Consider the following 67,603-nt stretch of genomic DNA (forward strand, 5'->3'; position numbering starts at 1 on the left):
TCCAGCAATTTGCCTTAAGGCACGATGCCATATACACCACTAGTTATACACTTTTTATTATCCAGAGTGCGCAAGTCCTCCACACATGTGCCCATGCCCATGTGGTCATGTGGTGGTTAGCGCACCCGGTCGTCATGAGCCATCAAAACTGTCATTTCGCATAGCAACGCACTATATTTCAAAACGCCAAAACAAAACGATACGAAATCCAATTTTGTCAAAAGTGACATAACAACCACATGATTTAGTTCGATTGACTTTTATATTTACACTTATAAAAAAATTATTCAATAACCCGTACGAAACCTAATTTAATTTTAACCATTTTTATCACAGTGCTCATATTATATCAATTATATCATATTTCGATTTATGTTAATAAATCTCATTATCATTATCTCGGACGCGTGCTTACGACTTGAATTATGTTAGTTGCCTGATCGATTCAACAACAAAAGCTTCAAAGCTCAGCTTTAAGCTCTCATTCATGATTCGCGTAGCGATCGGTCGAGTTAATAATCCACATGGCTGACGTGAAATAATTGATAGAAAGTTTTTTTTTCTACTTTTTTATAGTAATTAGTTTTTGATGTGGCCAGTTTTGTGACGACGGTGATCATGTCCAAGAACCATGACAAGAAGAAAGCAGTGGAAATTGATGATCACATCGCGAAAAGATTTGATATTAGGAAGAGGATTGGAAAAGGTAAATTATTAATTAATTGAAAAAGAAAACATTGAACCTAGTAATAATTTATACTTGTTTGTCTATGCTAGTCATGTTTTCTTCTTCATATATATGTTAACAATCTCTGCTCATTGTTTTGTATAAATATTAGGTGTCATAAAAACCTAAAAACATAAAAATTAATATTTAATTAAATTTTATTTACATCACTATTTTATTACATGTTATGGTAATATAAAATATTAGCTTTTGAATATTATAAAAAAATATTTATTTTATTTATTTTAGCACGAATTATTATACTTTTTAACAAATTAGAAACAAACTAGTGGTGTGTATGGCATCGTGCCTTAAGGCAAATTGCTGGAACTTCCCGTACCGTAACGAAATGCTCGAGGCATATTAAATGTTTTCAAATAGATTATTATAAATATTGTAACATTGTCTCATATTTATAAGAATTATACAAACTGAATTGCAAAGTTGAAAATATTTGTTCAAAGTATATTAGAACTTAAGTCAGAATTACAATTAAAATCTGAATTATTTTCGATATATAAATTCGTTTTTTGGATCAATCAAATCCGATGCTCCTATCTCTCAAAAACTCGATTTCTATTTTCTGTACTTTGCTCCGTATCTCTGAAACGGCTGGACCTGCCTGTGTCAAAAACTAATCAGCACATCTCTTTATCAATAGGAATCAAATGTTTTTTGAACAATTCAAATGGGTTGATCCGTGCGCCCGAAAACGTGGACGAAAAATGGTATCCATACATACATACACACACACACATATTCATTTTTTCTGAGGTATGCCAAAAACTTCAGAAACCTTCAAAACGTCGAGAAATGCAAAATTTTCATTTTCGATTTTCGGCCCATTACTATAACTACCCTACGGGAAGTTAAAAAATGCTTTATCGTCATTAGTAGAATATATTAATCGTTTATAATATATGTTTTGGAATACTTCCTAGGAAAGTCTTATTAAATTGAAAAAGTTTTTATTTGAATCATACAATCGTGTTAACCTTCCTCGTTATTGCATTGTACTTGCAAATGCAGTAAGGCTCAAGGTAATAAAAATATATACTTATTTATTTTGTATATAAACGCATTAGATATACACTACAGGGATGTATAAACATAAATTTCATAAAAAAAATTAAATCTATATTCAACAACAATTAGAACTTAACGAGTCCTATGAGCAAATGACCACGTGGCTCATTTATTGTTGGGAACCCAAAGGCTATCTCTACATGACGAATTTATTACTACAATTTTTGTAATACCGATCAATTTTTTATTGGAAACCTATTGCTATACATTTATTATAGCATTAACATTATGATATACATTTTCAAGTGATAGTTGATGTCAATTCTGGTTGCAATCAGAGTGCCCGAGACGGGTTTCGAAGCTAACACTTCTGGTTCTGATAGGAAGTCCATAGCTCTAACCATTAGGCCAAGGGGGCACATAAATTTAAATTAATTTTATAGTCGTTTGCATATATTTTTGAAGTCTCTTAAAATTATTTCAAAATTCAACCAACGCAAAAGCAATTTATAAGTATGTTTATAGCATAGAGTTTATAGTTAGTTGCCAATTAGAATGTCCTATTTTTTGCATAGTACAAACTTAAATCATTGTATTTTTGTATATTAAATAAATATGTTTAAATTTAATTTATTTGTATATTTTTTATCTTTTTTTGTTTGGCCCTGTCCTGGTGTATCAACATGAAATAGTGATATAAATTGAGCGCATTAACGTCATAAGGAGGCAATGTCACGGGTTGGTACCTATATTGAGAATAAATGTTAAACGTCAACACGCAAATAACAGATATAAGATTTTCATCAAATACTTTCCTATAACAAAGCAGAAATATATACACAATAGGATTTTAATCCATTTGATTCCACGACGAATGAAAAAAATCAGCAAGGTGCGAGTCGAGATCAAAATAAAATACCCAAATTAAATAATACTTGAGAAAAGTAATATATGAAAAAATTTCAAAAATTTGAATTCATTTGTCGCTAAGTTATGCCTAAAAAATTTTTTTTTTAATTTTCCAAATTTTTTCTATGCTCTTACCATACAAAGTTTGATTGATTTGCGCACTATCTAAAAGTTAATATTAAGAGCTAAAACTCTCAGAGATTTGTTTTTCATCAATTTGGAACCATTTGAGCCCTTGGGAGCAAGGAAATTCGAAAATGTCCATATTAAGGACCACCCTAAATATATATATATATATATATATAAATGATTAAGACTAACTCATTTTTTTATTACATTCAATATTCCTCGAACATTTCGTTACGGTACTGGAAGTTCCAGCAATTCGCCTTAAGGCACAATCAAGTTTGATTCTTAAATACAATATTGTTTGGCATAAATATTTGATTTGTCAACTGGCACTAGCATCGAAATAGGGAAAATCGATAGCTACTAATTATAATATCAGGCATTTAATTGCTTTAATGAAACTTAATTTTAGCTGCAACTTGCCATCAGAAAAATTCCACTCAATTTTTAATTAAATATAAATATACCAGTAGTAATAATGATCGTATATAATAATTGTTTATTATTATTAATATTTCCATTTCCCCAGGTGCTTATGGGATTGTTTGGAAAGCGATGGATAGGAAATCCAGGGAGGTGATAGCTCTGAAGAAAATTTACGATGCCTTTCGAAACCCCACGGACGCCCAAAGAACTTTTAGGGAAATCATGTTCCTGCAAGCATTTAAAGATCACCCTAATATCGTGAGATTGTACAGTATACACAGGTAAATACCTGAAACGAATAATAAAAGTTTTGTCCCCTGTAATAAATCAAAAGATAATGAGATACTTAATCGTACTACTGGGGCTAAACGATTTCGAAAAACATTAAAAATTTACTCTGAAAAAATCAGATTTCTGAAAAACTATAAATTTTTGACAAAAATTTACTTTTTTTTTGAAAAAAAAGACTTTTTAAAGAAAAATTTATTTTGAAATATTTTGAAAATTCTGAACTTTTTTTCAAAGCAATCGTACTGCTTTAACTGCATAGAGACGAAATATCAATGCGCATAAACGCCGCGTCGCCGTCTAACGGATAAACATTGGTACGGAACCCATAGGAATGTAAACAAAATTTATACTTATTGTTAAAATCTCTATAAAATATCTGATAATTTGATGTGCATGTGTCTAATGATTATTTTTGACCGCCAAATGGCATTTATTTTTACTTTTTTTATTAGATCTCCGAAACCGCTAGACCTGCCTTCGTGAAAATTTGATCAGTTCTTCATCTTGTAAATACAAGTAAAATGTTTTTCGAATTATTAAAATCGGACGCTCCATTCTCTTAAAAACTGAGTTACCGTTTTTGGCACTTTTTGCCCCGTGTCTTCGGAACGGCTAGACCTGCCTTTGCCAAAAACTAATCAGCACGTCTCCTTATCAATACGAATCGAATGTTTTTTGAATTATTCAAATCGGTTGATCGGTGTTCCCGAAATTCTCGACGAAAATTTGTATCCGCACACATATACACACACACATACATCATTTTTTTTCTAAGGTATGCCAAAATATTCAGAAACCTCTGAAACGTAAAGATATATAAAAATTTTCATTTTCGATTTTTTTGCGATTACTATAACTTGCCCTACGGGAAGTTAATAATGTCTTTAAATTGACAATTATTCGTCATCTGGAGTATATTAAACATTTTCGCTCCAAATATTACTTAGAAATTATTTATTCTGACACATAAGAATGATTTATATACCCTAGATAATAATTACATTTCTTATCTATTTTTTGCCTCATAAATATAAAATAATTTACAGAGCAATCAATAACCAGGACATATACCTTGGCTTCGAATACATGGAAACGGATCTTCACAATGTCATCAAAAGGGGAAACATTCTCAAAGACATCCACAAAAGGTCAGTAGAACAATTTATATAATAACTCATCGTGACATGGTCAAAATAAATTACTTACATATACAAAATTACTAAATCAGCACAAATCGATTGATGGTATATGAATAAATTGGGGCGGGGGGTGTATCGCAGTCCAAAAAAGATTAACATTTTTGAAAAATTTTTACTTTGAAAAAATTATATTTTTGAGATACTATAAATTTTTGACGAAAATTGACTTTTTTAGAAAAAAAAGACTTTTTGAAACAAAATGTTTTCTTTAATTTGAAATATTTTGGAAATTTTGAACTTTTTTTCAAAGCAATCGTACTGCTTTAACTGCATAGAGACGAAATATAAAATCGCGTAAGCGCCGCGTCGCCGTCTAACTGATAAACATTGGTACGGAACCCATAGGAATGTAAACAAAATTTATACTTATTGTTAAAATCTCTATAAAATATCTGACGTGGCACTTTTTGCACCGTATCTTCGAACCGGCTATACCTGCCTATGCCAAAAACTAATCAGCACGTCTCCTTATCAAGAGCAATCGAATGCTTTTTGAATAATTGAAATCGGTTAAACCGTGTTCCCAAAATCGTCGATGAAAATTTGCATCCGCACACACACACACATTCCATTACATCCATTTTTTTAAGGTATGCCAAAATGTTCAGAAGGTTTTAAAACGTAAAGATATATAATAATTTTACCCTACGGGAAGTTAAATATTATTTCTAGATTTCCAGTTATTTCCTAGATGAAACAAATTTAAAAAATATTCATCTGTAAAACAGGATAGCACGTTATATCGCCTGATCATTCGTGCTGTTTATTACGATTGCTAATATCGATATGAAATACACGCCACGAAAAATCAATGAAAAACATATCCAAGTATAATTTTCACGATAAGAGAACAAGGTCGAAAAGAATTATTGAGGATATACCAAATCGAGCCGTTTCGAAATAATTACTATGAGTCGTGATCCTTATCATGCTCTAATTACAGAAATTTGGCAGAAACTTGTATATTTTTAGCATCTACTCTTGAAGAAAAATAAATCTTTATGAAGTTAATATTCTGTAGAAATAATCTAACTTATTTTTATTTAAGCATCTATAATTCTTTCTTATTTTTCAGATACATCATGTACCAAATGTTGAGCGCTACTCGATATATCCATTCAGGCAACGTAATACACAGGGATCAAAAACCTTCCAACGTTTTATTGGACAGCTCGTGCAGGTAATCTACATACATTATAATATTTTTAAAATAAAAAATCGTTTAAAATTATCATTCCTTTTTTTAGAGCCAAAATAGCTGATTTCGGGTTGGCCCGAAGTGTAAATCACAAAGACAATATGGATGGAGAAATGGAAGTGGACCCAACTCTCACAAATTATGTTGCCACAAGATGGTATCGGGCTCCAGAAATTCTAACCGCTAGCAAAAAGTAAGCTTAATGATAAAAAAATTATTAAATAGATAAATTAATTATTTTTCATCCTTTCTCAGATATACCAAATGTGTTGACATGTGGAGCTTAGGATGCATTTTAGGCGAAATGTTACGTGGAAAACCACTTTTCCAAGGAAACAGCACCATCAACCAAGTGGAAAAAATTATGGCAGCTTTACCAACACCTAGTCAAGAAGGTATAATTCATAACAAGAATAAACAACTATATATAATTATTATATTTTATTCCTTGCGTTGTTTTTGTCATTTTTATGTTTATTGTAAATTCAGTATCATTACAGATATAATAAGCGTTTGTTCTGGTTATGGAAGCGCCCTGGTGTCAACTCAGCCTACACCAGACAGATCTTTACATTCTCTTATGGAAGGTTACCCAGAAGATGCCAGAGATTTAGTAGAATCATTAATTGTCCTTAATCCGAATCATCGACTAACTGCTTCGGAGGCTTTGGAGCACGAATACGTAAGGAGGTAAAAGAATATCACATATTTAAATAAATTGGTAATTAGAGAAATTACTTAGTACATTAATATAATATTCGTTTTTTAATTGCTTAAATGAGCTTTTCTATTTCATGGGATTGGACATTATGTAAGTTCTTATACGACTTCATTAAGTAAAACAAACAAAAATTCGTTTGAAAACATTTTATGTAATGTGCTCCAAATAATCATCACAATCAATAAGTTTTTTAATAAACTTTAACTATTTTTTACCCATGCTATTTAATTTTGCAGCAGATTCTACAGAAAATCAGGAGAAATGATTATGCCTTACAACGTAGTACCGCCACTAAGAGATGATGTCCAACTTTCAGTGGATGACTACCGAAACAAATTATATGAATACATAAATACTGGTGGTGGACATTTATCTACAACCCCAAAAATATCAATTAGAAATCAGAGATTGACAATATCTAACCAAAGAATGATACCAACCGCGCCCCAACAACCACCTCCTCCAACCAGACAAAGGTCTTTAATTTTGAGGCCGAGAAGAGAGCAGGCTGAGTATCAAACTACGCTTCACAGACCACAAACAGTTGTCAAGAGAAGTAATACATCGATGGTAAACAATAATTGATTGAATTTAAAAATAAATGAGTAGTATTTACCATTTGGACAGAATTATTCATACCATCCAGTGTTTTATTTGTACACCATTTATTAATATTACTCCTCCGTTTCCAGATTGATGATAACTCCATGCACATGACTCAAGGAAGACTAACCAGCAGCCAAACTCAACAAAGGCAACCTACTGCCAAATCTGCAGCGACTACCACATATGAAAGAAATCATAAGCAGGGAATAACTCCTATTAGAAAGTCCATGTCGAGCAAATCGAGCAATGTTGTTCATTCTGAGCCGAAAATTTATTGCAAACGACGAGTTGACTACACAGAAGGAGCAAATATGACACCAGCAGCAGGAGATATTGGAAGAATGCAGCATGGATTCAGTCAACTGAACTTGGCTACACCCATATCATATCCGGTAAGTTCTTTTCTTTAAAAACAGATCACTTCGAAATTTGTTGAATCATGTAATTTTGATCCAAAAGTATGCAAATAATACTATAATTATCATTAACCCAAATCTTTTGCATATTGCAACCACGATACAGGCCAATCTGTAAGTGTTTGTACTAATAGCTCATAAAATTGTTTTATATTTTCTTTAATTTTCCCATCTATTTTCAGCGATCACAAACTAGATCGAGCGATTCGAACATGCGATCGAAACTAGAAGTGATTTATAACCATGGCGATCACAATGAAACCAAACTAAAAGAACGCATCCGACGACATTCAACTAACGATAGACACACAAAAGCTGAGGCAAACCATTACATCAGGACATCAGTTTCAAGAAACTGTGCTTCTAATCATAATCTAGAACCAGCTTCACGTTATAGCATCAGACAGAAGAAATATTCCAGTGTATCAGCAGATGAAGGTCAGCAGTATTATCAGTACAAAGATTATGGAGTGATAACGGAGAGCGCCCTGCACGAGTTAACCAGGAATTTACGGTCGGGTGTGCGATAAAAAAGCCTTTACAAAAAAGTGATATGTATAAAATATTTTATAACACTACTTTATATTTGTATTATTTTAATGAATAGTTTTGGTACAAACGCGTTTTATGCACTGAAAAAAGAATGTGATGTGTGAATTTGTACATTTTATTTGAGTGTGATTTCAATCAATATAATTTTATTTATTACTTCTAAATATTTTGTGTAAATAGAATTTGTAATTGCTTTGAAGAATAAATAAATTGTTATTGACTTGAACCGCACATTTATTACTGATATAGGATATAAGTAGGAACTTCATAAAAAAGTAATAAAAATTTTAGGATCTTTAGTTAAATACGTTTATTATATCCTATCAATACAAAATTATATATTAATTAGCACAATTCATAAGACAGATCTAAAAATAACAGATCCTCTATGTTAATTAATTCTTACACTAAACTTGATAAAAGCTGAACGAACTATATAAAGTTTGTCATATTTTAAAATCACAAAAACATCTCAAAGCTCAGTTTGCTTCTTTACAAACCTCACTTTTTTGTCAGATTCTCCAGCTTCTGCAGTAGTTATAGATTCCTGACTTGAGTATTGTTCTGCATTTAATGCATCCAACTCCCTCCCTATGCTACTATCATAGCTATCATCTGATTGTTCTTCACAATCCATATTAATGCCACTATTTCTATTTGTTTTAGAAACATTTGTGATTGGCTTGCCTTCAGATTTTCTTCTCACATGGCCTTTGGTTTTTGGATTAATTTGAGCATAAATAGGTTCAACGAGATTGTTTGAATCGGCGACACTTCCTACATCTGAACTACCATCTATAGTGTCAAAGGTGTAATCATTTCTAATTATAAGTCCTCCTTCTAATTTCACTATTTCTGGACCAGTATTTAAAGCATTGAGAGCATAAATGGATCCTTTGGAACTGGAATTTCCTAAATATCTCGGATTTTTTAATTCAATAAAAACTTGGGGAGGATAATTGTGATAATCTTCTGCATCTGGTGGAGCATTGAAAGATTCATTACTAATTCTGATGACCTCAACTGTGCTGTAGTGTACTATGAATAAATAAGGCTTACGATAAGTGAATGATATAGGTATATGACTCCATAAGATATCTTGAGATCTTGATCTTCGGCCAACATCATCAACAAAAACACCAAACTCATTAAAGCATAACAAGTATTCATCAGAAGATATAGCTAAAACAGTTATTGGGAAAGATTTTCGTTTGTGTGCAAAAATAACATGGCTCAATGTTGTATCAGTGGAATCCAAAAATTCTTCAGCTGTGTAATCATCTGTGTTAATCTCAAAGAACTTATGAGCACAAACCATAATCGTATTTTCAGTAAACAAGACACTAGATATTGGTTCAGATGTATCTAAAATCTTGACAGCTACATATTCAGATGATAATTTATCATACTTAAATATAAGCAGATGTGTTGGTGTTGCTGCACAAAGTAAAGAGCTTTCATTGCTAGATTTTGGAGGATCAGACGCTTGGAACAAATGGCAACATTCATTAGCTTGATTGGCAAAATTAATATCAGAGACATCTAAATGAGGTTCAACACAAGCTGATCTCTGTGCCAAACTTTCTAAATGCCGCAAATCTGCAGAAACAAGTTTCCTATCTTCTCCACAAATTAATAAAGCCATATTGATGCTTCTAACAAATGCTATCTGATACACCTTCACAACACCAGTAATATTTACTGGTTTATTTCCCATTTGATAAGAATATAATCCTTCTTCAGCACCTATTAAAATGCCATTTCCATTTACTTCAATTGCACAGTTAACATCTAAGACCATTTTGTAATCTTTGAATTGAATGTATTTTGATCCAGTATATTTCCTAGCGACGCAAGCATCTCCTAGACAGGATTGTAAAGCCGAGAGCCATTGTGATTTTTCTTCAGGAGACAAAGCCATAATTAAATGGGTAGTAGCTGGCCAGCATGTTGTTGTAGGTATCAATTCAATTTTGATAATAAACGGCAAATCGCTTCGCGCGGTATTGTTAACGTCGGTTTCAGAAACCTAGAAATTAATATTTTTATGCCGCATTAGCCTAATGACTAGGTAAATATATGCATTTTCTTTAAAACTGAAAACTACAGAACATATATAACAATAAAATTTTCAAAAAAATCCTGAATATGGTTAATTTTTAAATGAAATAACCTGAAATAAGTTGGTATCCTATCTTAAAATCTATTACATACCTCGGGAGTGACAACAGTGCAGCTATTATCTTGTCTGAGTTGTATGGTAGTAGCTGGTTCTGATTTTCCGGACGGTTCATTTGCATAAACATGAATGTCACTTCCCACAAGTTGAATATATTTTCGTTCCCAATTAGAATTATTTCTTTGCGGCAATTTAACCCATCCTCCTTTGGAGATCTGGAAACAACATTAATTTAGCCCAAAAGAAGAAAACAAAAGGATATAAATATTTGTTAATCAACTTATCTTACCTCAGAATCAACAATCTTAAGGCGTTCTTCAGATTTTTCTTGAACTTCCTTTTCCTTCATCAGGGTTTCACCGAAATGTTTAGCAAATGTGTTTGGCAAGCCACAAGTTGCTGGCAATAAATGGCAGCATTTGTGATGGCACATAATACCGCATTCTAAACACGCCGAAACTTGTCGACCGAATGGCAATGGTCCAGGACAGGCTGGACAGCGTGCGGAACGTTTACACAATTTGTGCTCAAATCTAAAGGAACAATAAATACAAATATTACAATAATCGAATTGATAAATCACATCTATTCTTTATCTATAAATGATATTTAATAAGTTTGGCAATATTATTTTTATTATCACCTGTGTGGTATATTGTGAAGCATTCTCAATTTAGAAGGTTGCCTTTGAAATTCTGCATTTCTTGATGAAGGACTTTGAACAATTTCTTGCAAAGCAATCTTAGTTCGAGGTGATGTGATTAATGCTGATTCAGAATCAGTGACCAGAGACAACATTTCACCTTTAGCACCAAGAAGTTGGGACTTTGCTTCCAACAATTGTTCAGAAAGTGTTCTATTCTTTGCCTGCTCCCTGGCAAGACTTGCTTCTGCAAAACAAATCATTCAACAGTATTATTAAATTTCCTTAAATTATGTGTATTATATAAAAAATAATATTTTTAAAGGGCAGTACATAATTACCTAATTCTCTATAATTCATTGGTAAAACGTTGATTGGTGCAATGTTTTCCTTCTTAGAAACACCAAAAAGTTTATCACTGAAAGATTTTTTTTCTTGTTACCATCTTCTAGCTTCGTCTGAGCAGATCAATAAGTTTTGTGTATTGTTGCAATGTGGCTTCAGATTTGACCTCACGATGTTGATAGAAAACTCTAAGCTCAGTAAGAGAATCCTCAAGCTCGTTAATATGAGCAGTTAGTGAATCTATTAAAATTAATTTTTCTTGCATTTCTGTTCTCAGTCTTGTCATTTCTTCTTTTGTAGAATACATCATGGTTAAATGTCTTGATGATTCTTCTTTCACCATGTTCAGTTCAGAGGTCAGAGCCTCATGGTGACGTTTTTCATTTTGTAAAGATGATTCTAGTGAAGAAATTAATTGCATGTTATCTGATAGTTGTGTTTCTAGGATTTCATTTCTATCTTTTTCTTCTCCAAGTTGGTTTGAAGTCAATGTCATAGATTCTCTGAATTCACTCAAATCATTTTGCAACCTGCCAATATCATCAAAATGCAGTGTTAAAACAACTATTTGAAAATTGTGAACACTTACATAAACCAATATAAAATTTGATATAAATATTAGTTTATTTTATTATTATGTACCTTTCACATCTCTTTTCAGCAATTAGTCTCAAACTACGTTCTTCATTGAATTGCCGTTTTGCTTGTAGAATTTCTTCTCGCTTTGTGTCTGTGTTAGATTCATATTCAGCAATTCTAGCTTGCAATGATTCAGCACGCTCTTCATGACCATCACAAAGAGCTTCAAGTTGTTGCAATTGATCTTCCATCATGGCACAAGCTTCTTTCAGCATTGAATTATTCTGTTTAAATAAATATATGATTATCTTGATTTGTATTTTTACTGTTGAATGATAAAACAAATAACATATTTTAATTATTTAATAATAATATGGATATGATGATATAAATCTTACTATTTTCAAATTATCATAATCCCTCTTTTGATCCTTGTAGAAATCTTCAATGCTTTTCACTTCCTCTTCTTTAACTGAACAAATTTCCTTCAATCGAGCAATCTCATTGTCTAAACATTTAATAGCGCTTTCATTTTTTCTTATTTCAGCCTTCAAAATAAGATTCTGAGACTTGCATTCACTCAAGTCAGCTTGGCATTTACTGAAACTGTTCTTTTCAGCATCACTCTTGTTCTGGTAGGCATCTAGTCGCCTTTGTAATTTTTCTGATTGAGATTTTTGTTGTTCTAGTTCTGTTTTAAGAAGTGCAATGTTTTTAACATGTTCCTTTCACAATTTCCTCATTTTCTGATTTCTCTGAAGACATACGTTCAATTAATTTCCGTTTTTCTTCAGTAATAGTTTTAAGCTTTTCTTCAAGTTGTTTCAATTCACGTTGTGTTATACGTTTGTCTAGATCACTTTCTGATAATTCCTTCTCCTAGAATTTAATTAATAATAATTAGATTAATGGCATAACTAAGAATTGAAAAAATATATACATTTAATTACCTTTTTCCACAGAGCAGAATTGGCAACTTTGGCATTTTGTTTTTCCAATGCTGCTTGCTCAGTGGCATTTTTCAATTGCTCTTCTAGTCTTTTAATTTGTTCTTGTAAAAACATTGATTTTTGTGGAGATTCAGATGAGAATTTCATATTTGAATACTTATCGGCTTTTTCAATATTTTCAAGTTCAGATTCTAATTGAGATAACATTTGTTCTAAGCCTTTTATCTAAAAGCAATAGAAATATAGTTAATGACTTCAATTAGTCAGCTAAAATAAGTACTTACTTTAGCTTTATTAATTTCGTCACTATCCACTACTGCTTGTAAACGCTGTTGCAAGCGTTCCTTTTCAGCAGCTGCTGTTTTAAGTTCCTCTCTTAAATTTTCAATAAGAGTGTCCTTTTGCTTATTGCGTACAGTCAATGATGTTTCATGGCGCTCTAATGAATTTTGACTGTGTGTCAAGTCATTTTTCAAGACCTGGAGATAATATAATTACCAAATTTATATGTCTTATGCCAACAATATTATTCATATATTAAGAAACTATTTATTATACCTTGACTTGTTTCTGTAAATTTTCTAATTCCATTCTTTCTCTTTTCAATACTTCTTCCATATCTTTAAACTTTACAATATCTTTGCGTTCAGCTTGAAGATCCTGGATTTTCTTCATCAGTTGAGGCATTTGTTCTTGTAAGGGCTGCAAATCCTCTAATTGTGCCTTAAATTAAGAAACATTCATTCAAATAGTGTTTAAACACATATTTAATTAAATTTAAAGCATATTATAAACATTACCTCTAACTCTTTAATACTTGATTCATATTTTAAAATTTTATCTCTGCAAGAATGCAATTCCTTGCTGTATTGCTTTTCTTTCTGCTCAAATTCAAAACATTTCTTTTCAATTTCTCTTCTATTTTTCTTCTCAGCATCAAGTTTCTTTTGTAAATCTTCAACCTTCTGGCGATTTTCTGCATTTATGGTCTCGAAACGCATCTCAGCACCCATAATGCTTTGTCTGGAGCGCTCTTGAGCCTTAGCAATAGTATTCTATAAACAAATTAAATGACTTAGCTTATTTTAATGAAATTATATGAAATATTGATTTAATTTTTGTTAAATTAATAAAAACCTTGCACTCTAGTTGTATATTTTTAATTCTTTCAAGTTCTTTAACTTTATCTTGCAAATCCTTTTGAGCTCGTTCTAATCTTGCTGCCAGAGCACCATTAGCAGTATCCATCTCTTTAATCTTTTCTTCTCGTTGATTCAAATCTTTTGTTAAAGCTGCTATCCTTGCGTTTCCATTCAATTCCCATTTCGCTTTTGTAGAAGCAATCAACTCAAGAGCTTGTCCTTCAAATGCTTTACGTTCCTTTCTTTCCATATCTAACATCCGTTTCATATTCTTAAAATATATTAACAAGAAGTTAAAATAAATTCTTACTTTCAAAAACAAATAAATTATTCATTATATGAAAGCATACAGAAAATGCTTCATTAAAATATAGCAAATAATGCACATCAATTTTTTTTAACTGCTATGTGTAAATTCCAATTAATTAATGCTTGCAAATTATCCCACCACAAAGTTATGTTTCTCACAGAAATAATATGCAATAATTTTATAAACAATGTCACCAACACAGATATTGGATTATCTATTTCTATTTATCTATAGTTTAATTTCAACAATTTAATTCACACATCTATAAATCAAAATATTTACATCAAATCAAGTTGTATTTTGATATGGATGCTATTCAATTCTAATTCATTAATAGTTTTGCTCTATTTTGAATAAATATTTTTATGGGAAAAAAAATTATGTGAACTACCTTATTATCATTTTTATATGTAGATAATTCTCTTTCCAGCCTATCGCGGATTGCTTCTGCAGATTCAACTCTTTTGACCTATAATAATTGATAATTAAATATGAATAAATAAATATATAACTAATAACTACATTACCATCACAAAGCAATTATTTATTTACTATATTATTTTGGCATTAATATTATGAGTAAATAATATTTACAACATAATTATAGCATTTACTTTTATAGCTCATTGCAATAATAAATTTATTTGCATTCAAAAACTTTTAACTTAAAAATTATTTATTTATTAGCAATACCTTTTCGGCAAGCCTTCTTTCCAAAGCTTCTGCATCCTGACTGTGTCTTTCTGCCTTGATTAATCGTTCTTGCAATCCTTCAATAGTTTTGCGCTCTCTAGAAGTACTCTCAAGTGGTTTTTCAACATTTTTGTTTAGTGTTACATTTAAATCAACATATGTTTTCGATTGTACACTTGACAAAATATCATTGTCCAAATTATGAATGTAAGTGAACCCAATGAATGGCAAATTTCTACCATTGAACTGAGTTTTTGTGCGAAAATTCTCTATTGATGGTTGAGAAGGTTTGTGAGTGAATTCCTCAAAATTAGATGTGTCATCACAACCATTTACTATAGGCACAAAAGGTGGAACCTAAGATAAAATAAAAATGTTGAATATATATTCAAAATTCTCTAGTTTAATAAAAATACATACCTGTTCTCTCAACTTATCCCAAATAACATCTTGAAATAATTCATGTGATACTATTTTAGGGTATGTTAATCTACTTTTACAGTCAGTCAATAAACCTTTCACAAAAGAAGAATATTCTTTTGAGGTTTCTTCAGGAAAAATGAGATCACTTGCAGCATTTTTATGATTCATTATTTTACTATAAGTACTTGCAATTGCTTCAGAACTAAATGGTGTTCTGCCTGTTAATAATTCATAAGCAACTACACCTAATGACCAATAATCGCAAGATATCTAAAATATCGACTTAATTATTATTCAAGAAACAAAATTATGATTATTTAAATGCATTGACACAAACCCCATATTTATCAGTCTTTGAACTTTCTACAGCCACTAAAACTTCTGGGGCAATGTAATCTGGAGTGCCAGCCGGCATCGCACTAGTTACAAAACCTGATGAATTCAATTTAGATGCTGAGCCAAAATCTGCCAACTTTAAATGCCCACATCTAAAAAATAATACAATTAAACTCCATAAACAGGGGTTATTTTCTTCAGCTAACATTTAAAAAATAGCCAAATTGGAAATGACACATTAGACACTTTAGAATGTGAGCCTGAAAACATTTATAAAATCTCATTAACTTGATTTTTAAGATCATACCTATCTAAAAGAACATTATCGGGTTTAACATCTCTGTGCACATATCCCATACAATGCAAGGCATGAATAGCCAAAGCTAGTTCAGCAAGATAAAACTTTGAGGCAGCTTCTCCAATACCAGAACCATTTCCACGTCTTTCTAATAATCCCAGAAGATCACCACCAGGATGAAATTCCATAACCAAATATAAATGAGCCATATCCTATGATAAATTATATATATGTCACATAATAAATACAATAAAATTATAAGATTAATTGTGATAATACCTGAAAAGCATATTGGAGACTAGTAAGCCAAGGACTTTGATTATTGGCCATAATATCACGCTCCTCTTCATAAAAACTGATATTATTTTTTCCTAGTGAATCACATTTTCGTAAAGTTTTCATTGCATAGACATCTCCTGTTTGTTTCTCTCTAACAACCTTAGAATAATATTTGTATATTAAATTTAAAGCTATTGAGATTATACTGAAGGCATATATTATTTACATGAACTTCTCCAAAATGACCACGGCCTATAATATTCTTTACTTCGAAATCACCTATGTTAACCCTGAGTCTTTTAAGGTCCAAAATTGTACTTCGATCTAGAAAATTTAACAAGGTTTAGAATCATAAAGCAATATTGTGTGAAAAGAGAATTAAGATTACATTTATCTACAAATAAGGCTATGTTCTTATCAGATTTTTTTAATATATCAGAATTGCATTCATCGTATAAGGCCATTAGGGCATCCAAAAGTCCTTCCCTTGCAACACATTTCATAGAAGCAGATGCATTGTTAATATTTCTGCCCAGAACATGATTGTTCAAACGAGCTGAACGCACACTAATTGCTTCTTTTAAGGGCTCCATTGTATTTATATTTATTCTCCACTTTTATTTATTGTTTGTTTCAATGTTTGTACATTTTAATTACATATAAAATCACCAATTCACTGCATAACAGTCATATTTTAGCATATAGTCAACAGTTATCAACCGTCAAAACTAAGCATAGGGCTAAAAAAGCACAAACAGGTATAAATTGCAAGTTCAACGTGAAGTTAGTGAAGAATAATGTAAACAAGAAAACAAATGTAAACGGAAATAAATAATTCCGACACGGGAATATAGATGTCACTTAGCGGAATTGCAAACTTATACATTTCTTTTCAACAAGTTCTCCTAACCTAAACAGTTAAATGTTTTTAGTTCTTAAATTCTATAATATTAAGTGACAATCAATACAGGATCAATACAATAATAAAGTTGTTGTGCTAAACGAATTTGTACCTATATATATAATATGTCGTTGTTGCAGAGAGTAAAGTGAGTTTTTAATTTATTAACCTGAATGTAGTAGTTTTCAAAAATAACATGTTTTTTTATGAAATAAGTAAATTAAGCATTGATTTATTTATTTTATACACAAACGTATTATACAAACTTATCGGAATTAAAATGAATCTTGCTTAACTTTTTATAGACATTTCTTTCATTTCTTTATTATTATTTTTTTTACTGATATTCTTTTGATTGCTTCACTCTTTAAAACATCTATTACATTTTCTATTATAGGAAACCTATTACTCACAAGGGGAAGAAAGTACTCTTAAGTAGAGAACCCAAACTTATTGAAGATCCCAAAAATGTATTATTACTTAAAGGTCGTAAAACATCAGAACGTAATTCAGCAGCAATTACTGATATTTATCATCTCAAAAAGCCACAATCTAGAATGCTCTCTAAAAGAAATGATGTGAATGCATTTGAAAATATTGTTCCAGTGGAAGAGTAAGATTGCTAACTTCTTAATAATAGTTTCTGAAGAATGTACAATTACTTTATGCCTTGAATTTTTAGATTAACCAGAAAAAATGAATCAACATTATTTGTCTTAGCAACTAATTCTAAAAAACGACCTCATAATTTAGTAGTTGGACGCATGTTTGACAATCGAATTTTGGATATGGTTGAACTAGGTATTGACAGTTACACTTCCTAAAAGATTTTAAGAATGAGAAAATTGGTACTGGTGTCAAACCTTGTTTAATTTTCAATGGACCTGCTTGGGAACAGAGTAAGGAATTGGCTCGCCTCAAAAACTTGTTTATAGATCTTTTTCACAGGAACAGGTATGAATAATTACAAGATAAAAAATAGTTGAAGTCATGCTTTGGATAATATAACAGTTTTGTATAGGTTGAGACAATAAGGCTACAAGGCTTAGAACATGTATTAAGTTTTACTGTAACAGAGGGCTCAACTATTTTATTACGGTCTTATCAAGTACAGCTGAAAAAGTCTGGTCAGAGAACACCAAGAGTTGAATTAAAAGAAATTGGTAAAACTAGAGCAGAATGTTTTAAGTACTATGGATTCATAATACAGCAACTCTGATAGAATTTGTTTTATTATAGGGCCATCTGCAGATTTTTCACTAAGACGATCAAAGTTAGCTACTGATGAACTTTGGAAACTAGCATGCACACGTCCCAAAGCTTTGAAACTAGTTAAAAAGAAAAATATTTCAAGAGATGGATTGGGTACTACTCATGGACGTATTCATTTAGGAAAACAGAATATTCATAAAATCCAAACAAGAAAAATGAAGGGATTGAAAAAAACTCCACAAGAAAGAAAAGCTAAAAGAATAATGAAAGAAAGCTCCACATAAATTGTTTTACTTATTAATGGTTTAAGTTTATATAAAATTAATGATTTATTTTGTATCAGAACAAAATAAACATATTTACAAACAACATAGAATTTCTCTCCTTTCTGCTTTGACATAACCCTAAAATTTTTGACAGCGACGTGGATGAGTTCAAAAGTAGAAAAATAACTTTGGATCTACTGACATATGCATTCATATCCTATATTAAACAAAAAATAAAAATGGATAATGATATATTAATTTTAGCTGTAATTGCATCAGTGTTATTTATTACTAGTTTGATTTTGTACTTGATTAAACTGAAAAATGGTAAAAAATGTAAGTACAGCTGCCCATAGGATAAAGTCCTATTGGAGCAACTTTGAAATGTACCTATATTTCAATTATTTTATCAAATAAAATAATTGATTTGTTTGTAGCACCAGAACCTCAGCAAGGAGAACAGGTGCCAGTTAGACGGCAACAAGTGGTTAGAAACCAACGTGCTAGGCTTCGTGCAAATGGTAATAGATAGTTAAATCATTGCTTTGTCAACTTAATAGCATGCATTATTTAGATACACTACTTATGTTTTTTTATAAATGTAATTCCTACAGCTGCTGCAAGATTGCAAGACACAGAAAATGAACGACAAGATCTTCATGTAGATGATGATAATGAAGAAGTCCAGAAATCTTCTGTTGATTTTGGAGATAAGATGGGGGCAAAGAAAAGAGCAAAATTAGAAGCAAAAGCAGAAAAGAAGGCTGCCAGGGAGGCTGAGCAGAAAATACGAGAAGAGAAAAGAAAACGAGAAGCAGCTTTAGATGAAGAAAGAAGAAAGCAAGAAGAACAGGAGCAGGTATTGTTTAATATATAACACAATCTATTATTGGAAGAGTAAGTTATTAAACACTTTGAATTCAGAGAGAAGAGCAACTACGTGAAGAAGCAATAAGAAAAGCAAAGGAAGAAAAAGAAAAACGTGAGCAAGAAGAATATTTAGCAATGAAAGCAGCATTTAGTGTAGAGGAAGAAGGATTTGATAACACTGAAGATGGAAATGAAAATTTGCTACAAGAATTTGTTAATTATATTAAGGTTCAAGCTTATGAAAATGTTGTACCACAATCCCAATATTCAATTTAATTACATAACATATTAATTTTAATTTTAGAACACTAAAGTGGTCGTGTTAGAAGACCTTGCATTACATTTTAGAATGAAGACTCAAGCAGCTATTGATAGAATTACAGATTTGAAGAAAGATGGAATTCTTACAGGAGTTATTGATGATAGAGGAAAATTTATTTATATTTCACAGAAAGAACTCGATGCAGTTGCCAAGTTTATTAGACAAAGAGGAAGAGTTTCAATAGCAGAACTGGCAGAGCACAGTAATAATTTAATATCACTTGAACCCATCAAGGCATAAGGATTTTGGTGCATATTATATAAAAAATGTTAAATTGGTATTTGTCATAATTTTTGTAATGTATAGAATTTAAGATCAAGATAAAAGGTAAAAATTTATCAAGAATGTTTATAAATCTTCAAAATGAAATGTTAATTGCAAAATTGAGCTATGAAATGGACTGATCTATTAAATTTGTTATAAAATATTTTTTAAATTCATTGTAAAAATATCTACATTATCTGAAAATTACCGTTATTATACAATCTATTGATGAATGTATTTTATTTGCAAATCTATATTATAAATTTTAGTTATCAATATTCAAACAATATGTTTTCGCGGTTTTGACATAGTTTAATTTGAGATATGAAAGTTTGAATGTGTAAATGGTGTATTAATAAATGTAAATTTGACACAAAAACGGTTTACATCGGCATAGAGCAAACATTGAAACATAGCGGTCAATCCAAAAAACATGGCCGGACGTAGTAATTATGACGATTCAAGGTAACTCATGTTGATTTTTTATTAAAAAAACAGTCTAAATTCTAGTTTTTGATCGAAATTTAAGCAACATATGAAAAATAGAAATTATTATATGAATCAAATGTAGGTATTTCATTTTACAGCAAATCCAAGTCGTTATTTGGTTTTGTTTTGTGGTGTGTTTTTCCTTGTATTTGCATCGTGCGAAGCCGCAAAAGTAAATAATTTATAGTGATTTTAGCAATTATTTGACTGGTGTTTACTTTGAAATTTTGTTTTTGGTTTTTGTTTAACATGCCTCAGTGACATAACCAAAAATCTACTGTAGTGATATCAAAGCATAATTTGTGCCATAACCCGACTGAATGTTTTGCATAAACAACGTTTTATTAACACCAGTTAAATGATATTTTTAGGGAACATGGACAGAACAGGCGTAGAAAACCTTTACCAACAGAGCCCCCATTCACAGCATATGTGGGAAACCTGCCCGATGGATTGGTGCAAGGAGACGTGAATAAAATATTCAATGTAAGTTCTAATGTAGTTAATAAAGAATCATTCATTATTACAATATATAATATATAATTTGATTTATGCACACATATATCTTTATTGCAGAACCTGAATATTAAAAATATTCGATTAGTTATGGACCGTGAGACTGACCAATTCAAAGGATTTTGTTATGTTGAATTTGCAACCTTAGAAGATCTTGAAGAGGCACTTAAAAAAAATGAATTGATAAAAGTTGAACAAAACCTAATTCGGATTGATATTGCTGATGTCAAACGCAATGAAAGGTATATTTTTTATTATGAGAACAACCAAAATTTATCATATGATTTTACAAAATTAAATAACTAACATGTCACAACTCTGCAATAGTTTTCTATTTGCATACATTTTATGAATGAATGTTAAAATTATTTGAGGTTAAAGTTACTTACATCTATTTCTATATTACAGGGGTGGTGGATTTGATAGGGGCCGTGGAGGACGAGGTGGTGGTGGAGGTTTCAGAGGTGGCAGACAAGGACCTCCTAGCCATGGTGGTGATAATCCTAGAGGCATGTTTGATGAATTTACAAGTGGATTTGATCGTGGAAACCGAAATAACAGAGGCGGTTATTCAGGTCATTATAAGTTCAGAAAAGTATTTTCTCTATCACATATGGGATTATGTCCATAACTCTTATTATTTGCTTTCTTTATATTTGAAATTTATAAGTTTGTTTTCCTATAATTAGAGTTTTATCACTTGCAGATCGAGGACAAAGTAGAGGTAAATTCAGTGACTTTGGAGGAAATGATAACTGGAACCGTGGTGGGCGTGATGGCGGTTTTGGTGGTCGTTCAGATGGTGGCTATGGTGGCTCAAAACCTCGTGATGGTCAAAGAGAACGAAGATCAAATTTTGATGATTTGCCTAGTTCTATGCCAGGTTAGTAAATTTAGCATAATTCAATATTTTAATCACAAATATTTTATTTATTTGAAAAAGAGCAGCTGAAGATTTATTGAAAAATGTAAAAAGATACCATTTTTTAAATTTATTATTCCAGACACAACTGGAAGGCCAAAATTAAACCTTAAACCAAGAACAGTTACAGCTCCTGTTAATGCTTTAGCTGAAACAAGTCAAACTTCATCAATATTTGGTGGTGCTAAACCACGGGAAGAACCCACTGAGAAATAAGTTATCAAGTTTTAACATTAATTATTAACCACCATATAGAATACCATCTTGAATCATGTAATAATTTTTCGATTAAAAATTCTGCAAAACTCATAACAGGCGTCGATAATCTTACTCTTGCAATAAATTCTTTAACTGATATATAAAATGTATCAAGTTTTGTAAAAGAAAAATCAATAATTATTGATTTACAGAATAAAATATTTATTTTGTTTAAAAATTGACTAATACTTTGTAATAATATGTAATTCTTATATATATAGATTAAAGAGTTGTTGTTAGTGTACTTTTGTTTTCAAATAGTTTTACACTAATATATTTAATACAAAACGCTTTACAAATTTTACAATAATTGTATGAAAACTATTTGAGATTTTTATTTCTCCGAAGTACAAACTTAATGTATTTTTAAATGTTTTATTTATAAAATATTATGGATTAAGACATAAGGATATTGTAACTTTTTTAATGTTTTAAAAATAATTATACTGCTATTATACTGTTTGTTTTTAATTGATACATAAGCATTGATACTAATTAAAATCACATATGCATTCTACATTTTACTAGACATGTGTATATTTTTGTGTAAACAATTTATACAATGTATTATATGTATTTATACAAATAATATAAAGTACAATTACGTAATTGTTGTGTTCATTAATACTTGAAGCAAAAGCCGAATTTCAAGCATCTTAGTACCTAGTACATACTGACAAGTGTAACAGGCATTTAACCTTAATTATTCATTATTATGCAATATTTGATAAAAATCTATTAATAGAATATTTGAAATATGTTTGATATTGTTGTTAATTGTTCATTGTCAAAATGTGCAGATTCTTTATTTTATTTGATATTATTTGATACAAATTCTTGTTTTTGTTGTGACAATTTTTTTAAGTTAAGTGGAAACATTTCATTTAAAAAAGAATACTTTAGGTTTGTATATTTACTTGTTTGAATCTTAGTAAACTATCATATTAACTTCAACCTTGACATTTATAATTTTGTTTTGTTCTATATTTTCCAAATTTTTGTGATGTTTCTACATGTTTGTTAAAATTCCTTTACAATTTATGATTTTAGATTTCAATTTATTTATTGTTTCAGTTTAAAAAATGCATACATCCAGCGTACGTACTTTTATAAAATTCTACAAAACCAAGTCTATTTTGAGTAAGGAAATTTTACAAATAGTTCAAACAAATTTTATAAGTACTAACTCCCAAGACAAAGCTATTTTCTATCCTACTACTTCAAAGCCAGTTATTGAAGGAAAGCCTTTGTCACGAATACATGAATTGATTCAAGAATTTTATCGAGATGAGGCAGTAGGTGGTGTTGTACCTACTTTTAAAAAGTCTCTTGTATATGCGGATAAAATTGCAATTGAAGATGAACTTGGAGAGCACAGTTATGCCAAGTTATATGGAGCTAGCAAGACACTATCAATAAAGTTATCTTCTATATGTGGTATAACTTAAAGTTCATGAAATATATTTTAGAGGATTATAGATTGTATATTTTTAATTAATACTAATTTACAGGAAGTGGCTCTGAAACACGAATTGCTTTGCTTTGTGAAAATAATTTTAACTACATTGTGGCACAATGGGCTTGTTGGATTAGTGGTCTCATAGGTAAATTTTATTTATTTATTTTTCTTATTGAATAATATTCACATACATAACATATATTTGAAAAAGATTTAGTTACATGGCTTTTGAGGCTTTTAGTTCATGAAGTTAAAATCATAAATAATCGCTATCAATTTTAATTAAACTTATACCTAATTAATGACTAGAATTGTGTTTTAGCCGTACCCCTCAGTGACAAAAGCCCACTTTCTCTTATGGAATACTTTGTGAAAGATTCAGAAGCTGATATTTTGGTTGGAACACCAAAATATGAATCTATACTAACAAGTTTATCAAAAAAATTAAACAAAGAAGTTATAATAATAGAGCCCAATTATCTTATTGAATGTAGAAATCAAGGTTTGTTAGATAAACAAGCAGAAAATGTATTAAAATTTGGAGATAAAATTATAGTAGAAGGTTGTCAATTTGGAAACTTTTATAAAAGAGCTAATGCTTTAATATTGTACACAAGTGGGTCTACAGGACCTCCAAAAGGTAATGTTTAAAACGTATGTATGTAAATAATTGGTATTGTTTCTCATGTGTTTAATTTAATAGGTGTTGTTATCACATATAAAAATATTCAATCACAAATCAATTGCCTTACAAGAGCTTGGAAATGGCATCCAACGGACACAATACTACACACACTTCCTTTAAATCATATACATGGTATTGTGAATGCTTTATTATGTCCTCTTGATGTAGGAGCAAAAGTAATTATGCGTCCAAAATTTGATTCTGAAGAAGTTTTGCAGTATTTATCTGGTGAAAAACCATCGAAGCCAAATATTTTCATGGGTGTACCAACTATGTATACTAAACTAATAGAAAGCAACTCCAAGAAATATAAGAATAATATAGACAAAAAATTCAAAGATTATTGTATGAAAAATATTAGGCTTATGGTCTCAGGATCAGCTCCTCTGACACCAAACGTATTTAATAATTGGTATAGACTTACAGGACATAAATTACTTGAAAGATATGGAATGACTGAAATTGGAATGGCATTAAGCAATCCTTATATTGAAAATGAAAAGTATAAAAGAGAAATAGGAACTGTTGGATACCCTCTGCCTGGTGTTGAAATAAAATTGGTTAATTTCCAAAATGATGAAATGAACACATTGGTTCATGTAAAAGGCAAAGTTAATGAAGGACCTTGGTCTGACTCAGGTTCAGGTGACTTTCTACATTTATTCAATAGAGAGGACGGTGAGAGTGCTTCAGAAGCACTTCTGAAAAACATTAGCTCATCTAAACCAGTTGAACGACCATCTATAGATGATATGATTGAGGATGAAGAAAGAGTCATAGATGTTGATTCACCTTTTGATCCATTAATACCAAAAGAACCTGTTGTTGGTGAAATAATCATACAGGGTCCTACAGTTTTTAAACAATACTACAACAAAGTTGATGAAACATACAACGAATTTGTTGATATAGATTGGTTTAAAACAGGAGATACAGCTTTGTATGATAAAGGAATCTTCAAAATACAAGGAAGAACTAGTGTTGATATAATAAAGAGTGGTGGATACAAAATTTCTGCTCTTGATGTAGAAAATTGTTTAATAGAGCATCCTAATATCGTTGATTGCGCAGTTATCGGTTTACCTGATGAAAAATGGGGTGAAAAAGTTGTCTCTTTAGTTGTAATTGATAAAGGCAAAGAATTTGGACAAAGTGATATGGACAAATGGGCTTTAGAAAGGCTACCAAAATACTCTATTCCTAAACAAGTTATAAAATTAAATGAAATTCCTAGAAATGCAATGGGCAAAATAAACAAAAAAGAATTAATAAAATTATATGTAAATAAAGTGTAAAAAGAAACACTTGGCTAAATCATACAAAATAAACAATACAAATATGTAAATAAAAAACAAATTTAATATATTTTATAAATTATTTTATTTAAATTGTATAATAAAAAACATTCTTAATCCATCCGGGTCTTTAATTTTCGTTGAGTAACTTTATCTTTCTCAATAACATGAATTGTAGCTCCCCAACCAGATCCAGCATCTCGATCAGCTGCATTCATTAAAACTTGTGAAATGCATTCAAATAACTCATCCGGGTGCATATCAGGTTCATAAATAGCCTCACACATACCATACATCTGTTCAGAACATGTGCCCCCGACCACAAAATCTTCTGCAACATTTCTGCAGCCTATAAAGTCCATGTTACAAATAAAAGGCTCCACACCATCTTTCAAACCTGCAATTATCGGTTCCACAAAGTACGGCCCGAAACGGTGTTCGTACAATAAATTGGAGGTGATGTGGGAGAACGTTTTTGGGGACATCGTTCGATTTTCGGACAGCTCGTAAATGTTTTTTCTAAATATAAGTCTTTCTTTAACTGTTTGCATATCAGTTGATAAGCCTGGTAGCCCTAAATAGAGATGGGGGCCGATTTCAAAAACTTTTGGCATGTCTAAGCTTATAGTCATTCCTTGAATGCCAAATCTGTGATCAGTGGCGATTCCGACGCAATCAAAACCTCTCATGGCTAAAACTGCACCGCCGTTGTATCCCAAGATACTCATTTTGATCGATTATTATATGGTAAATTATAATTAATAACTTTTTTTGTTTAATTAACCAAAAGTCTAGTGCCGTTACTAAGTTACGCATAAATTGAATTTGAAGCCAACTAGCCAACATTCAAATGTTGGTACTGATTAAGCACTATTTCAAACAAGCGCATTTATAATTGGCGGCAAGTTTGAAACATGTAATAATTTACAAATTACCGTATATATTCAAATCTACAATTTTTTATATAAAAATTAATCTACCACATATCCAAAGACTATACAGATTTGGTGTATTCATACAATCCTCTTTATGAAAACTCAGTAACATTTTCAACAATGTTTTCAATAAATATCCTATTTCTTCATTAATGCAACTTGATCACTTTTAGAGCGATATTTTCCTAAATACTCTTCTGTTAGGTATGCCTAAATATAAAATATTCATATCGGTTCTTAATTATTTCCTTAAGTTGTTTAAAATGGGGTCCTACAAACCGATAACTTTTGACGTTTGACAGAACATGATGGCGGACAGTTATTATATTGTCTAGGGCTCTTGTTGATTGTTCTGTACTGAAGAATGTGGTTCAGTATTTTTTTGTTGTAAGTAACATTTATTTCATATAAAGAAACACTTTATTATGCAACCATGATTCTAATAATCCATTGAGTTTATCGATTCACCTGGTTGGTATATCGATCGAGTTTGAAAATAATCCAAGAAAATGACATTTCATAATAAAGATTAATCGTTAAGTAATTCTACATAAATTCTTTGTTGAATCAGCTTTTTTCTTAAATATAATCATCTGGCATATGTTAAATATGTATTATCAAGTTTTGCACAAAACCTTTGAAGCATTCAATCTAAGCTTTCAATATTGAATATGGCCTAATCCATTTTTTTATTTTCATTAAATGTGCTTCTATATTAATTGATTCAGCTTATTATCTTAAACTTGCTAACAATTTTGTAGTTCGATTTTAAAACACCATTTCATATTATTAATAACCATCTTCATTTGACAGGATATCTAGATCAGCACAAATTGAAAGAAATAGCAAGATTATATTTAAGGATTTTGAATATTAAGCTGTAGTAGTGTTTTTTAATGAGACAACCTTATTCATTATTCTCAATGATAAAACAGAAATGTTTTGAGTCTAGCATAATCTATCAATTAAAACTTTTGATTTACCAAAGGTGAGTGTTTAGAATTACATTATGTTAATAACTGGAATTTGAGTTTTCAAAGAATTCATTGTCATTTTAGTTAATGAATATTAAAAACAATATTGCAGGAGCAATATAAGTTTCAAGTATTGCAATTGATTATTCTACCAAATAGTGGACTAACTTTGTTATTTGAAAATGGCCTCTGCTTTTGAACTAATTTTCAAACATGTTCGTACTATGTCAACTGCCGGAAATTACAGAGAGTTGAGCGAATATCTCAGTAAATTTTCAGAGGTTTTGCTGAAGAATGGTTCTTTGCTTGATTCTTCATTAGATTCCTTGAATATGCAACAGCACTCAATTGGATATCTAGCTATATTGTGTGCTAAATATAAATTATCCCAGAATTCAGACTACTTACCATTATTTAATCGGGCAGCAGAGTTTATAAACTTATGTAATGGAGAACAAATTAGATTTGCTGTAGATTCTTTTGTGGAACTGTGTCATTATATAACAGCATCATTGGTAGAAGCAAAGGAGCCTATAAGGGTGTTGAAACTTTGTCAAAAGCTATTACAAAGTTGCAAATGTTTGATTCACAATTAACATCTATTCATGCAGATCTTTGTCAACTGTGTCTTTTATCGAAGTGTATGAAACCAGCTTTGAAATTTCTAGATGTGGATATAACTGCTATCAATAATGAGAGCAATTTAGGGTCTCGTTATTTCTTGTTATACTACTATTATGGTGGCATGATATACTTATCCTTAAAGAATTACAATCGTGCTCTCTATTGCTTTGAGGTTGTGATCAGTACTCCAGCACTTGCAATTTCCCACATTATGTTGGAGTCTTATAAAAAATTCATATTGACATCACTTATAGTAAATGGCAAGTTACCAGCTTTATCCAAATTTAGTCCACAAGTTGTTCAACGATTTATCAAGCCTCTTTGTGAAGCTTACCATGATATAGCAACAGCGTACATATCCAATAATTGTAATGAAGTCAACTCAGCCGCCTTTAAAAACCAGGAAGTTTTTGTTCGAGACAAAAATATGGGACTTGTTAAGCAAGTCATTCAACACTTGTTCAAGAAGAACATACAAAGGCTAACTAAAACATTTTTAACATTATCACTATCTGATGTTGCGTCTAGAGTACAGCTTGACAGCTCAGTAGAGGCAGAAAAATATATATTAGATATGATTGCTGATGGATCAATATTTGCACGCATCGATCAAAAGAATGGTATGGTAGTGTTTCAAGATACACCAGAACAATATGATAGCCCCATTATTATGGAGATTCTTGATAAGAGTATGACTGCTTGCATTGAACTTGATAAACAAATACTGGCAATGGATGAAGAAATAAATATTAATCCACATTACTTAAAAAAATCGATTGGGAGCCAGGATGAAGATATGCCTCCTACAGCACCAACAACTAAATCAACTTTTACAATCTAAATACTTACTAATAATATCAAATAATTACTTATATTTTCGTTAATAAAGCTAACTATACAAATTGAAATGACTAGAATTGAAAAAAAATTTCAGGTTTAATTTTAAACAGAATTTGGACAGATTGTATATCAAATATAAAAATTTACTAAATATGAAGGTTAAAATTAAAAAATATGAAACATACTTATATCAACTACAACATATTTGACACATAAGTTTAGAAATATTTATCGATCAGGATTGTAAAATAATTTCAGTTGTTCAAGACATAATAGCTTTAATATTAAAAAGTTCACAATAAATCATAAGTAATTCAAATCTGTTGTTATAAATAAAGTTAATATGAAATGCAAAATCTTAAGATTCATTCCTGATGTATACAATACTTTGAAACGAATTTGTAAATAATATACATTATTTACAAGTACAATAAAAGCACATAAAAAAAAAGTCATAAATCACAATAAATACCTGAACTCATCCTGTAACTCATTAGTGCACTAATGATTTTATAGGTCACGTTCTCGTTTATTCTGATGCATTAGATTTTTATAATAGTTCACTAAACTGAACGTAAACGTTTTAATATTTTTATTTAAAAATTTCGATCTCGAAAAATTTGAATAATACCGAATGCACTAAAATATTTTTACCGACATCTAAATTAAATGAGTCATAAGCACATATGACAAGATTATCACAAATTGTTCCTACTTCAATAACAGTCATGAATAAAACTTTATAATTTATAATTTACAATAAGACTACATTCAACCGATTAAATAAAAATTATTCTTGAAATTTAAAATGGAAAAACTTGTACGTTGGTATTCTGTTCTTCTTGAAGCATTTTTTTTTCGAATGTTGTCTTTTCTGATTTCATGCTAGTGTCTCCCTCTGGCCTGTCGGCTGTCGGCGCCATGATTGTTCGTTGCGCTGCCTTGTATATAGGCAAATTAAAACTACTGTCACTTTAGAAAGACGAGTGATATTCATAAAAAATATCTGTAATTGTAATACAACGTGAATGAGTTTGTAATGTTTAATACGATTTCTGGTGAATGTTCGTCTATAAAGTGTAAAAATTGCAGGGGTGTGTGTGCAAGAAGACATGTTTAGTTGAATTTAGAACCGACAGAGCACAAAAATTGTGTCAAATTTATCAAGTTATTTTTAAATATTATTTTGTTGGCTTTGCCTCTAATAGCTATACAGATCTATAATTATATGTGAGAGTTATAAATATTCATAGTCTACTAGTTAGACTCGAGTGTTTGCAGAATATTTTATGTACCCAGTTGCCATTTTAAAAGAAGAGGGTGGCATCGAAAGTGCTCCTATTTTCGGTCACACATAATGCTGTTTTGAATCTTTAACCGATTTAAAATAAAAATAAAGTTTATACAGAAAGTTAATGTTTTATCTTGCAAAAAATCGATTTTCTCGTATTTATAAACAAGTGAGTAAATATTGCAAATACGTAATGGAAAGGTACAACTTGCATCAATACCTTGCATAGTTTTATTTTCAAATAAATAGAATATCAAACACCAAACAGTGAGGACATAAGTTCATTTCGTCACATGACCGCTTATCTACTTGTCAATTGTGTCGCCATTCTATAAACAAATACAAATCTTCTTAAAATCAATCTCTTTGCAGAGTAAATTAAGCACAAATTTTACTTCCCATTGAAAAGTCACTCATATACGCGATATCAAAACGAGTGATAAACTTTGCAATTAGTTTATGCGTGCTCAAGTGACGGATCTGTGATTTAGTGTAATTCTATATGTAGGCTTAATTTAGTGTATACAGCGAAAGTGGCGCGCAACGGCGAACCGCGCGGGGCGGAGTCTCCCGAGACCTCACCCGAGGGGGCAACTTGTTGGTAAGTGTTAATACATAATATTTATTAAAAGTTTCTTATCACATATCTGCACGACTTTATGAGGTACATGTGAATCTGAATCTTATAAGAGAAATGTCATCCGTCAGATATTTTTGACAGATTCATGGGTTTCTTATTGGATTGCAGATTGGACAGGTTCATGGGTTTCTTATTGGATGTTCATGTTATTTAGATAAGCATTACATTTCTTAATCAGTCAGTCAGATTCTATTCGATATTTGTATAAAATATTTTCATGTGGTAGGAATTTGTGATGCTGTATGAACCCAGTTCAAAAACTGCCTCCTTTTTGTAATAATTATTTTGATGTTCCTAAGTACTTTCCTTATTTTGTGAATTGCAAATTTTTCACATAACTTGGTTTTGGAATATTGAGATTGTATATTAACCAACTAAGATTGTATATTTATCAGGTTAGAATACACTAGTTGATCTAAACTAAACAGAATCATAGTATTCTTGTAACTTCGTCTTACTACATTAGCATTTTTTAGACAGAAGTTTTAGGGAATGTTTTATGTAATGTGTAGAGCTTTAATTTGACAAATTTAAAGACATTATCAATGGTATTGTGAAATTAATAAAGACCAATTGCTTAATTGCAATTAAACCATTATCATTGGTAATTTAGTTTAGTGGAACTTTTCTGGTCAGTCAGTTTTATTTTGCAAAAATTAGATATGATATTTATATCTTTCTGGAATAAAAACATACTAGTAGAAATCATAGTTGATAATATTTTTTAATTGCAATGAATGCCTTGTCATATTGTTGTTATAGATAAATTTCTTGATGTTTCAATGACTCATTGAGATGCATATGTATAGATGTTTTTGTGACAAGTTCGTTAGGAATCTTTTTTTATTAATAATATCATATAAGTTGTGATTAATAAGCTTAATAAATTCCTTTTATTTACTGTTGTATTTCACAAAAATTTGTTAAAAACGTTGCTATAAAATTAATTTTTTTAGGAAGTAATACTTTTAACAATAGCAAAACCAATTAGTGCAATCATATATATTTCTGTATTAAACTTGATCTCTGTTATTAAAAATAATTTTATAGATAGTTAAGACAAAATTGAAATTCTGGAACTGAAATTTTAAATAGAAATATTATTTTTAAGAAGATATTTTAGATTTTTTCTGGTTAAATTCATAATGTTTTGAATTATTTATATTACTCATTATGGTTCACCAGGTATTCGTCAATACGCCTTGATTTAATTATTCTATATAGTTATATAAGTCATTGATACTAAATGAAAAAAATTATATATATATATATATATATATATATATATAAATTACATATTATAATATAATATATATAAGTATTTATGTTTTTAAAAATTGGTTTAATTTCGTCGTCGTATTGATTTATGCTAATATAATTAACTGTTTTATAATTAATATAATTAAAATTTCCAGAATTATTTTTCTCCTTAAAATTTTTATTATAAAAATTTATACTTATTACCTGTGGACACTAATTAATGAACTTTTGGCAATATGTAGGTATACTATTAAAAAAACATGTCCTGAACTCCTGAAATGATTTTGAACTTGTTGTACTACCGAAAAAATCACCTTGAAGTATTATTAACTATTAATTAAATGGAATTCAAGACTCTTAACACTTCTTGGTGTCTTAGTAATAAAAGAATATATTTATTTGCCTAGATGTTTCGACATACAATTCTATGTCATCATCAGTAAATCTACCAAAGAAAAAATTACAAACTACCTTCTATTTTTTCTATCATTTAAGGTTGTAAGTTATCCACTGATGATGACAAAGAATTGTATGTCGAAACGTCTGGAAAAAAAAATATGTGATAAAATCTTTACCTTTTTTCTCCATGTTAATATCTTCATGACTCTGATATTCATATTCCTCTGATAGTTCTAGTCATAGATAAGGAATGGTCCTAGTTACTTCTTTCTCTCCTGGGAAAGAGAAATAATTTTGGAGCCATCAGGGTTACATACTTTTCATCACCAAATTGATAAAATCTTTACCTTTTTTCTCCATGTTAATATCTTCATGACTCTGATATTCATATTCCTCTGATAGTCCTAGTCATAGATAAGGAATGGTCCTAGTTACTACTTCCTTTCCTAGGAAAGAGAAATAATTTTGGAGCCATCAGGGTTACATACTTTTCATCACCAAATTGATAAAATCTTTACCTTTTTTTCTCCATGTTAATATCTTCATGACTCTAATATTCATATTCCTCTGATAGTCCTGGTCATAGATAAGGAATGGTCCTAGTTACTACTTCCTCTCCTAGGAAAGAGAAATAATTTTGGAGCCATCAGGGTTACATACTTTTCATCACCAAATTGATAAAATCTTTACCTTTTTTTTCTCCATGTTAATATCTTCATGATTCTGATATTCATATTCCTCTGATAGTCCTGGTCATAGATAAGGAATGGTCCTAGTTACTACTTCCTCTCCTAGGAAAGAGAAATAATTTTGGAGCCATCAGGGTTACATACTTTTCATCACCAAATTGATAAAATCTTTACCTTTTTTTCTCCATGTTAATATCTTCATGACTCTGATATTCAGATTCCTCTGATAGTCCTAGTCATAAATAAGGAATGGTCCTAGTTACTACTTCCTCTCCTAGGAAAGAGAAATAATTTTTGTTCCATCAGGGTTACATACTTTTCATCACCAAATTAAGTTTTCTTATAGAAAATAATTACGATAAAAGCCCTTACTAGCTTTTAAATATCAATTTTTGTATCCTATCCACAATTAATATTCCATCATGACCTTAGTCAATAATTTTCAGTAACTCCTTTTGGCTCTTACCTTAAAGATGGAAGAAAATGGATATTTATATTCTATTTTTTTCTGTATCTCATTTGCCAAGTGGTCTTCGTGTACCAATATCTATTTTAAATAGTATCTATTTTGCTGGAACTGCATTAATCGTCATTTAGATTATCATTTATCTATGATTATCATATTAGGTCCACCCTGGTCTTTGGATCTTACATTAAACACTGTAGTAAAAAAAATTTCTATTATTTTTTTTCGGTGTATCATTTGTAAATGATTCTAATTTGCTTACAAATTTTATTTTTTTTACTGGAAATATAAGAAATAGTCATTTAGATTATCATATCAGGTGGGCACCCTGGTCTGCCATGGGTTGTTTCGGTTCGGCGGGCTCCAAACAAGCGGAGGGTGCCGGTGGCAGCTCTGATGACACCAAATCACAAAAAAGAAGAAGCGATGCCATCACCAGGCAGCTGCAAAAGGACAAACAGGTAAATATTTAGTAGAAATTTGTCCAATTTATAATCGTTTATATTTACTATACTTATATCTGAATTTTATTAATTTTGTTACCGAGCAACCCATCGTCTCCTGCTCCTTGGCGCTGGTGAATCTGGAAAATCAACAATAGTCAAGCAAATGCGAATTTTACATGTGAACGGATTTTCAGAAAATGAAAAACGTCAAAAAATAGACGACATCAAGAAAAATATTCGAGATGCTATATTGGTAAGTGTAATAAAGTACACATAAAATATTTTTGATTTTGGAACAATTATCTGGACATGCCGATGCCAGAAATTTTAAATTACTTCATATTAAATTAGTGTAAATAACAGTTTGCGATTATAATTTTTATTTACTGATCAAATTTATTTCCTTCACAGACTATCACTGGAGCCATGAGCACCTTAACTCCTCCCATAGCCTTAGAAAAACCAGAAAATCAAGCTCGAGTTGATTATATTCAAGATGTTGCTTCTGGTACACATTTTACAGATGATAAATAAATATCTCTTTTTTTCAAGTTATTTAAATTATGATTTTTGTAATTTTAGGCCCAGATTTTAATTATCCGCCTGAATTTTATGAACACACTGAAGCCTTGTGGAAAGACCGAGGCGTCATTCAGACATTTGAACGATCGAATGAATATCAATTAATCGATTGTGCAAAGTAGTAAGTAGTTTTTATACTTTATATTTGATGATGCACTTTTTTGTTATTATGAATAATTTATCATCTGGGTAGATATTATTTTTAATAATATTATTTTTATCTAGTTTTCTGGATCAAGTGAGCATAGTAAAACAACCCAATTATACACCTTCCGAGCAAGATATACTGCGCTGTCGTGTCTTAACATCTGGAATATTTGAAACGCGTTTTCAAGTAGATAAAGTTAACTTTCAGTAAGTTCTACGAACATATATTTTATAATTATTATATTTCTAATTCTAATTATTAATATGACTTTATTAATTAGTATGTTCGACGTCGGTGGCCAGAGAGATGAACGTAGAAAGTGGATTCAATGTTTTAATGATGTGACAGCTATTATTTTTGTAACTGCTTGCTCTTCTTACAATATGGTTCTAAGAGAGGATCCCACACAGAATAGATTGCGAGAATCTCTTGATTTGTTCAAAAGTATCTGGAATAATAGGTAAATTCACTTTTATCTTGGATATCTCTTTTATAATGGTATGGAATTAATATATTTACTCTTCAGATGGCTGCGTACTATATCTGTGATTTTATTTTTAAATAAACAAGATTTATTAGCAGAGAAAGTTCGTGCTGGTAAGAGTCGCTTAAGCGATTATTTTGCCGATTTTACTCGATATTCGACGCCGGGAGACGCATGTGCAGAGCCTGGTGAAGAGCCAGAAGTAGTTCGGGCCAAATATTTTATTCGTGATGAATTTCTAGTAAGTTTGAAAACATAAATACTAAAACTCGAGACAAATTATGATAATTTTTGACTATTTTTAAATAATTGATTTTAAAATATAATGTATATATACTAAAAATTAAATTGATTTTTCAGCGTATTTCTACGGCAAGTGGGGATGGGAAACATTATTGTTATCCTCACTTTACCTGTGCAGTTGATACTGAAAATATCAAAAGAGTATTCAACGATTGCAGAGATATTATTCAACGCATGCACCTAAGACAATATGAGCTGCTATAAATTTGGTCCTAGTATAATATGCAAAATAACAGCACAACTTTAATTAAAAACCATTTACAATATATTATGCTAAACTTTCAGTCAATAAGAAGAATATCAAAAATGATGTGAATTTACTGAGGTAAGTTTACATGCTTTTCTAAAAACATGATTAAGAATTAGTTTTCACAGCATATTTACATGCTCCATTAGTAATGGAGTTTGTATATTGAACATGAGCGTTAAGTATGGTTTATTTGTATTTAGGTTCTATGAAATGTATTTCTTTTTAATTTTTCATGTGTGCATATTTCAACATAGATAATGCTGGTATTCTTTACTATAGGCGTATTCTTTATATATTGTGCAATAGAAATCAATGTTAAGAAAAGAAATAACATTTTAAATATTAGTAACTATGTTATTTAAATTTTGTCACATGTCCAATGGTGTTATATCTCATCTAAATAAGTAAATTAACAGCATTTTGTAAATATGTGTGCAAGAAATTGAATGGATTTACAATGATCAAAAATTACAAAAGGCTGACATTTGGGCAACAATTATTTATTAAATCTAACGTTTTAGATTTTTAGATAGGATTAATTTTATTTTTAATTTTGCTTGGGAATCTCCTTTTTATATGAATAAATTTGCATGTGATATAATTATATGTCCAAACACTTAAAATTATGTTTCCGTTTTGATTTAAAATGCACATTTATTAGATCTCTTGTAAATCAATAAAATGTAAGTTAATGTGTCAAATTTCAGATGTATGTGCTATTTATAATGTTATAAGAATTAATGCATAAGCTATTTAATATTATCAATTTTTTAAACTAAGCATTTTATTTATATCTTTTAATTTGTAATCCATTTCATATTCCTTGCATTTCTAATATTTGCAATACAATGATTTGCACAAAGCTGAGGGCATAAAATGTAGCTTAGAAATTTTTGTTTAAGTTATTTGATCACCATTGGTTATAAAAAGTTCAGTCAAGGGCAGCTTATAAAAAAATTATTTTAACACAAAAGCTATTAGTAATTTATTTTAAAATTTTAATTTATTGTTACAATTGTTTATTTCAAAGTCTATCTGTTATTGAAGTTGTTATATACCTCGATATATTTGAATGTTTGTTCTTTGCATTTTTCATAAAGTTTAAATGTTTCTATACTTGTCGCTATTCATATTCAGATGAAAAATCGTAAATTATCATCAAAATAAACTATATATAAAAAAGTGCAGTATTGCATCTTCTGTAAATTATGTAAATATCTAAGCTAAGATAAAAATATTACAATTATTTGATACTAATATAATGTATCTTGTGGTTAATAGCATAGCCAGCAAATATGTCTCGAAATAGCATTGATTAGTATTACTATATTATGTGACCTGATTTTTATATTAATTAGTTTATTATAAATTCAGTTCATAATATATATTTGGGAGGTTGTAAATTTTGAATTGGAATGAATTAATTTGCAAATAAGAGTATTTTTTATTTTACGAAGTTTTTATGCGCGGATTTATTAACTGTGTCTTACTACAGTTTAAAGTATTTGTCAATTTTTTATCAATGGTACTTTCTGGACAGAAAGACACTATCGAATTCTGGCTATGCTAATTTGATGTATACTGTATTTATATCCAAATTTAAATATTGTCAGTGATGTGAACACATTTTATGTATTAGGAAATAATATATGGATAAGCGCGTCCTATACCCTGTTTTATCAGAATTGTAAAAATTTATTGAATCCAACATTATAGGATTTCAATTAGTTTTAGAGTTAAATTATATATATATTTGTGGATGTCGGTTATGTACATACATGCATTTTATGCGACATTTTGGGTTATATGATCTTTAAACATCTGAACTGTAAGTCTTTTTTCATATAGATTTATTAAAAAGAATATTTTAAAAATTGAATTCTTCCTAAACTATTGTTAAGGAATAAAAAAACATCATCATACATTTATAAACTTAGCTAATTACTATAAAATTGTAAGAATTCATTTTATACCTTAATGATTAACCATATTCCAATTAAAACACTTAGAAGACATTAAAAAATCAAAAGCACTAAAAACTTTTATGGAAAATCGAAATATACGTCTTTGCTCTTCCGAGCACTGGTTAAACAAAAATCAATTCATTTTTTTTAAAAGATTATTCATATTTTTGGGGTGTCAATGATCTTATTAGTTTAAATATTTTTCTAATCTGTAGAATTATTAATTGCAGTAGTATTTTGTCAACGCATTTTCAAAGTTTATAATGCGTTTTGAATTGGAAATGATTAGCCATTAAGGTAGAAAGTGAATTTTTTCAATGTTATAATATTAAATAAGTATAAATGTTTTTTTTTTGTTTCATTTATCAATAGTTTTTGAAGAATGGAACATCCCATAAGTCTGCAACTTTGAATAAAATAATATCAACTTTTAAGATAAAAAAAGGAAGCTTTTAGTTCAGATGTTTAAAAATCATAATTTCTTCCATGGATACTTAAACAGACAGTTCCATATATGGTGAATGTGCATTAAAAACATTTTTTAATTCACATATGCCAATAGTTGATTCATTAGAGCAAACAATAAAGGTGGCATCGGCTTGATTCTATATGTTCGCACAAATGCTGTCAAATGCAGAATTGATACCATTTTCCACAGAGCATAATTATCAGATGGTTTTTTAAGCTAATTTTACATAAAATTAACAACTTAATTCGATTGGCAATTAAAAGATCAACTGATTATTATATTTTTTTGGTGATGGTGATTATGCATATCCACTTTGTCGGACAAGTTACATACTTCCATAATATAAAAATTGTACATATTAGCAATGCATCAAATGCAACAACTGTGCAATAAGTTCTGTTAATTGTAGATATAACAAATTAATCATAATGCGTTTTTTTTTTCTTGCTGTAAGCATATAATATATATTTATGTCTCTATAACATGAGCCAAATTTATAGAATCATTATTTAAAAGAATTCGCACAATCAATGTATCTGTGGTTGATGTTATATAGCAATGATAAATTATCTATATTTACTTTATTGTGACAAAATCATCTAAAATTTGATAGGGGATAGAATCTCTAGAGCATCTACATTTCAAATTATACGATTTGAAATTGAATTTACTGGGATATGTAAGATTAATTTAATATTGATTGCAACTTATTTTTAAATATAGAACATATTTGCAATATAAATGTTGTTTTTACTGATCTATAATAATTTGTCATTGCATAAAATTAATTATAATATGGACCGCTAGATCATAAAACCTATAAAATCATGATGAGTATATAACACTATATGTAAGGCGTACACAGAAATACATTGCTTATATATGTATAAAATACATACATGTATAATACACGTATACCAACTTTACACAGGACGATTTAAAAAAACGATACTTTCGGTTTTTAATCCGTGTTATCAATTTATTATTGCAGTTTTATATCTTGATTGTACAACCTTATTCAATTTGTAACAAAGATGAACTGTCAGACTAAAAAATAAATATATGTAGTTAAATAAATTATGTTGTAATTTATAACAAACTATTTTTTATTGAATCTTTAGCATTACAATAAAAAGGAGTCTGAATCTCATATTTAGGTAATGAATAATTTTACATTTTCAATATTACACAGAAAATTTTGAAAAAAAATCTAATTTTTCTATTAAAACTTTTAAATTACGGTACGGAAAGTTTCAGCAATTTGCCTTAATTAAATTAAAACAATATCAAAACATTTTGAATTTAGTTATATCTAGGCTTGAGATTTGCAACAGCCTTTGCTTTCCTAGTTTTCGTGAACTTAACATAAAATTTTTGAATCTGTTTAATTTCATATAGTAATCAATATCCTGATTTGTGTTAATTTTTCTACATGTTTTGATGTTATTGTGTATTATTTTATGTATTAAGATACATATTTTATTTCTTTTATCTCTTCATTTTAAAATGCAATGTCGTGCATGCGTGGTCACGTGAATCTGACACGTTTCCAACATACAGAAAATAACCAATCAGAATCAAGCATGAAGGCAGAACAGATCGTGTTTTGCTCACAAAGCAACAACACTGTACTGATAACAGATAATATCCAGCTGTTTCCAGACCGTCTAATTTCAAACAATTTACTATATATTATTTATTATTAATAAATAAAAATCAATCATGTCTAGTACAGAAGAATCCTGTCAGCTGAAAGCAGGACATCCTCCAGCAGGTTTGGGTTTATTTATAACATTTGTTTGTAAACAAGGCGTGTGATTCACTTTATGTATTTTGTTAATTTTATTTGTTTTTTTATAAATTAGTTAAGGCCGGAGGCATGCGAATAACTCAGCACAAAGTCACTCATTCGGAAAGGCCTGCAAAAGATGCTGAGGATGTTACTGGATTAACAGTTTCATCAAGGTTAGTTTTATTGTTGTCACATATGTTTGTCACATACAATACGCAATATAATTAAGGAGTGGTGTGTTATATAGATAATAACTTAATGTTTGATATGTAGTATTTTTTAATCTTACACTATACAGCACTTTGGTTGTACTATATGTTTTCTTGATTAATTGCTGACTTAATTGTGAAGCTTATATATTCTATATAATTCAACCACATTCATATTTTCCTTCACATCTTGCCTTTTCACAGCTAAATTTGCTATTTTGGAGAAGTGATGTGCTTTGTGATAATAAATTTTGTTTGAAATGCAGTACTTTTTAATCATACACTAAACAACCCTTTAGTCTTATTAGATTTCATTATAATTCCCACTTATGATTCTATTCATGAACAGGCATTACTCCTAAAAACAGATTCATTTTTTAAATATATTGATTTTTTACATTTGTTATTACTACATTTCCTTTATTAGTAATACTCCATTTAGAGTTTGAGCTTGTATATGATCCGTTTTCTATTATTTAGTGCTCCCAGTGCTGTTACCGCTGTATCAGGAGCCACTGTAAAAGGAAATTCTGATTTCTCTCCAGAGGCAGCACAGGCTGCACATGCCCCTAAACCTCCAGTACAGCACTGCCAGAAACCTGTGGCTCATATTCAACAGCCCCGCAAGTAGATACAGGTCTTTTTAACAAGTCTCAAGTTATAATTCATTGTTGTTATTGCAATAAACTTTACCTTTGATCTCTTTCCAATTATCTATAAAAATTCATTCCAAAATTACTGCAATTATTTAGAGTCACAGATTAATAATCTTAAAAGGTTTCGAGTTAGTGTGTTACATTAAGATTTTCTCATGCTTGACAGAATCTTAGTTTTTCTTTGGTTGTTTTATAATTTAGAAAAAAGGTGAAGGTGTGATTTGAGAGATTGTAAATGCTTGGCACTATTCTATGAGATGTATAAAATATATTTTTAATATTTTAATGATTTATATTTAAATAAAGTGTTACATTTAATAATAATGTATATAATTGCAATACGTTTGATTACATTTTTTAGTTTTCCATATGTAACTTTATATTTGAATATTTAATACATTGCAATTAAAAGAACTTTTAGAATTTTTAATTGTAACATTTTATTCATCTTCATCTTTGGAAGCATATTTATTCCAGACTGTTTTTGCATTTCCTGCATTAATCTTATCTTTCTTTTTATCAAGTGGTGTTAAATGAGCAGCGTCAACTATATCTCTGTGAATAATAAATTAAATTTAATATCTGTAATTACTAAATTCTGTAAAATATTACCTAAATTCATCATAGTTTTGGGAGCTGTAAACAGCTCTCATCTTGGCATCATTTCTCAGCCAATATATTTTATCTTGGTCCACATTATTTTGCAAAGTTTTGTTCAAATCTAACAAGTCATTTGCATTCAGTTTTGTGTTAACATCAACTTTATTATTCACAGACATTTTAAAAATAATTTTTTGATAAATTGATATTGAATCAAAAACAAGTGAATTGTAGTCATGGAAACAAAACCTTGAATGCCTAGGCAAAATAATCATGGCACACATATTTGCATACCAAGATAATATATTTACCATACCTTTAATATATTTTAGATCTTTTTCTAAATTTTTAAACTGAAGATAATAATATCTTCAAAATTGAGATTTCTTGAGAAATCACCACAGGATACATTTAATAAATATGCGATTAGTCCTATATCACATGCCTGATATTTAATAAACTTTAGTGAAAATAATACAATTGCATCATGGCATTGTATAACAATTTATTCAAGTTTATATTCTATCGTATTGTGACTCCAAATGTTTGTACAACTTTATCACTAATTTTTGAATGTAATTCATTAACTTCTGCTTGTGTTAAAGTTCTTTCCATATGGCGGTATGTTAAGCGGAAGCATAAACTTGACCGGCCTGTTTTTGGATGGACAAAGCTGTCTATTTGTTTGACCTGTATAAAAATATTTTTTATAATTTTTGTATAGACATAATATACCATATGTTTCTTACTTGTTCTAATGTATTTCCAGCAATATCTCTAACAATATCATAGAAATCATTTAATACGAATTCCTCAATGGTTGTGTCGTTTGGTAGCCAAAATGATAAATCATTAATGCACTGAGGGTATACTGATACTGGTTTATATTGTATATCTTTATATAAATCAGTTTCATTGAATTGGTTTAAAAATCCTGAATCTTTACTCCAAAATAATCTTATATCAGGAATATCATACAAAACCATAGCTAGCCTTTCCAAACCAATACCAAAGGCATATCCGATAGTATCCTCAATTACTCCTGCTTTCTGCAATATTTCATTCCTAACTATACCACATCCTAGTACTTCTAACCATCTATTTTTGTAATATATTTCCAGTTCCCAAGACGGATATGTGAATGGAAATTGAGTGTCCGTCCAACGTGTTTTAATATTCTCTCCAAATAAAGATTTTGATAAGCCTGATAAAGTATTTTTCAACTCATGTTCAGCCAACTTAACAGATTCAAGTGTATGACAATCCTGTTTCAAATAGTCATTAATAACTGCATTTTTAGTATTTGTTTTCTCAAATATTTCAAGCTGACCATCGCTTTTAAACAGCTGATGTTTATTCAGAAGTCTCAATCCATCTATCTAAAGTAATATTTAAATATTATTTGCTTATTATGACATTCATGTTTTATTCAAAATAAAAGTAAACCTGGTGAAAAACAGGATAATGTGTAGAATCAATCTCGTCCCTCCTAAAAACTTCTCCACATACTAAAAAGTTATTAAGCCCTGATCGCAACAAATCCACTTGATGTGCTGTTGTATGTGCTCGAAGTAATTCATTTGAATTTATATAATAACAATCAGATTTTGCTCGACTTGGATGGGATTCAGGTATTAAAAGATTATCAAAATTTTGTTGTACAGTAACTATAGGATGCAAATCATCATAAACACTGAATAAGGGGTTACCTTTTGCATTGACAAATCTTTTATAAAAGTAGTTGATTATTCTTTTTCTTATAAGGCATAAAGGATGATTGGGAGTAGTATGTAAGTTTGTCCCTAAAAGGGATAATATTTTAGGTGTTACATTAGTAAAATCATCTAGTAAATATTTGCTGTTTCCAACTGTTAAAGCGTTCTCTCCTAATGTTTTTACACTGTATTTTCGTAATAAGACGTGTACAACTTTATTACAATTGGATTTAAACATGATAGAAAACATGTTAGTATATTGAATCTTTAAACCCAGTATTTATAAAAATATCATAGCTTGTGACTTTGTAGTTTTCGAATGCTTGGCATATATGTTTCCCAAATTTGGCTAAATTTTTTCATTTACTGCTCCCTATGGCTTACAAATCTTTATATCGTAAATATATTATATAATTATTTATACAGACACTGATATGGTTTTCTTGTTTAGCGCATAGTTAAAGAAACATATTTAGCACATGTCATTAAAGACATGACATATGACACATTTTAGCATATGTCAGTTTGGCAACCGGATAGGTGTCACTCCGTGTCAGCAACTTTTTTTTGGTTTAATCGATTCTCAAAACCTTCGATACATCTTCGATAATCTGTATATACAAATAGAAATAAATTTAATAATTTAGAAATTTTGGTTTCTGGTCAATTTGATACAGGAGCTATTTGACTATTAATCATAATTAATTCTTGTACAATTCTAGTCTATGTCTAATTTTTAAGTAGCTGCTTCAAATTTTATGACAAATAATTTCCAATTTGTAACTAATTCTTATTTTAAATCTATAATAGATGGATACCAAAATCCTAAGTAGATTTATATAATGTAGTATTTGTGTAATTTTTGAGAATTTCCAAAAATTATCTTCGAAAAGCACCTTTCGAAGAAAACGTAAATGTCAACATATACATGTTTTGTGTATATTGCTTTGTTCGTAATGTGATTGGTTGAAATTGACAAGGTTTGTAGTTCATATTTTATAAACATGTCTGCAGAAGTTGAAGTAAATAAAATAAATCCTGAAAAGGTAAATATATGTAGTGCAATAATTATTAAACTTATATGAATGATGTAAAGTTTATATTTTAAAGATTTAAAATGCTTATGTTATAATTTTACGTCTTTTGAATGCCGCGTATGTTCAATATGGCTGCGTTTTAACACGAATACGCGGGAATGTTGTATTTATATTTATTGAATTAATGCTGAAAGTATAGGTATAATCTTAATAATCGAAATATTAATGAGAAGAATATTGTTTTGCAAAACGTTTAGCATTAGTTTTTAGGTTAATTTCAATTTCTTAGTATTCAAATGGGACCTTTAATTGTAGGCTGAAGACAAAACCGAAGATATGGGGGACGCCGATGATAAAAGTGATACCAATAAGAATAATACCCCCGTAGATTCAACTGAAAAAAATGATAAAACAGGTTCTTAAATAAATTTCATTATCTGTTTAACCTAATACTGATTAATTTTCATCATATGAAATTTCAGAAGATGCATCACCAAATGCAGATTCTAAGAGTGAAAAATCTGATCATAAAGAAAATACTGAAAATGGAGATGTTCCTGATAGTATAGAAGATAAGAACTCAAAAGAAACGAAAGAAACATCAAAAAGTAAAACTGAAAATGAAGGCAGTGATGAGGAATCTGAACAAGATTCAGCAGAAGAAAATGAAAAAGATGCAGAAGAATCAGAAGATGAGAAACAAGTTCGAAATTCTTTTATTTTTGAATTGCTTCCATTAACAAATAGCAATTTATTTTTTAATTTGGGCTAGACTAGTTATTGAATTTGTTTAATCTTTATAGGATAATTCATCAAAAGCTAAAACAGGAACTCGTGAAAGAAAACAAGTTCAAAGGTACTCTGATGACGTTTCGGATACTAAAGAGGTAATAATCCTTTTAATCATGTTTTATATACAAACACATGTATACAATACATATATAAATTCTAACAGATTTGTGGACAATCAAATGTTTTACATTTTTACTTTAAGAGTCAAATGAATGAAAGACTTTTCATTAAAATGTCTTTTAACAAACAGATTTTAAAAATAATGTACAAGTAGGAACTTTTTTATTGCAGTGATACCATCCTCCTGAATTATGAATAGCTTTTTTTTGTAATTTTGGTATATCTTTAATTCACAAAATTATTATTTTATCAGCAAGTATTAGGTAATCAGACTATAAAATGATATTCTTTTTCTGTTTATAAATTCTCTTAAATATTGACATTAAATTTTTTACTATACAAGTTAATCCAATTTTTTGTTTAAAGAAATCGGAGGAATTTGGAGTTTCTCTAGGAGATATTGTATCTATTGACAATAACTTAGGGCGTGCTAAACCAGATGATCTTAAAGCTCTTCACAAGGTTTGTGGTTTGAAGTTCCATTCTTTATTTAATCTGTATTTTTTTCGGTAGCATTCTTCTAATTAATGCTTTCAACATCTTAGTTACTTTTTAAAAATCCTGGGAAAAGCAACATGATTAAAAGAAATATCCGCAAGTTTAATGGATTTGATTTTAGTGAAGATTCTGAGCAATATACATCTAAGTTAGAGACTCTCAATAAAATGGACATCAAGCAGATTAAAACATTCTGTGATATTTTGGATATTGAAAAGAAAGGTCTGTAATAAGATTAGTATTTTTTTATTTTAATCAGATACTAATATAGTTCTATCTCACATATAGGAACCAAAGAGGAATTGGCCAATAATATTTGTGAATTTCTTATGAAACCTAAAGATAATAATATCATACAAGAAAGTACTGAAGATACACCATCAGGAAGGCCAAAAAGATCTGCTGCAATCAAAGCCTCAGCTAAGGGTATTTATGAGATTTTTGTTTGTATTATTTTTTTTATTACATCTTAATATTTACATGAGATCTAAAAAATCACCACTGATTTTAAAATATTAGGTTTTAGTGATTCTGATGATAGTGATGAAAGAGGTCAAAGAACTGCTCGTGGTAAAGGGCAGAGATCTTCTTTAAGAGATGAAACCAGTAGCGAATCGGATGTATGTTATATTGCACTTTTTGCATAATTTTTCATTTTATGATGACCTGGAATAGAGAATAATAAGTATAATTTTATCATTTAATGATCCAGTACAATCCAAGTGGGTCTGAAGGTTCTGATGCTGGTCCTAAACGAGCTGTGAAGGGAAGAGGTCGTGGTAGACCACCAAAAACACAAGCTCGTAAAAGCCAGGATTATGGAAGTGATGCATCTGAACTATCTGAAGAATCAGAAGAAGTAGATAGTGATGTAAGAATTTGTAAATCATAGACACTTACTAATTATCACTTCATAATCTCAAACTACAATTTGAACTCATGGTTTTAAAAGATTTGTTTTGCAGAATAGACCTAATATTCTTAATATTCAAACTACAAAGAAGTTCTTTGTTTTATTAATCTAATTTTTGTATCTTTCTTTATATAAGACCTTTATTAAATAATATTTTGAAAACTTAAATTAGGCCCCACCTAAAAAACGAGGTAGAGCAGCAAAATCAACTAAAACTGTTGCAAAGAAATCACCACGAGCAGCAGCTAAAAAAAAAGTTGAGTCTGAAGGTAGTGAATCAGAAGAAGACAGTGCTGATGATAGTGATGTATGTATATGAATTTTTGACTTCATAATTTAAATAATTTCAAATAATGAATGTGCATATTTATTATTCAAGGAGCCTAAAGGCAAACGTGGACGTCCAAGTGGGAAAAAAGTGTCACCAGCAAGTAACAGAGGCAGGAAGCCTGCAGCATCACCAGGTAATAATAACTCAAATATAATATTATATTGTATCTATGTACTATATTGTAATATGATACTATTTTAGCAAAATCTCGAGGGGTTCCTAAAGAACAGCTGCTAATAAGAAACATTAAAAGATGGTTCCAGTGAAGAAAGTGATCAAGAAGACCCATCAGAAAGTGAAGATGAACCATTGTCAAAGAAAGGAAAATCACAACCACCTACTGTAAGTAATAAATAGATTCAGTTTTATTTTTCTGTACTCAAATAACATTTTGTTCTTTAGGATGAAGAATTGAAAGGGCTTGTGAAAGAGATACTGGATGGTGCTAATTTAGAAGAAATAACTATGAAAACAGTATGCAAACAAGTTTATGCAAAGTATCCCCAATTTGATTTGGCACATAAAAAAGAATTTATTAAAACTACAGTTAAATCAGTAGGTTTATTATAATTCACATTTAAGAAAACATATAGTTGGCTTATAAATAATTTGATTGATATTTTCAGCTTATATCAACTTGAAACTACTGAAAAGCATGAGCCTTAGGTTAAGGAATAGTTATATGTGGGTAGATTGATCGTAAGTTACATTAATAAAATTTTAACTGAATTTTAAAGGAGATTAGATTGATTAATTTAAAACAATGAGAATGAAAATTTTAACAAGTTCTAGTACAAAATTGATACTTCATGAATATCATTTATTATTCATTTTAAAAACAAATATTTGTTGATGATTGTAATTTAAGTTTTATGGCTAAACTTCTTTAAGATAATTGCTTGTTTAATTATACTATAATGTATTAAAGATTTGCTTTATAAAATATATGACTGTCCAAAATATGACATTTTAATTATGGATTTCAATACACAATTGTTAAAAAAAACTTATAGTTTATAATATGCAATTTTACAAACTCTGTTAGCATCTTGATGTACTTATGCTTTTTTATAAAAGTAATGAATGAGTATTTGTACACCAAAATATGCATGAAAGTTTAATACCTAAAGTAACCAGCTTATAATAAGTTAAAAACATGATATCCTAAAATAGTTCATTTATTATATTTAAAAAGTTACAATACAAATATAAGTGCATTAAGTCAAATATAATAAATACACAAAAAACTCAAAATTAATCAAATTTATAAACACTATGTAGTAATAAAATGATTTGCATATTTCTTCAATACAAAAACATTTATCTGGAACTGCTTGAACTAGACCTACTGTGCCTGCGTCTCTTTTGGGGACTCCTTGATCTACTTCGCTTTCTTGGGGGTGACCTCCTTCGAGGTGGACTGCGTCTTCTATATCTTGGGGGAGAACGTCCTCTCCATCTTGGAGCAGGTCTCCTGGAACCAGGAGGTGACATTCTTCGCACAGGCGGTCTAGGCTTTGGCAATAAAACTGGTGCTGCTGTTATTTCTTGCCCATCTATTTGACCACCATCCATGTGCTTCATAGCATCTTCAGCTTCATCTGGGGTTTGGTATTCAACATAAGCAAATCCTTTCCCATGTTGAGGATGAAATCTGTCTAAAGGAAAGTCTACTGATTTTATACTTCCGTAGACTGAAAATATTTCAAGAACATGTTCTTTTGTGACATTGCGAGTTAATCTGCCAATATGAATCCTAACAGGTCTTGGTGTAACAGAACGCTCCCTTCGTTTGCGACGAGGAGATTGGGATCGCGATCTGTTTTTAGGTTTGTCTTTCTCGACAGGCGGAGATTGACTACGCCTTGGAGGGACAGTTGTGTCTGCTTTAGGTTTATCAGTTTTTACTGGCTTCGATTCCCTACTTTTTTCTGCTTTGAGTTTTGGACTTCTACTACGTGCTCTATCTGATCCTTTGGGGCGAATTCTCTCTGATGCACTACTTGATGAGGACGAAGAAGATGAACTTGAAGATGATGATGAACTTCTGCTACTTGAACTTGAATCTGAAGAAGATGAAGAACTGTCTGATGAAGACTGACTGCTGTCACTGCTAGTTGATCCAGAGCGTTTTTTCTTTTTATCCCGACTCCGCTCCTTCTTCTTTTTATCCTTATCGACAACCATTGCCGGTGAAGCGTTTTTAGCCATTAACACGATATTTTCCTAGACTTCCAACAGAAGCACTTTTTCGGTCGCGATATGCAACATACAGCGTTAAAAATTTAATACAAAAGGAATTAAAGAATCATATAGAAATATACATAGCGAAAACAATTCTTAAAAAAATATCAACCACCTTTCCGCGACATATAAATCCATAGGCATAAATAAAAATAGATACTGCCGAGCGTTGAAACAGCAAAGATATGACCAAACTGCATGCAGCGCTCTGGGAAGGCAAAGAAATAAAATGCGTTTGAGAATCGACCTTTTTTCTTAATTAATAATTATTAGATCTTCAAATTTCAAAATATAATAATTAAAGTTTTTATTGAAATCATTCTTATTAATACTTTATTCCGAAATATTTATAAAAAATCGATTCCAATTATAAATATCGATACCGGCAGAACTTATCGATAAGTGTCTTCCTCGTATGGCGTTTACTGGCGTTTACGTTTACTCGGCCATTTTGATCTAATTGTTGAAGGAGTACCTACTGCTTCAGCGCTGACCAATTTAAAATTTGTGTTGGTTAACTCGAGCAGTAAGAATATATAAAAATGGTAATTATAATACTTACATCATATTTGTTCTTTTATATCATGCATTAAATCTTTTTGCCTTATGTTAATAGTGTTCGATTTGAGGTTACATATACACGTGTTATCTCAGTAATTTTTCGTGCGAATTTTCTTTGCATTAATGTTATTTTGATTGTAGGCTGCAGTTGGCAAAGATTTAGAAAAACCAACAGCTGAGGTGCCTCAGGTCCATCGCATCCGTATAACTTTAACTTCAAGAAATGTACGTTCATTGGAGAAAGTATGTACCGATTTAATAAATGGAGCCAAGAAACAAAAGCTCCGTGTGAAGGTGAGTTTTTTTTACTTATATTGTTCTTCTTAGTATGCACATGAATTGCAGATTTACTGATCTATGTAAATCTACATTTACGAGATGTGCTATATAAAACAGTAGGTTAAAGTGAGTTTGAGTTGATTGCTGTATACTCATACTTTCATCAATTTACAACAAATAACTGGCTATGTAAATAGAGTGTTTTCGGCATATTTGAGTCATAAATGAAATTTCATATTAGTCTCGTATATAATTCTTCAACCCAGTTTTTTTTTATTATCAGGGACCAGTTCGCATGCCAACCAAAATCTTGCGTATTACCACACGTAAAACACCTTGTGGTGAAGGTTCAAAAACTTGGGATCGCTTCCAAATGAGAATCCACAAAAGAGTCATCGATCTGCACTCTCCATCTGAAATTGTGAAGCAAATCACTTCCATCAGTATTGAGCCAGGTGTAGAGGTTGAAGTAACAATCGCTGATGCTTAAATTTTGTAAATTGATGGAAATAAATGACAAAACCTAATTTTTACATGTTCTTACTTATACTGCATTGTTTAATCGATTTTGAGGTGAATATGTCTGAGGGGAATGCATTAATAAGATTCCTATTTACAGGGACAACATATAAACACCAAGGAGTGTTTTGAGGATATGATAAGTGCCCACATAATTATGTCTTGGTTTTGTAATCGTATGAACATTAATCACATGTGAGTGAATGTTAATTGTTCATATTAATAAATTCACAAACGCGTCAACAAGTATTGGGCTCCCAACCGCTTGTTATTAAAGTATTAAATTTAACAATAAAAGTTTAATTTTTTAACTAATGTACAAATAAAATCTCCAAATATTTTGGCAATATTTCCCATAAGTAATTCCTTCTGTAGATGACGTGGATCAAAGTGGCATTCAATTTGATCATGTTTTTATAATACATAAATAATAAATTCTTATTTATTTCTTTTTTCTGTTAATACAGTTTATATTTCATTTAACTTCATGTTGTTCAACACAAAAACTTAATTTTTAAGGTTGTGGTAACATTGTAACATTTATCATGGCGGTTGTTTGCCCTGCCCAGTCGTGTTTTGACAGCGGTTATGTGAAAGTGTGTAAAAGTGCACGAGAATATTTTATTTACAATTTGAAATGTAAGTTTAATCCTATAATATGAATTTATACTTGACAAATATATTCTACTGACCCTACAAATTGCACATAAATTCGTTGAAATAATACTGCAACGCTTATTTACAACTTTGTTATTTGTAACCTCATATAAGGGTTATAACAAATAATAAATGAATTTGAATTTCTATTGGTTAAATATAGCAAATTCTTACTCTGGCATATTTATATGCACTTTCTAAAGTCCAAGTCTAAATTTTTGCACAATCTTATAATATTAGAGATTTTTGTTTTATTTGTGAGGGCTTACAGGGGCATAGCCCTATAGTGTCTTGCTCATCTGTCAATAGTCTGAAAAATTCATAATTATAGTACAAATTTATTCTATTGCTGAGTGACGTACGAAAATTATTTTCGTAGTAAATAAATATTCAGAAACTTGCAATCTTCATGTTATTTTTTTATAATGCTTCAAAATTCATCTCCTAAGCTTAAAAATTATGTTAACACCGTGGTTTCCAACCTGTGGGGCTCGACCCCTAAGGGGATGTACTTTCAATATAATATTTTCTTAAAATAAACTAAAAACGTTGAAATGATATAAAAAATGAATGAGTATATATTTATTTTTATATCAGTTGATTGTTACAAAAATTAAGGGGGCAGCATTAGTTTTTCAAAAAACTATGGGGGGTGGTGTGTAAAAAAAGTTGGAAGCCACTGTATTAGTAGTAGACATCATAATTGCACTAGTTTTTAATTGGGATCAATCCGATTTTTTTTATTAAAACACATAATACGTGTAAAATTTTATTATTTGATTTCAATAGTTTAACATGTTGTAATCTGATGAATACTACGTGATTTTCTAGTTATTCATTATTTAATTGGATCGAATGTAATAAAAGTGGTAATTTGGTGCCAGACAGACTGGAGACATCTAACCATAAATATATAACTATATTATACCCTCATATACACATACACTGAAGTTACAAATCACAAATCTTCATTTTTGGAACTGAATTTTTTATATCCTATATCAAAAAAAATCAAGTTCATATTACAAGTTGTTTGACTTTTCATATATTATATTCAGCATTGTAACTCCATTTCTCAAGAATATTCATTTTCACAATCAATTTTTTCCTATTTTATTGAAACTTCTTCATATTACGACAGTGCATCATCTTCACATTTATACTGTAAATATACAGTCTAACTTTTCTAATTATACAGTACAATCAATTTTTATATCAGCATATACAGTTTTATACAAAAGACTATGAAAACTGACTAGATCATCTTCACGTCTATACTGTAAATATACAGTCTAACTTTATTAAGTATACAGTACAATCAATTTTTATATCAGCATATACAGTACCAGGATACGATCCGAGTACTTCTGTCGGAAAATTAAAAAGACTATGAAAACTGACCAGACCTCAGTATAAAAAATGGCTAAAAATCTATTCATATTTACATAGTATTTTCAACCTCGTAGTAGACGTAGTCAATTTATGAACGAATTATTATTTAAATTAGTAAATGTTACTGAAACGAAAATTTAAAGTACTTACAATTTTCTTCTTTTGGTGATTGTTAATTTTTAAAACAAAATAATTTATAATATTTTTGTTTTCTCTTTGCAGATTGAAGATTATATTCAGCTGTTGGCGGATACCGGCTTCTAATATCGATGCCAAAATAGGTAAGTTCATTAGTTTTAATTCCATATTTTATGTATCATCGAATGTTTACAATTATCAACTTATTTTTAGAAGTTTTAAGTTATGTTAAACAGTACTTTAGATAACATATTATGTTCCAAGATTTGATCGTCATAACTATTTTTAACTAAAGTGTTCTCATCGCCGCGATTTCTGAACATTTAGCTTTAACTAACTATAATTGAGGTCTGTTGATGTTTCCTATATAAATTGTGATTCGTAAATGCTTTTAAGACATTATAATTTTTTTAAATAGACTCCATGGTCGCCTTTCAAATAACTTTAGGCTAATAATAATTCTATTGTATGTGAGGGACCGTCTAAAATAATGACTATACTATTTTTGTAAAGCTTTTTCGTAGCTCCGTGGTAAGAGCTTTGGTCTTGCAACCACAGGTTCCTGAATTATTTGAATACCAAAAATATTCCAGTCTTGAAAATCATCAAATCATACAAATTTTATTTTTACTATTTATTTTTGCAGTCGGTTGAAGTTTTTTTTAATTTTTAGCATTGTTTGCACTTTTTTCCTGTCTGCTTCATATTTATTATTTTACTTACTACAATAAATTCAGATTCCAATTTCATGACTTTGTTCATCGATGGTTATAAGTAATTGGTAATACATACAGATGTATATGTTTTGTTGTTTGTTTATTTTTAACATGTGCTACTTTTCGCTATTAACCAGTTTTTCACATAAACAAAGAGCTGATTAAGTTTATTATCTGGCTTTGCTCTTGAAAATTTTAAGAAAACCATTTATAAATGCTTTGAAAAATAAAACATTTTTCTATAAACTAAAAATATCTATAAACGCCTTATAAAGGATTTTTTATATCCGGCTTTGTTCTTGAAAACGTCAAGAAAAATATCTGTAAAGGATTTTTTTTGAGTTCCATATTTTAGTAATTCAATAACATCCTAACAAAAACTATTGATTTTGAAATATGTCAAAATAATAATTTAGAGATCTCTTGAGATTTTTATCTGATGTGAAAAAATCTTATTTAAATATTTATATTATTTCAGATGCTAAATGAAGATGTTTTTTTTTTTTATTTGACCAACAATCAGAACTTTGTGTTCTATGAGGTGTTGTGATATTATTCTTTAACATTCCTAGGGTCATTAGAAAGCAACCCAATGGTTGACCATTCTCTTCTTGACGAGATTTTAATTGGATTTTTTCTGTAATAGAGATTTGATGTAGCATATGTATATATATATATATATATATATATATATATATATATATAATACGTGCCGCGTTACCTTGAATCAGTTGTTACTATTAATTATTATTAGTTATGATGTTCTTTTGCACAAGTTTAGTGCTTAATAAACTTCATATAATTTTTTCAATTTTATATAATTATAATTTGTGGTTGTTGAAAATACTTCAGCATATTTTTCACTTAAGAAAATATGAAAGATTTCTTTCAGCGGCTTTGCAAATTTGTTTTAAATTTCATTCTATATTATTATGAACATAACTAGGTCTAGGTCTAGGTCTAGGTAGGTGTCTATCAAGTTTTATCAGTTTGTATATATAAATATTCCAATTAGGGCCATAATTTCACGAGAGGAAGAGAGTATTATCATTTATATATAAACACGTTTATAAATCACTTCACTTATGAGCTTTCTCCGCCTTTCGCCCTGAACCGGGTCATTGCCAAGTTTTCTTCAAATGCATAGGTGTCCGGTTAGAATTTAATAAAATACGTATATATTGATTAATATGATGGACAAAACTTAATGACATGATATGATAATAATTAAATAATATTTATTATACAGCATGTGGTACGATAAAATTGTGTAAAAAATAATTACACGCTCTTTGCTGGATATGCTTCCTCACAATGGATTTTTATTTAAAAAAATATTATATTTGTTTCCATTTGAGGTTGATTCCATACAATTTGTTATATTTTTCTTTACCATTGTGCTTCACAAATATTTTCTAGTAGACCACGAACAAACAACTTTTCACAATAGCAATGATGTGTAGAAGCCAGATTTTCTTTTGTTCGCCTAATGGGGTTTTCAGTAAAGAAAATGTGCGAAGCAATTCGAATCGCATTATGAAGACTTGTAGATATTTATTTGTATCATTATTATTTGAACAACAATCTAAACTATTTTCTGCTACTTACATTTATTAGAAGGCATAAAGACTGAATGCTATTACTTACATTTATTGGAAGGCATAAAGACTCATTGGTCTGTTTTTTGGAGATGAGATGAAACTTTTGGTAAAATTAGATAAGGATCCGTTGATTAGTTTTTAAACTCCTGAACTGATTTTGAAAATTCTAAAACTATCTGAAAGATATCAGTTGAGAATCGTGTTGACTAGTTTTTTTTTGTAAAGATCGATCCGCTTTTTGTTGTTTAAAAAAATTGTTTCAGATGATTTAAATGAAACTTTGTATAAAGCATAGGTTGTGTCGTGGACCCCTTAGACTTTGCCATGGCTCCTTATTTAGCCGATTTCGATTTTTTTTTAATAAATTTGTATTTGTACTAACGTTTAGTATTAAACATTTACAATAAAGATACTAATCCAAATTAAGACATTTATTAATTGAGGTAATAATAATAATAAAATAGATATAAACAAGTCGAGTTGTGATCCACTATCGTGAATCTCCATAATTTCTTTTTGTTGACGTGGACCTCTTGAAAGTTATCATGAACCCCTGGTAGTCCATATGGACCACTTTGGGAATCACTGGTCTAGGTATAAACAAATATCCTACAATATTAAGAACATATAAAGATTAGTTTAATTATAAAAAATCATTAAAGTTTGGAAAGATCAACCGCACTCTTGAGTCATACACCGTGTATCAGTGTTCATACTGATTACCGTTGACGTCGGTAGTTAAATTTCGTTCTTTATTTTTTTAATAAACAATTGCAAAAGTTATCTAAATAGCTAAATCTTAATATTTATTGATTAACTGGATTATTTACACTTTTTGTTCTTTATTTTTTTATATTGGGAAGTTTTTGCAACTCGCTTTGAGGCAAATTCCATTTGCATTCTTATAATTTTATTTAGTACATCTGGAGATCATTGATGTTTGCAAAGATCAACCGCACTCTTGAGACATACACCGTGTATGAGTGTTCATACTGATTACCGTTAACGGCTGTAGTAAATTTTGTTCTTTATTTTCGAAATAAACATTTGCAAAATTTATCTAAATGACTAAATCGTAATTTTTATTGATTAACTGGATTATTTACACATGTTTTTATATATTGGGATTTTTTTTTATTTTGCAACTTGCTTTGAGGCAAATTCCATTTGCACCTTATTTTTATATATATTGATAAATGTATTCATATATTTTTATTACACTCTTATAATTTTATTTAGTACATCTGGAGAGGAGTAAAGTTATGTGATATATTTTTTCCTCTTACATGATTCATTAGTTGCATATTGAATCATAAGTTTTCCCCTGAGTGGAAAAATCTGGGTCATGTTTTGGTAGTGATGTCACTCGCTTTTCATTAGGTATACTAATAAATTTATATATATATATATATATATATATATATATATATATATATGTTGCCATAACTACGAATTCGCTCCTCGTAAACAATATCTGAATTCTCTAACTCACAATAAACATGCGAGGCGAATGCTCGCGCGTGGGTTGACGAGTGCGTTCGAGCTTGAAAATAGATGGCTCAGAGAATGTGCATAGCTTTTAAAAGTTTGTTCTATTTAAGTGCTTTTTTACATTTAACTATAAAATTTTCCAGAACTACCGACATTTATTCGATGCAATAAAATTTATTTACAAATTGCATTACCTACTAACCGCTGAAGATATATGTTGTATAAAATCAATAAATATTCACAAATACAAACAATACATATTTAAGTATATTAAGGATACAAACATAATAGATTCATATAGTCCAATCATATATTCCAATCATATATTCCATTTACCATGTCGTTGCAAAAAATACTAATCTATTATATAAAAATAAGTCGGGTTTTCTTTCCTGACGATATAACTTCAGAACGCACGAACCGATTTCGACGATTTTGCATTCGTTGGAAAGGTCTCGGACTCCGTGAGGTTTACAGCAAAGAAAATTGAAGAAAAATTTCAACAGAAAAGCGGAAAACACTTTTTCTTTTTTTCACATACAGCGTCATCTCTGATAGCATGTTCTACAAACTAATATTTTTTGTTCGACTGCTACTCATTTCTTTGACAGCTGCTCATTGTTTTCTGCTTAGTTAATTTTATGTGACAAACCGGCATTGTGTTCACTGTGAAATTGTGCAAAAAAGTAAAAAAATAAGTTATTCGTTTCCTAACATTTCAATTGGAAACCATCAAATCAATATCAACAGCAGGAAATTTTTTTCTTCATCTTTTAATCACCAAACGAAATGTTACATAAAATGAAACCATCTGGTGGTGAAACGGAGTTCGCCCGGTTTACTAATTATTTAATATTTTTATATTAAATAAACAGTTAATAATTCTATATATTTTTTTGCACAAAACTAATATATTTATCTAATGGGAGTTTTGTTCAACTGATGTGAAATTTAAATTCTCTCATTCGAAATGTGAAGTTATTATTGCTCGAAAATATTATCTCGAATTAAGTATAATTATTTATTCTCGTTTTGGTACAATTTCAAATGCAAAACCCCAATGAAACGAAGTGTGTTTGATTTAATTGCAACTGCAAATCTGTACGATTCTTTTTAAAGGGCTCAATTATCATGTCCCGATGAATTACACCTTTCAACGTGGAAAATTCAAAATCGTATGTGGATGTGCTTTTGAGCTTTTTGTATCATTAAAGAGAAGTGATACTTTTATATATATTATATTTATTATTTTCATCTGACATCGATCGTTCAATATAAGATGATTGTTTTCCTGTAGCTTTTAAAATATCTGAATTTGTTCGGAGGCAAAAAATAGATACCAGAATGATCGTAAATTAAATACAGAAGAACGCGTACAAGAGGTCAATTCGACGAGTTTACGACTGGCAGAACGAAATAAAAAAGCGTATAATTTTTTTATGGTTTGCATTATGTATTACATGTAGACACATTCACATGTACCTACTATATATAAATATATGTATATATATACTTATTGTATATATATTTAAGTCGTTTCCTAAATATACCTACCACACATCTTCCGCATGGGAAGAAGTAAGACCGGCGTCGGCACTTCGGCGCTGCATCTTTTATATCGTTTTTGTGGATATCTGCTCAGTTTATATTTAATGTACATGTATACATTTTTGTAACTTTATATACGTTTTATATACTGCTCCGGATATTTACAAATATCCAAATATATGATACGCCGAAGATTCTTATACCTTTGCTGCACGTTTTCTTTGGAGGTGTATCACCCAACATATTTGATCATATATTATACGAGGCAGTTATAAGATGATGCTGTTTTTTATATTGATATATAATAATCTACTTAAATTTAATAAAAAGTTGGGCAAAATTGAGTAGGGAATGTGCTACTACTTTTTGGTGAAATCTAACTATTCTATTAATTGACATCTTCAGGAATATGGTTTTTATTAGAATTTTCCAACCTAGGGGTAACTTGATTATAAATGCTTCTGCTTTAAGGGTTATATTTCATTTTATGTTTCAACAACTAAACATAATAACTTTTTTACCAAGATATCGTGGGTTTAGCTATTGTAGAGTTTTTCAATCTTTTTTTTTTAATATTTTTATAAATTTTATTGGCCTCGGCTTTACAGCATTTTTAGCCACCTACATTATTCATATTATTTTTCATCATATTCTATACAATTCTTACTTTTCTTATTAATTCTTATATTTTTTATACATTCATCATATATATATATATATATATATATATATATATATATATATATGTATATATGTATATTATCTTTTCTTATATCCTAATCTTCCTTTCAATTTTCTTTCTTCAATTCCATTCAATTTTCATTTTCCTTCTTGTTTCTCAATATGTTCTCCTAAACTAAACTTCTTTTTTCCTTCTTAGTTCTATATTATATTAATCAATTATTAATATTTTCTTGTATTCTACAAATTAACAATTCTTAATCTACTTTAATATTTTATATTTATTTATTATTGCTGGAGATTCGAACCGAATTCCTCCAGCGTGTGAGTCGAGAAAGCTACTGAGTGAGCTATTGCCGCCACTTTTCCAATCTTGATCCTAAATTATTTTGATGTTTGTAGTTTGAATCTTATCAATGATTGCTAACTTTTGTACTTTATTTTCTGCTAGAATATTTTAGAAAAATTGAAACAGTGGCTATTTTACGGCTGTCCAGAATTTAGAGACGACGTTTTTTCAATGTTCAATCTACTATTCATAATCATATGAATATACTTTTATAATTATTTTCATCATTTATCAAATATTTTTGCAAATTGATAGAATTTTACATTTATAGCATTTTGATATTTTTTCATAAATTATATTAAAATTATTCAATTTATATTCGATTTAAAATTATTTGGTATAATTTTGTAAATGCATTTCGTTTGTTCGTTTATGGAATCGAAGCTGAGAAACCGGTCTGGGCGGAATATAAAATAAATCCGGATTTTGTCTATATAAAAATTTATATTTTAAAGATTTATTGATACTAAATGTAATACGACTTTATGTAATCTTATCATATAGGTTGTCAATTTTAGGATTCAATAATATTTAAGTTTGTCACTGAATTTTTTTCATCAAACATCTTGCCAGATTTGTTTTCATAAGTCACTGTAATGTATGTTATCAGCTCTCGAATAATAAATAAGGTAATGTTTGTGATTACTTCTCATACTTCATATTTCAAAACATCTACAATTCATGTGTGCAAACTAAAACATGTGTGTTCGAAGTAGAGCAAAGATTTCGTCATTTTGGGTGTGAATTAAAAATGATATATAAAAAAATCGATCGATGTTAGTATATAAAATAAATTCAGGAAACACATGGTGACATATGAATATTTGAATATTTTTCTCATTTGGTGTTGCTAGTTCTAAATCTTAATCTAGAAGAGAGTGCCTATCTAATAAACTATATGAACTCTCTACGCCTACGGTCTTTAGCAATGCCACTTTTAATAATTATATTTAATCATCCAGACTCAGCTAAATATTAATTAACTACAAAAACAATGAAGTAAAAATATTTGTCTGCTTTCTCGACCTTATGTCCGCCGTCACAACCTAACGGTAGTTTTAACATTTAACATCAACTCTTAAGACGGACGCTGTCTTTAAGATTATAGCCGAAGAGCAAGTATAATAAATAAATAATAAATTATTACTCTTATATATCAAGTATTGTATTTTCATATTTTGTCTAACAATAAGACAATATAAATGATCGGAGATTGCATTTTCTAAGAGTGCAGGTAATTATTTCCAACTTTGAATTTTTAGAATTAAACCACTTTCCTGCAGGCCTATAATATTTTAGTATGTTCATTAAGACCATGAACTCCATCACATATTTTTTCTGTAATTAATTACGAAGAAACGGCTAGGCCGATCTTTACCAAATATTATTCAACATGATGCCCAACTGATACTTTTAGAATGGTTTTTAAATTTTTAAAATTGCTTTAGGTTTTTTTGCGAAAACTTTGACAGAAAATGATGAACTATTCTGCTAATTTTAAACGGCTCAACCATGGCTAAACTGATTATCTTTCAATAGTTTTCAAATTTTAGAAATGTATGCAATTGCTTTTGAGAAAACGTTGATGAATGGTCAAATTTTAGCTCTTTTCCAAACTACTTCAATATCTTAAGCTCATATTTGCTTAATTGAAAATTTAGATTTAATTTTCTTTAAATCAAATTTAAAGATGTGACTGCGAGCATTAGAAATATAGAATGCGGGGTACCACAGGGCAGTGCGCTAAGCCCCAGTACTTTATCTTCTTTTTACAAGCGATATGCCCACAGATGATCTAACCATATGCACTTCAAATAATTCAGAATGCTCTGAAATGTCGGGAAAACATAAAATTTGCAAATCTGGCTTTTCAGGAGAAAATAAAAACTTTTTGGGGATTTTTTTTATCCACTGCTATATTTACAACTGGCAGGTTTAGGATATTTGGTAAATTTATGGAATTCACAATTGTCAGCCTTAATAGAGGCATTGTATATTATAGTAACATGTTGAAAAAACAACTCAATAATATAAACTCAACTATTTTCTTATAAATAATAACTAAGTTATTTCAATCTTCATCAGGAAAATTGTTGACTTAAATCAAGTGGAGATTTTCTCTTCAATCTACGACGATAGCTTTTTGTTAGTAAGGAGTTTGATTGTGAATTTGGATGACTGATGAGCTTGTTTCTATATTTATGCCCAGTTTTTCTTATTACAACTTTTATGGAAATTTTAATAACATTTTCTACCATTTTTTCAAGTACACACTATTATGAAATTTGAACTTCTTTTCGGTTCACGAAGCGTGCAACGAAAACAATTTGTAAAAAAACTGTGTAAGGCTTTTTAAATAGTCTTGTTCAGGAAATATTGTGAATAAAATGTACACTCAAGATAATGACTTCTTGGTATATATTAATATGTAGCTATAGACTATCTCTAATTGCTTATAATGAAAAGGTTTTATTCTATTTATTAAAACCAAATGCATCTTATGAATAGTACAATCGTACAAATCATTAACAATAAATCATCGTCGTTTCATTTTAGTTTCTAGAATTCACTTCCACCAGTGGGCGAATATCCCATTGCATCTAAATAGTTATTGATAATAAGCAACCATTTTGATAATAACAAATAATAATGTAGTATCATTTATAATGTGTTTTGAAGAAGGCAAACATATATTACAACCGAAGGCATTCTGTTTACCATAAATATCTCTCTCGACGACTATCTTACATGTAAATGTAATTTGAAAACGCATCGAAGGGAACGGATCTTTATATATTCTTGTTAATCATATATTGTGCTGTCACGCCTGTGTACGCAATGTGTATTGATTATAGAAAACGCATCGAACGGAGTATTGGTGTCGTTGACCATCGGTTCGAAAACTTTCGATAAAATATTCTATTATTTGTTAAAAATAATTCTAATCCTCCCACATGGTAAATGAAAATTTTTGGCATAACTTATAAAAAATGGTGGTGTATCATAAATACAATTTTTTGTCCAGGATTTCGAGATCATGGATCAACCGATTTGAATGATTCGTATTGACGAGGAGATGTGGTTATTAACTCTCCGTAGGGTAGTTATAGTAATGGGCCGAAAATCGAAAATGAAAATTTTTGCATTTCTCGACGTTTTGAAGTTTTCTGAACATTTTGGCATACTTCAGAAAAAATGGATGTGTGTGTATGTATGAAAACAATTTTTCGTCCACGTTTTCTGGCGCACGGATCAACCGATTTGAATGGTTCAAAAAACATTCGATTTCTATTGATAGGGAGATGTGATGATTAGTTTTTGGCAAAGGCAGGTCCAGCCATTACAGAGATACAGAGCAAAGAGTGCAGAAAATACAAATCGAGTTTTTGAGAGAACGGAGTATCTGATTTGAATGATTTAAAAAACATTGAATTTTTAATGATTGGGAGAAGAGGTTATTAGGTTTTGGCAAAGGCAGGTTCAGCCATTATAAAATACAGAGTTAAATGTACAGAAAATGGCAATTTTTGAGAGAACTAAGCGCCCGATTTGAATGATTCAAAGAACTTTCTGCTTGTTTCAACAAAATAATTGCTTTTGGAAAAAAAAAATTGTTTCAAAATTATATTGAAAATAATTCAGATTTTAATTCTAATTCTGACTAAAGTTCTAATATACTTTAAACAAATAATTTCAACTTTGCAATTTCTAATAATCTAATTTAATCCTCTATGGGCCCTTGTAATTTTTGAGTCACATTTCAAATTTTTCGATATTTTACCAAATAATTCTATTTATAACATTGTCAAGACAACCAGTGTCAATATTTATGATCTTTACTATGCTTTTTAACCTGAAATAACATTTTCATACACAGAAGTGTGAACATCATGGTGAAATGTGTTTTGAAAGTCTAAGTGACTTTACTTAAAACCAAAAAAATGTCTAAATTGATTTGTTTTTTTTTATTTGATTTTATGGGCTTATGATTACTGAATTTTCATTTCCTAAATTCTTTAGATGTAAAACAAAAATTGGGCCCATAGAGAGTTGTTAAAAAAGCTCTTTCTTCAAATGATTTTAAGTAGGTACTTAGTTTTTTTCATATATTATTATGATATTAACTCAAAAAAGATCATTTAACATATGCGCATGAAATTATCAGATATTTTATAGAGATTTTAATAATGAGTACAATATTTGTTTTCATTTCTTTGAGTTCCCTACCAAGATTTATAACGTTCAAAGTTCACTTATATAGTTCAAACAAATATCTTCGGCTTTTTCGATAGGGTTGATCAACCGACTTGCATGAGTTGAAAAATTTTCAAAAAAAATTTAAATTTTCAAAAAAGTCGATTTTTTCCCAAAAATTTCAAAGTACTTCAGTGTTTGTTCTAATAACTGTGATTTCCTGGTCTTCATTTTCGAGTGGAAATAAATATTAATACTGCTTGGTACCAGGATGTATGTAGTCCGGGAATTCGAATCCTTGTATTTACTACATAAATATCTTCTTTTTACCAATTATTTTAACCCATCGATACCTGACGAAGCTTTTGAAATCCTGAGCGTGTAACAATTGTATAATGAACGTAAGCACGAGAAGGAACGTTTTGTAGTATAGTTTCTTCTCCAAAGTCATCGAGGTCTCCAGCTTGCCTAAAGGGTCAATGACATACATCCTCCTTGTCTGTTTGACGATGTTAATAAAATAAAGGCCGGTAAATATTTTACTCAAAGAAACAAATATATTTTAGATCAACAACGATATTTTATCACGAGCTCCAAATTATAAACGAAAATCTAATCAAATTGGGGACTATGCGAATATTGAATAGATTGAAAGTTCTCATTGGTAATTTATTGTATGCACAATTTTCTCACTATCATTCAATGAAATGCTGGAGAGAAACCGTAATTCAATTTCAATCAATTATTATATTTGCTGCTTGATGGAGCAATTATTTGCTTGATCATATATCTAAATGGGACATCAATTGTTACTTAATGAGCAAGACAATTCACAAAAAAGTAATTATCAAGTGTTGCGATGATAGTGCACAAATTAAAAAAAAAAGATAAAATAAATTTTTACTTATTGAATTGAAAAAAAAAAGATGAAATAAATTTTTACATTGAAAATAGGTTAGATAGTTTTTGGGTTAGTTATTGGCATTTATTCAATTTTTCCTGTTGCGAATTTGATGTAACAACTCTCTTTATAGACTAGCAGGTTTAGAAGCTATTGATTAAATAATATTTCACAGATAATTTTAAAGTGATAAAAATATTGCCTTCAGATGTATGATTATTTTGTAAGAAGACTACATGACAACGTTTGTTAATAATATGATCATATGTATGCATGGCTCCTCATTACATAACACCCCAAAATGTACCCAATTCATAATTTGTAGGTTTTTTAAGTAAAAATTTGTACTGCATTAATTTATTACATATTTAGATATTGCAATTAATTTATCCTTTATAAATTAATCTTTTTCAACGTTGAGCATCTGATTTAATAATTAATTTATGAGATCTATACATAATATTCTTCTTTAACCTCTCGATCTATTGGCTCTGATACTTAACCTCTTTATTTGAATGAAACCAATAATGCTATCAATTTGTTCCGTCATAAATCTGAAGCATTTGTCTATAAAGATATCAGCAGATATATTGCATTCATTTCTAATAGAAAAGGCAATAAAATATATTGCCATATTGACTAGAAAGGATTACTGATTTCCAATTATAAAGTTTGATTTGTAATCATAATGGGAACTTCTCCGTGGTTACGTTGTAAGAACTAGGTCTTGCAACTACAGATCTTAAGTTCTGCTTCTTTGATATCAAGCAGTAGTGATATCACTGCTTACTTGAAGTTATAGATATAAAATATGATGATTAAAAAATAAATTAAAAAAATATTTAGTCCTTATTTCTTCTATGATTCTTTGTATTTTACTTACCGCAATTCGATCCTCTAAATCTATTTACCCATGTATTATTATTGCGGCCCTGATGCCATTATCCCTACACCAGGACGGCTACTGGTAAGTCAGGAAAGACGGTAAGGTACAAGAGTCTCTCAGCCGAGAACATATCTTCATTGCATTCAAAACTTTTGCTTAGGATAATGGGATTATTCAAATACAATTAATGTATGCATCGTGTCGAAATAGTGCAATGACCGTGACCAAACCTGGTGTTGTTTTTTCGCTTTTCTATAACACCAGAGATTCTACATCGTCGAAAGGAAAGTGTGACTTAGAAATATACATATACAAGAACAAGAAATAAAAAACGAAATGTTTTTCAAAAATTCATGATTTTTTGGAACTATATACGTACCATCCTCAGGACAACTTTCAAGATCACGCTTCTAGTTAGAAGATACACAAAACAATTATTTAATAAAATAATTGAATAATATATAGAAATATCAAGTAAAAAAATATTTATAAAAAAAAATGTCACCTGCAAGGCTAATATGGAAAAATGGGATGAAATGCAACCTGTTTCTATCAGTATTACCTAAAAAAATCACAAGTATTACAAACTATTTCAATATCAACTTATAATATTCGTTAATATGAATTTGAAATTAACATGTCATTTGTAGCTTATTATATTTTTTATTATTTGTTAATTAGACTTATAATTTTATTAGCAATAAAATTTTAAAATCTTGATATTTTTAAAGTTTTTAGTAATTCTAGTACTGTTTTTAATTAGTTTCTCACTAGTATATGTCGTATTAGTCTTATAAGAATCTTGTATAGATTTTGATGAGTTAATTTTACAATTAAATCGAATGATTATTCAATTTAATTATAAACTGAACTCATAAAAGTCTATTTACATAAATATTTAATATTCTATTACACATTTTTTATTTTATATTTTACACCTGAAGCACTTTTAACATTTTCTTGCAACGTAATTTCCATAAAGACAATTTTTGTAGAGAAATAAAAGAGGAAATGAAACATCATCAAGGATAAAAATTATATTGTGCAGCAATATTGTACAAATCATTGATTTAAATGGTTAGAACGTTTGTTAATACTATTTTGTTATATTTCAACAATTAGATTATAACTATATTCTCTGATAGAGAATAGAGATATAGGAGATTCTCTATCTTATCTAGAATATAGAGAGATTCTCTATATCTAGAAAAATGTTCAATAAAGTAGAGTAGAGTAGAGTTTCTAATATTTAACAACTCTGGATGTATTTCTAGTAAAACTGTTGATTATTAATATTTTCTGTTATATTGAAATTGTTTGCTATAATTTAATTATTTCGAATAATTTTCCAGATGCATTGTTTTAAAAATCATACCCATATATTCACGTGCACAAAAGCATATTCGCATTATTAATGTTTGCATGTACACGAACATTTGCAAATTGTTCTGAGTAAACATAAATATTTGCTATAAAATATTTATAAAACAGCATTGTTAAGTTGGTGGACCGTTTATAAATTTATAATTTAAAATATTTTGTGTACTATTTATATTTCCCTTTGTTTCTAGTGATTTGCTATAGGTGCAGATTTTTATATACAGATGTAATTAACGTTTGTTTTAAAATATTTTCATTATTCTCTGCATTATGTAGTTCATAGAACGTAATTATGAATTTAAATCAACCAAGTTTTAGTGACGATTGTTCCAGGTTTAATTACACCTGTGCAATTAGAAAAGTTCTTAACGGTAGTCTTTACATTAATTATTTTGATAATAGTTTGAAACTTCTTAATCATTTGCAAGTTTGTATATGATTCAAGAAATATTGTGTTAGTAAATATATGGTATGATGTGAGTATATTCAAATTTCCATTTTCCTTTACCCAGAAGTGGGTTAATTAATCAATTCAACCCACTAAATAGGTCATTAATAATTTAAGCGTGATATAGGTCATAATCCTCCGGCTTGAGTTATCAATTTGCACTGAATACATTTGCTTAATTTATGCGTTTTCGTTCGAAATTTGCCGTGACCATAATGTATGTATATTCTGTTGATACTATCCATAAATGTATTTTAATTTTCTCAATTATCCGATCGAAATTTTCTATGATAATAGAGATAAGATAAAGCATATCTGTATTGTTTATATTATAACTGAAAACTTTCTGTTTCTG

The 67,603-nt window shown here is 29.6% G+C and overlaps 18 protein-coding genes across 19 annotated transcripts; 10 read left to right on the forward strand and 8 right to left on the reverse strand.

Annotated features, from left to right (window-relative positions):
- Positions 1-618: 618 nt before the first annotated feature.
- Positions 619-8,178, forward strand: LOC113383198 (extracellular signal-regulated kinase 2-like). Its single transcript, XM_026621443.1, has 10 exons — positions 619-706; positions 3,321-3,498; positions 4,555-4,656; positions 5,783-5,887; positions 5,955-6,098; positions 6,161-6,300; positions 6,406-6,595; positions 6,866-7,196; positions 7,319-7,624; positions 7,831-8,178. Exons 1-10 carry the CDS (start codon positions 619-621, stop codon positions 8,176-8,178), a joined length of 1,932 nt encoding a protein of 643 aa, XP_026477228.1.
- Positions 8,179-8,525: 347 nt separating this feature from the next.
- On the reverse strand, positions 8,526-10,803 carry LOC113382713 (citron Rho-interacting kinase-like). The gene is made up of 3 exons (XM_026620942.1): positions 10,669-10,803; positions 10,415-10,594; positions 8,526-10,229 (listed from the first exon to the last, which is right to left on the reverse strand). The coding sequence occupies exons 1-3, from the start codon at positions 10,726-10,728 to the stop codon at positions 8,673-8,675; spliced, it is 1,797 nt and encodes a 598-aa protein (XP_026476727.1). The 5' UTR covers positions 10,729-10,803; the 3' UTR covers positions 8,526-8,672.
- LOC113383199 (citron Rho-interacting kinase-like) lies at positions 10,728-11,421 on the reverse strand. Its single transcript, XM_026621444.1, has 4 exons — positions 11,364-11,421; positions 11,023-11,269; positions 10,834-10,912; positions 10,728-10,778 (listed from the first exon to the last, which is right to left on the reverse strand). The coding sequence occupies exons 1-4, from the start codon at positions 11,380-11,382 to the stop codon at positions 10,728-10,730; spliced, it is 396 nt and encodes a 131-aa protein (XP_026477229.1). The 5' UTR covers positions 11,383-11,421.
- Positions 11,422-11,455: 34 nt separating this feature from the next.
- On the reverse strand, positions 11,456-12,813 carry LOC113382716 (kinesin-like protein KIF15). Its single transcript, XM_026620946.1, has 3 exons — positions 12,345-12,813; positions 12,010-12,230; positions 11,456-11,897 (listed from the first exon to the last, which is right to left on the reverse strand). The coding sequence occupies exons 2-3, from the start codon at positions 12,219-12,221 to the stop codon at positions 11,471-11,473; spliced, it is 639 nt and encodes a 212-aa protein (XP_026476731.1). The 5' UTR covers positions 12,222-12,230; positions 12,345-12,813; the 3' UTR covers positions 11,456-11,470.
- On the reverse strand, positions 12,309-17,092 carry LOC113383200 (citron Rho-interacting kinase-like). The gene is made up of 15 exons (XM_026621446.1): positions 16,766-17,092; positions 16,604-16,701; positions 16,378-16,536; positions 16,108-16,310; positions 15,802-15,952; positions 15,462-15,734; positions 15,042-15,398; positions 14,740-14,817; positions 14,034-14,309; positions 13,697-13,951; positions 13,455-13,619; positions 13,181-13,375; positions 12,897-13,121; positions 12,714-12,825; positions 12,309-12,637 (listed from the first exon to the last, which is right to left on the reverse strand). The coding sequence occupies exons 1-15, from the start codon at positions 16,968-16,970 to the stop codon at positions 12,309-12,311; spliced, it is 3,081 nt and encodes a 1,026-aa protein (XP_026477231.1). The 5' UTR covers positions 16,971-17,092.
- A 195-nt stretch (positions 17,093-17,287) lies between these two features.
- On the forward strand, positions 17,288-18,774 carry LOC113383201 (ribosome production factor 2 homolog). Its single transcript, XM_026621447.1, is given in 6 exon segments — positions 17,288-17,426; positions 17,676-17,891; positions 17,961-18,094; positions 18,097-18,232; positions 18,290-18,441; positions 18,518-18,774. Coding segments are annotated over 6 exon segments (918 nt in total). The 5' UTR covers positions 17,288-17,403.
- A 137-nt stretch (positions 18,775-18,911) lies between these two features.
- LOC113382714 (DDRGK domain-containing protein 1) lies at positions 18,912-20,288 on the forward strand. Its single transcript, XM_026620943.1, has 5 exons — positions 18,912-19,092; positions 19,194-19,277; positions 19,371-19,615; positions 19,681-19,854; positions 19,931-20,288. Exons 1-5 carry the CDS (start codon positions 18,996-18,998, stop codon positions 20,186-20,188), a joined length of 858 nt encoding a protein of 285 aa, XP_026476728.1. The 5' UTR covers positions 18,912-18,995; the 3' UTR covers positions 20,189-20,288.
- Positions 20,289-20,610: 322 nt separating this feature from the next.
- LOC113382715 (eukaryotic translation initiation factor 4H-like) lies at positions 20,611-22,478 on the forward strand. 2 transcript variants are annotated; one of them, XM_026620945.1, is made up of 6 exons: positions 20,611-20,677; positions 21,073-21,187; positions 21,278-21,459; positions 21,626-21,792; positions 21,924-22,100; positions 22,222-22,478. In XM_026620945.1, the coding sequence occupies exons 1-6, from the start codon at positions 20,646-20,648 to the stop codon at positions 22,353-22,355; spliced, it is 807 nt and encodes a 268-aa protein (XP_026476730.1). In that variant the 5' UTR covers positions 20,611-20,645; the 3' UTR covers positions 22,356-22,478. The 2 variants fall into 2 exon arrangements, with proteins under 2 accessions (XP_026476730.1, XP_026476729.1); XM_026620944.1 differs by having other exon boundaries at positions 20,666-20,779.
- A 767-nt stretch (positions 22,479-23,245) lies between these two features.
- Positions 23,246-25,836, forward strand: LOC113383202 (acyl-CoA synthetase family member 3, mitochondrial). Its single transcript, XM_026621448.1, has 5 exons — positions 23,246-23,300; positions 23,472-23,834; positions 23,909-24,001; positions 24,179-24,496; positions 24,560-25,836. Exons 2-5 carry the CDS (start codon positions 23,480-23,482, stop codon positions 25,834-25,836), a joined length of 2,043 nt encoding a protein of 680 aa, XP_026477233.1. The 5' UTR covers positions 23,246-23,300; positions 23,472-23,479.
- Positions 25,837-25,949: 113 nt separating this feature from the next.
- LOC113383216 (proteasome subunit beta type-3-like) lies at positions 25,950-26,666 on the reverse strand. The gene has a single exon (XM_026621462.1). The coding sequence runs from the start codon at positions 26,562-26,564 to the stop codon at positions 25,950-25,952; it is 615 nt and encodes a 204-aa protein (XP_026477247.1). The 5' UTR covers positions 26,565-26,666.
- Positions 26,667-27,052: 386 nt separating this feature from the next.
- LOC113382875 (COP9 signalosome complex subunit 3) lies at positions 27,053-29,322 on the forward strand. Its single transcript, XM_026621121.1, is given in 4 exon segments — positions 27,053-27,158; positions 27,585-27,759; positions 27,830-28,279; positions 28,282-29,322. Coding segments are annotated over 2 exon segments (1,281 nt in total). The 5' UTR covers positions 27,053-27,158; positions 27,585-27,759; positions 27,830-27,927; the 3' UTR covers positions 29,211-29,322.
- Positions 29,323-30,109: 787 nt separating this feature from the next.
- Positions 30,110-36,666, forward strand: LOC113382930 (guanine nucleotide-binding protein G(s) subunit alpha). Its single transcript, XM_026621184.1, has 9 exons — positions 30,110-31,101; positions 34,274-34,417; positions 34,494-34,653; positions 34,812-34,908; positions 34,983-35,103; positions 35,208-35,336; positions 35,411-35,590; positions 35,657-35,855; positions 35,975-36,666. The coding sequence occupies exons 2-9, from the start codon at positions 34,293-34,295 to the stop codon at positions 36,119-36,121; spliced, it is 1,158 nt and encodes a 385-aa protein (XP_026476969.1). The 5' UTR covers positions 30,110-31,101; positions 34,274-34,292; the 3' UTR covers positions 36,122-36,666.
- Positions 36,667-40,218: 3,552 nt separating this feature from the next.
- Positions 40,219-41,668, forward strand: LOC113382989 (death-associated protein 1). Its single transcript, XM_026621247.1, has 3 exons — positions 40,219-40,374; positions 40,466-40,565; positions 41,082-41,668. The coding sequence occupies exons 1-3, from the start codon at positions 40,323-40,325 to the stop codon at positions 41,230-41,232; spliced, it is 303 nt and encodes a 100-aa protein (XP_026477032.1). The 5' UTR covers positions 40,219-40,322; the 3' UTR covers positions 41,233-41,668.
- Positions 41,669-41,697: 29 nt separating this feature from the next.
- Positions 41,698-42,197, reverse strand: LOC113383203 (coiled-coil domain-containing protein 103). The gene is made up of 2 exons (XM_026621449.1): positions 41,870-42,197; positions 41,698-41,812 (listed from the first exon to the last, which is right to left on the reverse strand). The coding sequence occupies exons 1-2, from the start codon at positions 42,169-42,171 to the stop codon at positions 41,698-41,700; spliced, it is 417 nt and encodes a 138-aa protein (XP_026477234.1). The 5' UTR covers positions 42,172-42,197.
- Positions 42,198-42,252: 55 nt separating this feature from the next.
- On the reverse strand, positions 42,253-43,994 carry LOC113382850 (probable phenylalanine--tRNA ligase, mitochondrial). Its single transcript, XM_026621097.1, has 3 exons — positions 43,304-43,994; positions 42,607-43,236; positions 42,253-42,547 (listed from the first exon to the last, which is right to left on the reverse strand). The coding sequence occupies exons 1-3, from the start codon at positions 43,820-43,822 to the stop codon at positions 42,380-42,382; spliced, it is 1,317 nt and encodes a 438-aa protein (XP_026476882.1). The 5' UTR covers positions 43,823-43,994; the 3' UTR covers positions 42,253-42,379.
- Positions 43,995-44,363: 369 nt separating this feature from the next.
- LOC113382851 (protein DEK) lies at positions 44,364-48,027 on the forward strand. Its single transcript, XM_026621098.1, is given in 15 exon segments — positions 44,364-44,618; positions 44,925-45,024; positions 45,092-45,312; positions 45,413-45,496; positions 45,888-45,983; positions 46,067-46,241; positions 46,308-46,445; positions 46,539-46,639; positions 46,732-46,890; positions 47,105-47,239; positions 47,312-47,396; positions 47,465-47,511; positions 47,513-47,605; positions 47,666-47,818; positions 47,890-48,027. Coding segments are annotated over 15 exon segments (1,644 nt in total). The 5' UTR covers positions 44,364-44,576; the 3' UTR covers positions 47,905-48,027.
- Positions 48,028-48,583: 556 nt separating this feature from the next.
- LOC113382940 (RNA-binding protein with serine-rich domain 1-A-like) lies at positions 48,584-49,764 on the reverse strand. The gene is made up of 2 exons (XM_026621196.1): positions 49,623-49,764; positions 48,584-49,489 (listed from the first exon to the last, which is right to left on the reverse strand). Exon 2 carries the CDS (start codon positions 49,472-49,474, stop codon positions 48,584-48,586), a length of 891 nt encoding a protein of 296 aa, XP_026476981.1. The 5' UTR covers positions 49,475-49,489; positions 49,623-49,764.
- Positions 49,765-49,895: 131 nt separating this feature from the next.
- On the forward strand, positions 49,896-50,874 carry LOC113382941 (40S ribosomal protein S20-like). The gene is made up of 3 exons (XM_026621197.1): positions 49,896-50,052; positions 50,210-50,362; positions 50,631-50,874. Exons 1-3 carry the CDS (start codon positions 50,050-50,052, stop codon positions 50,835-50,837), a joined length of 363 nt encoding a protein of 120 aa, XP_026476982.1. The 5' UTR covers positions 49,896-50,049; the 3' UTR covers positions 50,838-50,874.
- The last annotated feature ends 16,729 nt before the right edge of the window (positions 50,875-67,603 follow it).

This window comes from Ctenocephalides felis, unplaced genomic scaffold (assembly GCF_003426905.1).
Source record: "Ctenocephalides felis isolate EL2017-DRISC unplaced genomic scaffold, ASM342690v1 CF-g0.4_SCAFFOLD_03570, whole genome shotgun sequence".
Lineage (NCBI taxonomy): Eukaryota > Metazoa > Arthropoda > Insecta > Siphonaptera > Pulicidae > Ctenocephalides > Ctenocephalides felis.

Bases quoted from the DNA above. Each gene is read 5' to 3' on its own strand.
- LOC113383198 (XM_026621443.1), top strand. From the start codon at position 619: ATGTCCAAGAACCATGACAAGAAGAAAGCAGTGGAAATTGATGATCAC. The intron at 6,099-6,160 runs GTAAGCTTAATG...ATCCTTTCTCAG, and splicing joins ATTCTAACCGCTAGCAAAAA to ATATACCAAATGTGTTGACA. The intron at 7,197-7,318 runs GTAAACAATAAT...CTCCGTTTCCAG, and splicing joins AGAGAAGTAATACATCGATG to ATTGATGATAACTCCATGCA.
- LOC113382713 (XM_026620942.1), bottom strand. From the start codon at position 10,728: ATGAAGGAAAAGGAAGTTCAAGAAAAATCTGAAGAACGCCTTAAGATT. The intron at 10,595-10,668 runs GTAAGATAAGTT...TGTTGTTTCCAG, and splicing joins TTAAGATTGTTGATTCTGAG to ATCTCCAAAGGAGGATGGGT. The intron at 10,230-10,414 runs GTATGTAATAGA...ATTAATTTCTAG, and splicing joins GCACTGTTGTCACTCCCGAG to GTTTCTGAAACCGACGTTAA.
- LOC113383199 (XM_026621444.1), bottom strand. The intron at 10,913-11,022 runs GTGATAATAAAA...TTGTTCCTTTAG, and splicing joins CTTCACAATATACCACACAG to ATTTGAGCACAAATTGTGTA. The intron at 10,779-10,833 runs GCGTGTTTAGAA...ATTTATTGCCAG, and splicing joins CATTCGGTCGACAAGTTTCG to CAACTTGTGGCTTGCCAAAC.
- LOC113382716 (XM_026620946.1), bottom strand. From the start codon at position 12,221: ATGCTGAAAGAAGCTTGTGCCATGATGGAAGATCAATTGCAACAACTT. The intron at 11,898-12,009 runs GTACATAATAAT...TGATATTGGCAG, and splicing joins GCTGAAAAGAGATGTGAAAG to GTTGCAAAATGATTTGAGTG.
- LOC113383200 (XM_026621446.1), bottom strand. From the start codon at position 16,970: ATGGAGCCCTTAAAAGAAGCAATTAGTGTGCGTTCAGCTCGTTTGAAC. The intron at 15,953-16,107 runs GTATGATCTTAA...ATTATTTTTTAG, and splicing joins GATAATGTTCTTTTAGATAG to ATGTGGGCATTTAAAGTTGG. The intron at 13,620-13,696 runs GTAATGTTTATA...TCTTAATTTAAG, and splicing joins CAAGTATTAAAGAGTTAGAG to GCACAATTAGAGGATTTGCA.
- LOC113382714 (XM_026620943.1), top strand. From the start codon at position 18,996: ATGGATAATGATATATTAATTTTAGCTGTAATTGCATCAGTGTTATTT. The intron at 19,616-19,680 runs GTATTGTTTAAT...CTTTGAATTCAG, and splicing joins AGCAAGAAGAACAGGAGCAG to AGAGAAGAGCAACTACGTGA. The intron at 19,855-19,930 runs GTTCAAGCTTAT...TTTTAATTTTAG, and splicing joins AATTTGTTAATTATATTAAG to AACACTAAAGTGGTCGTGTT.
- LOC113382715 (XM_026620945.1), top strand. From the start codon at position 20,646: ATGGCCGGACGTAGTAATTATGACGATTCAAG. The intron at 21,793-21,923 runs GTCATTATAAGT...TATCACTTGCAG, and splicing joins TAACAGAGGCGGTTATTCAG to ATCGAGGACAAAGTAGAGGT. The intron at 22,101-22,221 runs GTTAGTAAATTT...TTATTATTCCAG, and splicing joins TTTGCCTAGTTCTATGCCAG to ACACAACTGGAAGGCCAAAA.
- LOC113383202 (XM_026621448.1), top strand. From the start codon at position 23,480: ATGCATACATCCAGCGTACGTACTTTTATAAAATTCTACAAAACCAAG. The intron at 23,835-23,908 runs GTATAACTTAAA...ACTAATTTACAG, and splicing joins AAAGTTATCTTCTATATGTG to GAAGTGGCTCTGAAACACGA. The intron at 24,497-24,559 runs GTAATGTTTAAA...TTAATTTAATAG, and splicing joins GTCTACAGGACCTCCAAAAG to GTGTTGTTATCACATATAAA.
- LOC113383216 (XM_026621462.1), bottom strand. From the start codon at position 26,564: ATGAGTATCTTGGGATACAACGGCGGTGCAGTTTTAGCCATGAGAGGT.
- LOC113382930 (XM_026621184.1), top strand. From the start codon at position 34,293: ATGGGTTGTTTCGGTTCGGCGGGCTCCAAACAAGCGGAGGGTGCCGGT. The intron at 34,654-34,811 runs GTAAGTGTAATA...TTTCCTTCACAG, and splicing joins ATATTCGAGATGCTATATTG to ACTATCACTGGAGCCATGAG. The intron at 35,104-35,207 runs GTAAGTAGTTTT...ATTTTTATCTAG, and splicing joins TTAATCGATTGTGCAAAGTA to TTTTCTGGATCAAGTGAGCA.
- LOC113382989 (XM_026621247.1), top strand. From the start codon at position 40,323: ATGTCTAGTACAGAAGAATCCTGTCAGCTGAAAGCAGGACATCCTCCA. The intron at 40,375-40,465 runs GTTTGGGTTTAT...TTTATAAATTAG, and splicing joins AGCAGGACATCCTCCAGCAG to TTAAGGCCGGAGGCATGCGA. The intron at 40,566-41,081 runs GTTAGTTTTATT...TCTATTATTTAG, and splicing joins GGATTAACAGTTTCATCAAG to TGCTCCCAGTGCTGTTACCG.
- LOC113383203 (XM_026621449.1), bottom strand. From the start codon at position 42,171: ATGGTAAATATATTATCTTGGTATGCAAATATGTGTGCCATGATTATT. The intron at 41,813-41,869 runs GTAATATTTTAC...TATTATTCACAG, and splicing joins CAAAACTATGATGAATTTAG to AGATATAGTTGACGCTGCTC.
- LOC113382850 (XM_026621097.1), bottom strand. From the start codon at position 43,822: ATGTTTTCTATCATGTTTAAATCCAATTGTAATAAAGTTGTACACGTC. The intron at 43,237-43,303 runs GTTTACTTTTAT...ATATTACTTTAG, and splicing joins ATTATCCTGTTTTTCACCAG to ATAGATGGATTGAGACTTCT. The intron at 42,548-42,606 runs GTAAGAAACATA...ATTTTTATACAG, and splicing joins CTGGAAATACATTAGAACAA to GTCAAACAAATAGACAGCTT.
- LOC113382940 (XM_026621196.1), bottom strand. From the start codon at position 49,474: ATGGCTAAAAACGCTTCACCGGCAATGGTTGTCGATAAGGATAAAAAG.
- LOC113382941 (XM_026621197.1), top strand. The intron at 50,363-50,630 runs GTGAGTTTTTTT...TTTTATTATCAG, and splicing joins AACAAAAGCTCCGTGTGAAG to GGACCAGTTCGCATGCCAAC.